The 72,089-nt window shown below is 41.1% G+C and overlaps 1 protein-coding gene and 3 non-coding genes across 4 annotated transcripts; all 4 read right to left on the reverse strand.

Annotated features, from left to right (window-relative positions):
* Positions 1–4,723: 4,723 nt before the first annotated feature.
* On the reverse strand, positions 4,724–22,614 carry MMADHC (metabolism of cobalamin associated D). The gene is made up of 8 exons (XM_065413431.1): positions 22,486–22,614; positions 21,754–21,799; positions 17,808–17,952; positions 17,320–17,537; positions 13,644–13,749; positions 11,437–11,567; positions 8,443–8,529; positions 4,724–5,041 (listed from the first exon to the last, which is right to left on the reverse strand). The coding sequence occupies exons 2-8, from the start codon at positions 21,760–21,762 to the stop codon at positions 4,847–4,849; spliced, it is 891 nt and encodes a 296-aa protein (XP_065269503.1). The 5' UTR covers positions 21,763–21,799; positions 22,486–22,614; the 3' UTR covers positions 4,724–4,846.
* A 9,263-nt stretch (positions 22,615–31,877) lies between these two features.
* TRNAE-CUC (transfer RNA glutamic acid (anticodon CUC)) lies at positions 31,878–31,949 on the reverse strand. Its single transcript has one exon. It is a non-coding gene; the product is annotated as a tRNA-Glu (tRNA).
* Positions 31,950–32,090: 141 nt separating this feature from the next.
* On the reverse strand, positions 32,091–32,163 carry TRNAM-CAU (transfer RNA methionine (anticodon CAU)). The gene has a single exon. It is a non-coding gene; the product is annotated as a tRNA-Met (tRNA).
* Positions 32,164–32,664: 501 nt separating this feature from the next.
* TRNAE-CUC (transfer RNA glutamic acid (anticodon CUC)) lies at positions 32,665–32,736 on the reverse strand. The gene has a single exon. It is a non-coding gene; the product is annotated as a tRNA-Glu (tRNA).
* Between the last annotated feature and the right edge of the window lie 39,353 nt (positions 32,737–72,089).

Below are 72,089 nucleotides of genomic sequence, written 5' to 3' on the forward strand. Positions count from 1 at the left end.
AACCTAGCTTATTCTTATTATATATAATTATTGACCAAGCCATCTTTAGGTTGGACTATGAATCCTGTCATAATTAATACCGGATATTTCCCACGTTATAACTCACTCCTGGCCCCACTCAGGATGGGCTCCAGTATTTCTGGTCACTTATAACCCCCTTTGGTTTTCCTTCCACATCAGGCAGCTATTGTATACATTCCTTCCACAATCCCTTCTCAAGACCTAGCACGGAGCACAGTTGAAGTTTCCAGTTCAGTGCTCAGAAATGGAAGATTAAAAAAAGGCAACATTATTACCTTCTACTTACTATGTCAGGGAATCTGATTTGAATTAGATGTGAGATGAGAAGATAGTACCAAGGTGCATCCATGTTAATGTTGAAATCAATTCAATGGTGCCAAAATCTTGTGAGCTATTTTTGTCCCAAAATGTCACAAGAGATCATCTGTTTGCATAGAGTTTTGAGCTCATGATGCCTGTTCTTGTGAGATTCTGGCTGCATTGATTGTGAACCAGAAAATAGGGCTATAGTGCTGTGGGATCTGGCCCAACACCAAAAGCATCAGAACAACTTTGTATCTATAGATCCTTATATTCTAGAGATTTCATGTATAATTTGAACCAGTAAACAATGTAATTGCTAAAGGAACTGAAGTACCTTATTCAGTCCTGTAGATATACTGTGTTAAAAATGTGTTTACAGTTCCCACACGTTTTGAAAATACTAAACCATATCCTTTGCTTTAAATACAAAGATTTATTTTCCCATCAAGATAAATAGTTTATCATGTCGTGTAACAGAATGTATATTTTTCCTCTCATTTGGTAATTGTACACACCAGGTATTAAATGGATATTAAGCAGACTTGATATTCTGAAGGATGTATCTTTATTTTCACTTTTCTGAATTGTGATTGTGTATTCTAATACAGTAGCCTAGGGAGAGTGACCTCTTCTGTTTTTTCTAAAACAGAAGTAGTATATATTCACATACACATTTTAAACACCACCTCACCACTGATTTACTACAAACAACAAGAGGGACACTTCTAAGGTCATGCTCCTCTATCAGGGCTTATAAGCAACACCGTGTTGTAACACATTAACTAATAAGATGCTGAACATGTGTTAGCACCTTGTGCAGCCAGGGACTTGTGTTTAAAATGTCAGCTGGCCATGGTCTAGCCAATTGACATGATTTTTAAAATATACCATCTAATATGCTAATTAACATGTTATAACACAATGAAAGGTCAGTGAGGTAATATCTTTTATTGGACCAACCTCTGTTGGTGGAAAAGACAAGCTTTCGAACTGCACAGAGCTCTTCTTCTCTGTGAAGCTCCAATAAAAGATATTACCTCACCCACCTTGTTTTCTCTCATATCCTGGGACCAACACAGCTACAACCCTGCAAACAAAGGACATTATAAAACAATGTCATTTCCCTGTGCTGACAAGTCTTTAGTGTGGACTGTGTGCACCCCACACTGAAGTGAAGAAGAGAGGTCAAGGAGCAGGGGAAAGATATTGTTTCTTCTTTCCCATTTCCTGCCACCAAATCTGAAGGCAACAGAGTGGGACAGCTGCCAGGCATCCACCATGCCTCAAGCAGCAGCTGGAGGAGTGAGGTGTTCAACATCGGCTTCGCAATAACCCACTCACCCAGCTCCACAGGAATGCTTCCACCAGACCCTCTTCCCACTTCTCTCACCTCTGATAGGGGTTTGTTCTCCTGGGTCTACCTGTACAGCCTAATAGGGCCCTGATCTCATTTAGACACTACCACAATATTGGTAAGATTCATGAGAGGAGGGAATAGGTGCATCTTTCTGTCCCCTGCCTCATCCAGATTTTCTTTGGGTAGTTATTGTTTGAAGTAGCAGCAACCTCTTTGGTTTGCAAGATATTACTTCTACTATAGTACCATGTCAGCGGTTATTCTTATACACACTCTAGTTGCTAAGACATGAGTCTTGGAAGTATAGAGATGTCACCATTGAACTCTGGGGCAGTTCTTGCAGACTCCTGCAGCCAGACCCTTTTATGAGAATCATAGCATAAATGTTCAAGATTTGCAAAACAATTTAAACACAAATAAAGTATTTGGCTCTACAGAAAGAGAGACACACAACTGACAACCAGCTAATCAACAACTTTCTATTCCACTTTGACCTAACTGGGCAGGTAGAGGTTTTCCCCAGACCTCTTCTCAATTACAATGAGGCAGGTGATAGTCAAACTAAGAATGGCCATACTGGGTCAGACCAACAGTCCATCTAGCCCATATCATGCCTTTCAACACTAGCCAGTGCCAGATGCTTCAGAGGGAATGAAGGTAAGGCAATTTACTGAGGGATTCATCCCATCATCCAGTCCCAGCTTTTGGCAGTCAGAGGCTTAGGGACATCCAGAGTATAGAGTTGCATTCCTGACAATCTTGGGTAATAGGTTCCTGGAGGATAGGTCCATCTTGGCTATCTAATTCTTTTTTGAACCGAGTTATAGTTTTGACCTTCACGTCATCCCCTGGCAATGACTTTCACATGTTGACTGCACATTGTTTTAAGAAGTACTTTATGTTTGTTTTAAACCTATTGCCTATTAATTTCATTGGGTGACCCCTGGTTTAGTTATGTGAAGGGTTAACAGTTCTTTATTCACTTTCTCCACACCATTCATGCTTTGATAGACTTCTATCATATCCCACCTAAGTCATCTCTTTTCTAAGATGAACAGTCTCAGTCTTTAATCTCACCTCATATGGAAGCTTTTCTATACCCTTAATCGTTTTTGTTGCGCTTGTCCGTCTCTTTTCCAATTCTAATTTATATATATATGTATGTATATATTGGGGCAGATATTTTCACATAACTATCTACAACAACTCCAAGATCTTTCTTGAGTGGTAACAGCTAATTTAGACCCCATCATTTTGTATGTGTAGTTGGAATTATATTTTCCAATGTACATTTATCAACATTAAATTTCATCTGTCAGTCACCCAGTTTTGTAAGATCACTGTCAATATATACCAATGTGCAAGAGGGACAATATCCATTCCCCTGAATATCTTCTTGTGGGCAGTCACCCAATTCAACATTTCATTGTTTAATATGTTATAAATCCCATTTTCAGAATTTATCATGAAAATCCTGTCACAGTGTTATAATAGCCAGCACAATTTGATGCACATCATCCATATAAGGCTACAGTGGCAGTTAGTTAAAGTTCCCTAAGATTAATAGATCATGCCAACCTTGGTCTTTAGCTATTTAGAAAATAGTAGGAAATAAAGACTTGTTATTTTATTGCTAAAATGTATTGTACCAGGAATTAACCTTGCTCTTTTATTTTAAAATGTATGAACCCCATTAACAGCAATTTTGATATTAAAACAAAAAAACAAACAAACCAAAAACTGATGTCAAGTAATTTAGCTAATTAATTTTCTAGTTAATCCGTTGCAAATTGCTTTTCCTCACCTTTGACAGGAATGGATGGTTTGCAACGTACAATGTTTAGCTGTGTAAATTAAGAGGTGAGCTATGACTTCATTTGTGTTTATTTATAACAATTCTTATGCTGTAGTTTTAGACAAGGGGTGGGCAAACTACGGCCCGCAGGCCACATCCGGCCCACCAGCTGATTTAATCTGCTCCTCGAGCTTCCGCTGGGGAGCAGAGTCTGGGACTTGCCCCGCTCCTGCACTCCAGCCGGACAGTGGGGTCAGGGGCTGCTCCGTGAGGCTCCCGGAAGCAGCGGCATGTCCCCCCTCTGGCTCCTACGCTTAGGGGCAGCCAGACTCTGCACGCTGCCCCTGCCCCAAGCACCACCCCTGCAGCTCCCATTGGCTGGGAACTGCGGCCAATGGGAGCTGCAGGGTCGGTGCCTGTGGATAGGGCAGCACGCAGAACCACCTGGCCGCGCCTCCGCGAAGGTGCTGGAGGGGGGGATATGCCATTGCTTTCAGGAGCTGCTTGAGGTAAGCGCTGTCTGGACCCTGCAGCCCTGAGCCCCTCCCGCGCCCTCATCCCCCTCCTGCTCTCCAAACCTCTTGACCCCAGCCTGGAGCACCCTCCTGCACCCCCAAACCTCTCATCCCCAGCCCCAACCCAGAACCTGCACCCCAGCCGGAGAGCTGATTGGAGAGTTTTTGGTAAATAGTCTGACAATCACTTTTCTGTGTTTTAAAATCAGAAAATGCATTCTAAGAAAAGTACAGTAAGATGTGGTTAATTATTAAAATTCAGATTAGGTTAGTCAGACTCTTCAAAGAGACAGTGGTCTATTTCAACAAATGAAAAAAATAATTTACTTTTGCAATAAAATGTTTGTGAAGATACATTGCTGTAGAGATCCTCATTGAAGAAGACAATTTACAGTCTTACTGAGAGACCAAGCATTCTTTTAGAAAATTAAATGTGTGCCTACCAAGATATTTTTTTTAATTTCTGTGCAATAATTCAGTTGGTTTTGTAAACAGCAGTGCTTACTAATCTTGCAAACATTTCTGGATTTTATTCACAGGGATAAAGCCCAAAAACTCAAAGCACGTATATATGGCTGAATTATGCTTGGTGTTATACTTTCAATCAAGTCAGGACAAGGGTAACTTGCAGCTTAAAAATCATATGGCATATCTGCATACCTATCAACTAAAATGTTGTCAATGAATATTGTAAATCATGTGGTGAATATGTATTCCACGCAGACTAAAATAAATAACAGTTATTTTATTATTTATAAGTGAGCATACTCTAAAACTTGGCATTTTCTGACAGTGTTTATAGACAAATTATCAAGTAAAAATACACAGGTCAAATATTAACTTGGAAGATAGTTGCTATTTTCCACTTAATTTCTTCATGATAGGGCTATCAGGTTCAGCATTTGTGAAAATACTTCCTACAACCACATGAGTACCCCAGAGATTATGACGAATAACTTTGCAGCAGCCAAGGTCATCAACACAGAATCCTAAATGGCGGTAGCGTTCATCTGTTTCAAACAGTGTGTTGTTCGTGTATGGTCCAAAAAACTGGGGAAAAAAGGCAATTTTCATATTTTAAAGATATTTTGGATTAATAAGTTCAGCATAGTGACAATCTTACAAAACAGAGGTTTTTAAGATTTAAAATATTACAGGCCTACTTGAGTTTAAACAAAATGCAAACCTAGCAATACTAGTAACAAAACTGCTTCCAAAATCTGTAAAGTGATTTCACTGTGAATAAGCTATTTAGGGTTTGTTGTTTTTTTTGGGGGGTGGGGGGAGGGAGGGTGTTGATTTTTTAAGAGAAACAATTAATTCCTAGCCCCAAAGGATTTTGACATAGGTTGTTTAAAACACATAATTAAACACTTTGTAAGCTGTGTTTTGGCATAAGTACAGTGGTTGCCCTTAATAATATGTTCTGTTTTGAAATATTTTACTATTTCTTGAAGCATTCCTTAGGATAAAGAATATCCCTAAAATGGTAAAATTGAAAAACAGAACAGTAGAACTTTTAAAAGGAGTTACTTCTGAAGAGTAGTTAAAGTACATGCAAACAAGTACACCTTTTTAGAGTTAACTGTCTAATTTGCTTTACTTTCTAAAATAAAAGGCACGGGCACCCACTCTCACAGAACAGCTTGCAGGACCAAGAATTTAATTCTTAAATCCCTATAGACTTTACAAATTTAACATATTATTAAGCACTTGGACTATTTCCCCGCCCCCACTTTGTTAGAAGTAAATGCAGCTACTGAAACATGGTACAGCAAATATCCAGAGTTTTTAAATGGTAAAACTGCAAAATCCTGGAAAAGAAAAAGGGGGATTCTAAATGGAATAGTTGATCCATCTTAACTACAATGATTCTAAAAGACATCATCATCATCCATAAAATGATTGAGGTATACGCCAATAGTTTTTAGATTTTTCTTTGCATTTTGGAAATAAAAGTGAATGACAATTGCTACAGATTTATACATTTTAAATGTATTTCCCTCTTTAAAAAGATTTTTATATACCAATTTCAGAAAACATGATATTCATAGTAAACGTCAATTAAAAATAACACTTAAGAGTGATTTGCATCTTCAAGGTGCTTTACATATATTAATTATTCCATACAACAACATTTCTTCCAGGTGGCTATTCACATTTTATATATGAGGAAACTGGGGCACAGAGATTAAATGACTTGTGTAAAGTGATGCAGCGGGTGTTGGGACTGGGATTAGAATGTAGGAGTTCCTGTCCCCAATCCTGTACTCATATATTCTTATTTCAGTAATGATAATATACACACATTATACATCTAGTATATTTCATATACTAAATAGTATTTAAAACCAAAATAAGGAAATAACCTGAGGCATGCATACAGACATCTATTTAAATAGGATTTAATATGCCCAAGTCTTTTCACTTAAACTGCATATATGCAAATAGCACTTTCACATGATCAGATTTTAAATTGAGGTATTTGTGATACATTATGAAGTTCCCCAGCACAGAAACTGATTTTGAAATCTTCACTGTAAGTAGATGCATGAGTAAATGCTACCCATTGTGATTAAGATTTGCAGAACAGAGCCCAAAAGCAGAGACCTCTACCAAACTTTTAGTACAGGATAGTAGCAAGCCAGCAAATTTCTCAATAAATGCATAAAAGTGTGAGAAACCTGTAAGTTTGAACAAAAACAGAGAAAGCTATTTATTTTGCCTTCAACTAAATTAAAAAGGTGGATGGAGCTAGGGCATTCAGCATCATTTGCGGTAGCCCCTTGACCAGCAGCATCATCAGTAGCCCCTTGACCAGCTTTAAAGAAAGCCCAGCTAAACCTATTATTTTCCCTCCCCACCACAGTGATCACTGACTTTATTCAGTTTAAAAATAACCAAAACAAACATCTTTATATACTAAAAATGCTTAGCTCGGCAGCTACAATGTTCTAATGTGGTGGAGTTTATAATATTGTTTCTCTCGTACAGCAGTGCATACCTGCAACAGGCTTTGGTTAAAATTCTCTTTGTAGTCTAGAATGGCATAGACCAGGGATGGGCAACTGGCCCCAAACTATGGGCATGTCAGGGTGCACCTCTGCCAATGGGGAGGCAGTAACCAAAGCTAGGTGCTGGAAGCCCTTCCTTGCTGGTAAGACAGAGGGCTGGCCAGGTCAAATTTGATTGGCAGATGCCTCTTCAAATCCCTTCTCATCAGAAAACCAGGGTCTCCCACATTCCAGGGGAGCACTCTAAGCACTGATTGGGGAAGAACTCACCAGAATCTGATTGTTTGTGAGCTGAGAGCCAATCAGCTACTGGTGAAGCAGTAACTGAAGCTAGGTGGTGTGGGGCAGAGTTTGTGCCTACATTGATGGGGGAGTAGAGTGGTATGAGCCAGCAGCTTTGCTAAAAGACTACACCACTCAGCAACCTGGCTCAATCTTAAAAAAAAAAAAAAAAATTCTGTATGACTAGGCAAAAGGTTTTAGTGATCCTCTACAACCTTGAAGTTGCTCATTCCTGGCATAGAAAAAGAGCTGGACTTGTATATTATGTGCTTGAAGAGGATTACTTATGTTTCAATGAAAGAAGAGCATAGTAAACTCCACTTAACTAGATTGCACTTAATAAGCATGACAATTTTAATGACACATATTCCAGGTAGCCACTTTAACTTGATAATGAATGCCAATGGCTGTTTAATAGGGATAATATTAGCATATATTCCACATAATGGGAACATAATTGACTAGTGCCAGGAGACTATTTTGTTGTTGTTACCCAGTTGGTAAATAGCTCTGAAATTCTGATCTGTGTGTTAGATGTGTACTTTTTTGTTTTAAAGTATGCTGTAAATAAGGATGAAGAGATGCAGTGCAGTCAATTTCAATTCAGTTCAATATTCAATTTGTCTTAACTTTTTGACAAAAGTTGTCAGCCTTAGTCAGAATGGCTATTTGAATTATTAACCATCTGCCAGTATACCTTAAACTAGAGCATTCTACTGTATTGCTACTGCAAAAGGGGATTTCAATACTGTAGTGCCAAGGTGTCCAAGAACTCAAATGCTATCAAATATTCCAGAGAAGAAATATGCACTGATGTACTCCCACCCCATTCTGCAGTGACTGTATACTTCTAAGGAGAAGCTAGATCATTTTTTATACTCCAATACTTAGCTTCTTTGCTACAACCATTCTTCAGAGTAGCAATTGCAATGATGCTTCATGTAGTGTGAATAAAAAATAACTGGCAACTGGGCCAAGACCATGATGTCAATTTAAGACACCAAGGGAGCTATCAGACGGTAAAAAGTTTTTGGTCAACACCTAAAAGAGCTGGATTTGAACCAGTAACCAACAGGTAAAAGGATCCACATACTATTACCAGTCTATTATATCAGTCTCCATTCTCCACCCATTCTTTTCAGCAGAGTAACTTACCGCCAATCCTGATGATGGATCAATAAAGTCAGCCCAATAGCCTTCAGACAACAGTGCATAGCAAATTTCCTTGGCACCATTAATGAACTACAAAAAAGGGGGGGGGGAGGAGGAGGGAGAAATAATTACATTAAAAAGGAGTGCTCCTTTTATATGTAAATACTGAATGAATTTTTAAGTTAAACCTAGTGCAGAGCCTCTCTAACCTGCACCAATAAATGCCAAATTTAACATTAAAGAAAAAGGCCAACAACAGTACTAAAAGGAATAAAATTAACAACATATGTTAGGCTACTACAATCACATGAGATTTAAAAGAAATTCTTTGTGCCACTCAGTAGAGGATTAACAGTTTGTTCAAGGATCATCTAATTGCTTTGATTGCTCATGCAGTTTGCAGAATCATACCTGCTAAACCTCTGTAAAAGTCAAACATTGCTTCAATTATTTCTCTACTTCATGAGTCATTTACAGATCAAAACTGAATTTCCTAGTTTGCTACAACAAGCCATTAAATATACAACTTTATTTAAGTATTTCCAAAAAGTTGTGTTAGAAGGTATCATGGAGAACAGGACAGCAATGTGTGGTTGCTCTGAATAACAGAAGTCTAACTACAAGTCCTTTCAAACGTAAGTCTGGACACCAAATAGTTAAAAATGTATTTAAAAATATAGTTTTATAAGTATTTGATACTTTGACTACTGAAACCAACTGTAATGCTGTCGTTAACCATTGGGCAAGATTAGTTGGGGAATTCAACTCCTCCGAACATTTCTGGCCATGCAAAGAAAGTTGTATTGTGTGTTTTCCAAATAAATGGGAGGAAGCTGGTTAAGAACTTTTGAGGTTTTACAGCAATATTTTTCAGAAACAAGCAAGCCACACAAGGATGAGAACATGTCAGATTAACATCTCACAAAAACATACAAAAAGAAAGGAGTTTATATTTTAGGAACAATTTTTAGTACAGCTGGGTGATGGAATATGGCCAAGGTTTGTTTAATGTCTCTGATGTCATCTTGTATTCATTTGTCTAATAGATTTTATTTTTAAAAAAACAAACCATAAACAAACACCATCAAAGTTGTGACACACACACCAGATTAGATACCATGTTAAGCCAATTGGTAAAACTACGCTGTTTTGTCTTGATACTGCAACAAAAGGAACAAAAGATAATATGACATCATGAGGTCCTAGCCTAATACACATGTATAATCTATAGGCATATTACTGGACTAGTGGAAGACCAGACTCCTTAATATTACTTAAAATTTAGATTGTGTACTTATTTCCCTATTTTTTATTAAAAATCAAAAGATGCCCGTATAAATGTAAAAGTTGAATTTTTTTCTAATGTTTATGCTCCAGACACAGCCCTATGTCTCAAAATTTTCAAAGAGTAATTCACAATCTGATTAGTCAGTCAGTCAACATCCCTTCCACTGGTCCAAAATATCAAGAGCTCTACCTTACTGTTGATCTATTCTCCCGTTTCTCTATTTAAAGGTTCAGTGGACCTGAAGACTCATTTAAACTTTAAAGTAAGTCACAGACATACTAGTAAGCAATCTAAGGACAGCATTTAATGCATAAATTTTGGTAAATCAGATATTTGGATCCAGTGTTGTAACTGTCTCAGAGCAGTCACTTAAAGTGATGTGTTAATTTAAACTTGAGTCTTGCTACTGTAAACACCCAGATATGTCTGTAAATAACCCCCATTACTTTAGCAAAAGCCTCTGACATTAAATTAGTTCTTTTGAAGTTATTTCTAACCATCTACAAAGCAAACAAATAGGCCATTTTATTGTGAATTTGCTGTTAGTAACCTTTAGGCCAGGAGGTTACATCTACACCCTTACAATGATTATATTAGAGTTGACAAGGAGGTGCACATGGAAGAAAGACGACAATTAACATATAATTAGACCAGATTACAACGCTAAAGACCAACAGACCATAAATAATTTAAAGACAAGGACACACTAAAATGAAGGGAATTTTACTTTGTATGCAGTCTTCATGCTGATACTTTAGACTGCTTATTCCTTTTCCTGCAGTAACCCTTACATTGCCTCTACTGATAAACTGCATTTATAAATCAATTTCAAGGATCGTGAGTAGAACTGTTTTCATCTTAATTTGTACTGATGCTGACTCCCATCCATAATTAGATGGATTGGTAGACAAAATCATCATACAGGAAGGGAACCTATCAGTTAAAGAGATTTAAAAAACAATCAAAAATTTTAAAGGGATATATTTTAAGATAATGCAGTTAAGAAAATTAGTGTCAGCAGTAAACACTGACATCTGCTGGAATATACAACAAATTCACAACGTTGCTTTTTCTAGAAAGAGACCTCTAGTGGCAATTCAACTAGATTCACTTGTATTAAGCTAATGTGGAAGATTAATTTGTAAATGTTAATGACATTCAGGTTAAAAGCATTAACTGAATACATTATTAGAATATTAAAAAACCCCAATCACTGCTTTGTAGGTTATAAAACAGGCCAATTTAGCAAACGCTATGAAAGAATGTGAATGAAATCATGCAAAGCAACAAAACAGCATGAAATGAATTGCTCTTTCCCTACAGTGATAAGGAAAGATGGCTGTTATTCCGTGTAGAATATTGACCAATTATAAAACCAAGTATCTTGGGTAATATATGAAAAGGCTTTAATGCACTGCCACATAACAAGATGACTCCTTAACTCATCTCACCACCAAATAAGATTAATATTTAACATTTTCACCGAAAGATATCAAAAAGAGTTTTGTAAAACTGGTGAAGTTGATTTTCCCCATTTTACCAATAGAAAAAAATTACACTTGGCTAGGTCAAGGGATCGGTCTAAGAAAATTAGAGAGTAAGCCAGTTCCAGAACTAATAACAGGTTAAAATAAACGAAAAAGGGCCCATCTACAATAGATATGACCACAAATAAGAATATGCTGACACCAAATACAAATAATACTTACGTTTTCTAATAACAATTCTCTCTCATCTTCCACTTCTTCACTCCATATAGTCATATCATTTTTAGTTTTCTGGGTTATGGTTAGTACTGTTAGATTATTGGCAGTCACCTCTGGAAATATTGATTCAAAGTCTAGAGAAATGGAATCGGCATGTTAGGAGTGTAATGGGTTGGTTTTGTATATTTTATGCTTTTTCCACTTCAGACAGAGTACCTCAAACGGTCAGGAGCTTTTCATTCAGTGTGCTACATTTCACTTAAACTATTGTAATAATAAAACTTCACCAATCTGTACATTTTAAAATTGCATGCAAATAAGTATCTTACTGCTCAGCAAAGACTTAGTAGCTGAGTTTGGTACCCAGGTATTATGCGAATGAGATTTTATTATTTTAAAACATACTATAGTACAACATGAAGTAATTACAATTAAACTACAGGTGTTAATTATCCTTGCATTAATTGTGTGTTTACACTGTAGGCCAAGGGCTAGATTCAGAGATGGACTCAGGTGTGGTGACACAATGTCATAACACCTAACTTTTAGAGACGTACAAAATTACTGGGATTCACAAAACCTGGGTTAGGTGCTCAGACTCCTTATGTAATGATGGGGAGAGACAGGCACCTAAGAATGGGATTCACAAAAGGCAGCACGATGACTGAAGAACTGCCTAAGCTAGTTAAGGGGAGATGCTGAGGAAAAGAGTGTATGCTAAACCCTGTCCCTCTCACATAATTAGGCATCGGCAAAACAGCTTACTTTAAGCACATTTGGGCTTACCTTTTCCAAAATCGGTGGGGTTTTTTGCTCAGTTGTGGCCTGCGGGTTTTTCTACTTCACTCCAAGAGCTGCTTTTTCTCTGGGCTTTTTTTTTTTTTTGGACCATGACCTGTCTCCCCACACTCAGCATCATGACACCACAAGCCCCACCCCCACAACTTTTGGAACCTTTGGCCTGCTTTTTAAGACCATTTCATGCTTGTGGTCTTGAAATTTTTGGCTTGGGTATGACATGCCTAAGTCCACAGGAAGGTGCCTCTTTCTAGTTGGGATTCATAGCTGGGAGCCTTTTCCTAGAGCCTAATGCATAGAGGAGGAGAAGAAGTCATTGGGCCAGAAACAGTGGGAATAAATCTATAACCTGATGGATAGGGCACTCACCTGGGAGGTGGGAGACCAAGGATCCAGTTCCCCACCTCCAGTGCCTCTATTTATCCACAGTGGAACAGCTTCAACAGGAGAGACTAAGGGAGACCCACATCACAATATCCCATAGCCTAGTGGTTAGGGCACTCACCTGAGTGGCAGATCCCTCTTCAAATCCCTTCTCATCAGAAAACCAGGGTCTCCCACATTCCAGGGGAGCACTCTAAGCACTGATCTAAAAGTTGAGGGAGGTGTGTTCCCCACCATGTGTGTGGAGTTAGGCAGCCTCTGAGCATGCCTACTGGATTGAGCTCTGCAGGTGAGACAGGTGCTCCTCTGTCTAACTTCCTCCAGTTTGTGGACTGCACTGGGGCTTTGGCTGCCTACAGCGAGGTAGCAGAAACAGGCACCTAGGAAACTTTTACTGCAAAAACATAGGCACCTAAGTCCCTTTGTTAACCTAGCCTCAAGAGTCTTGCAGTCACGCAATACCCCAAGTCCATCCAAAACTATTTCTGTTGCATGGGGAGGAGAACTAGAAAGAGGAGAAGCCAGATAATGGGATTCAGTAGCTCCACGGCAATTCTCCCCATGTGAAAACAGGGCAGAGGAGTGGTTCAGATATGGCAAGCATGCCTACACAATCCATTGGATCACAAGCCTATACGGGTGCACACACAGCAGCTATGGAGGTAGTTTTGGTCAGACTATAAGTGTACCATGCCTTAAAAAAATTAAAAAAAAAAGACTTCAGCTGGCCTTTTAATTTTACTACTGAGTCACTAATTTTTAAATTACTTTACAAATATTGCTGTTAATAGTACAACAATTTTGTATGTATTTTCATATAGAGTTAAGGATTTCATTATGTAAAATGTAAATCTTTTAGTAATCAGCTAGTAATCTGGATTATTTTTATTGCGTTTTTTAATACTGTGAAGCTATAGGAACAATAATTCACATCCTCCGCCACCTTGGTCTGATGGTGAGAAAAGCTATATATTTTTACTTCATAAAAACTTAAAAAATTAAACTGTTCAAAAATGTGAAAGATGTACCTTTTCGTAACAGTTCTGGACAAGTTTGTATTGCACATTCTATCTTAGCATTTTCAAAGTATGTTTCAGCATTATTTATTTGCTGTTTAGGAGGGACATCAGTGCCCTGAGGAAAATCAAGGAAATACAAATGGGTAACTTTCAGGTTCATAGAATGTGTGACATGATTAACAATTAAAATAGTATTTCCGACTGAAGTTGTGTAATCCCCAGATCCTGCAGACGTTTATTCATAGAAGTAGTTCCATTGAGTAAAGGCTGCTCACAAAGTTTGCAACAAGTCCCTAAACCTCATTATCACGCCATTTTATAGGTGGAGAAACTGAGGCTTTTTTGAACAACGTCAGAGTAAGTCTGTTAGAACTAGGTCTCCTGACTCCCAAGCCTATGATTTATCAAGATCAGCCTTCTCCTAAAAGCTAATCCTATAACCACTGAAGTCAATTGTAATTACTTGTGTAAGGGAAGCTGCAATGTCAGGCCTGTGTATCATTAAAAAAATATGTACTAAATGTGTAACAAATGAGTTTTGAACTTTTACCACCGCATTTACATATACCATTTTCATATATCAGATGGGTCTAAATGCACTACTTTATATTTAATTGTACTTACATTACACCTACAGCATTCAAATAAATGGCTAAAACAAAATGGCTTTATAAATCTTTAAAGTGACACTTTTAGCATGTTCATGCATTCATAATGAGTGCTGCAATTAAAAAAACTAAACAGATGTAGATATACCACTACAGGAGTCAAAACAAAAATTTACATAAAATTATGCAATGCTCCTAGGCTTGATATTTTGCAAGCAAATTTAAGTACCCAACTGTTGTAGCCTCACAGCTAAAACTATCCACTACTACTGCCATATAAGATCTTTAATAACTAAAGCTACTAATCTAGGGCTCTAGTTGCTACAATTTGGGTTCTGTAGCTGCCTTTCATGTGGAAGTTCTACAACTAACTTGCAGGAGTAAACTGCAGTTCTTAAGAGGACAGTGAAAACAGCCATCTGCTATGGGAGAAACGAAACATTACATCAGGCTTTCCACATCTGTTCTACACCTCAACATGGATTTCTTGGCTCTTTAATCTACATATAATGTGAAAGTTATTTTACCATTAATATGGGATTCCAGCGAGCTAATGTAGCAATTCCCTTTGACAGTCTAATAATGTTGAACTAGTAAATACAGTTTTTCTCTAAGAGGACTGTATGTACAGTATGTTTGTAGAGCATCTTGAGCTGCAACGAATGCAGAGGCACATGGTCAGTCTATAAAACTATTCCTCTTAAAAAGACTCAACATGTTAGGTTAGCATTTTGCTATAAAATGTTAATCATCAAGCAGGTTTCTAGTGTATTCCTCTCTGTGTGGAAAATAACCTAGTGGATCTGCTGATCTTGCCAAAGAATTCACAAAAAGTCACTAACTGAGGTTCGGGTGCACGTGTTTTCATAGTCAGATAACACTGCCATTTTCTGACTGCTTCTCTCATGGCTCTTCCTCTCTCGTTTGCCCCACATCCAACCAGCCCTTCCACTTACAAGGCTTACAAATTTACAGGACACCCAATAGCCAGAGGAGACTAAACCTAGTTGCCAAAAACCAAATCCCTCTCCATAATTGCTGGGGAAGGAAGCGAGCTGGTATTCTTACCAGGGTGCTGTCTATTTACCCTATTCAGAGGCTCTATCTTTTGAATCAACCTCTGGCACATAGGAGTCCGATAAATTTGAAATCCAACCCAATACACTCTGGCTGCTGGAAGGTAGTTGGGCCTCGGCTACTTAAACACCTCTCCTGGGTGCTCTGATGGGGGAGCTGGATCTCTCTCCTGCTGCTTTCTAGTTGCTATGGGATGGGATGGGATGGGATGGGATGGGATGGGATCTCTGCTACTCTACCCTCCCCTTGCCTCCGTTTCCTGTTCCCAAGAGAAAAGCTTCAGTGTTTGCCTTTACTAATACTCAGAACTTTCCCAAACAGCAGCAGCGTGAAATTGACCTGATTCTTGTGTACAGCCTCCTGAATAGCAGCAGTGGAAACTGACAGTGCTCTTATCAGTCTTCTCTCTACAACAGTTTGGCAAAGCTATAAGCAGCAGTAGAGGCGCTGGAGCTTTCAGTCTACAGATTTACTTGCAGCCAGACAGAACCTGCGTCAATTACACTTGGTTCACTTTTTTTTAAACTAAAGCTTTGATTCCACAGAAGTTCAAGGCGCTGAGCCAGAAAGCTCACTATGGGCAAGTGGATTACGTACACAAGAAATACTGTACAGCATTTTTACATAAAAATAGTTTATCATAATTTTTAAACTGATTTCCTATGTTTGAGGATGCCACAAAATTCATGTGGGCCGTGGAAAGCCTATATACTTGCTCAGTGATACTCAGACTGAGGCTTGGGAGAGGCAAGCGGCTCTTTAACGCTTCTCCTGCAGCTCTTTGCAGCAATGATATTTAAAACACTGTGATTTAATTATTTAACCTAAGCCAGGGTAAGGCAACCTATGGCACGTGTCCCGAAGGCGGCACATGAGCTGATTTTCAGTGGCACTCACACTGCCTGGGTCCTGGCCACCGGTCCGGGGGGCTCTGCATTTTAATTTAATTTTAAATGAAGCTTCATAAACATTTTAAAAACCTTATTTACTTTACATACAACAATAGTTTAGTTATATATTATAGACTTATAGAAAGAGACCTTCTAAAAATGTTAAAATGTATTACTGGCACGCGAAACCTTAAATCAGAATGAATAAATGAAGACTCGGCACAGCACTTCTGAAAGGTTGCCGACCCCTGACCTAAGCTATTAGCCAATCAGGTTGCTTTTACTATGTTATTATAACCAATTGTAGTTGATAAAATAATAATACTTGGCCAGCCGTTTTGCTGTGAGAATATATTACACACACACACACACACACACACACACACACACACACACAAAATAAATAAAATAATGAATCCACACTACTGTGGCTTTTTTGGATAATGCTGATCCCTAATTTGGCTCCAAAACCAGTGAGGTCTCAGTATCACTGATGACATTATACATGAGCTAAAAATTTCTTAATATACAAGGCCAGCAAATATAATAGTCAAATTGCCTACTGTTAATAAGGCATCTCTGAAGGAAGTAACTTCAACTACAATCAAGTTTAGTTAGTACACTTCTCATGTTGGCTTTCATGAACATACAAGAACCACAAGCACAAATAAGGGAGACTTTGTCCTAATGAATTAGACCCATCCAATCCAAAGGAAATCATTAAAAGTTAACAATTAACACTGATCTGTTTTTGCAAAAAACAGATCAATAAGACTAAGTCAACAATTTGTTTTAAAGTTAAATTAACCTAATCTTGTTTTCATATAGCTCATATGAATAAGCAGCTATTTAAAATGCTATTTCATTAGACATTTTGCAAAAAATATTCACATTACTCATAGTGTCAGGAGTTTTAAAGGAGACAGTTGATGATTTTCTTGGGAAACAAATGTTCTATATGATCCCTCCCCCCATCTCTGTTCATTTTCATCTCGCATCACTTTCAGAGCACTATCAATATTCTATTTTTGGGAGATTACTCTTTGGCATATAAGAAAATCAAAACACTACTACAATTTTCAGCTTCATGTATTAAATTATTGTTCTTACCTGAAACTCGTTTATGTATTGTGCCATCACAAATTCATGTCTCTCACTTGATAAGGGCTCCACTAATATATCAGGCAAACTTTTATGAACATGTGTTTTCTTCTGAGAAGCTGTACCAGTTAGGTGACAATCGAAACCTATATTACCCGGGAGCTGGAATCTCTGGTCCTGAGGACCAAACGGTCCCATTACTTCATCTGGCCACACAGTTCTTGGACCTGTCAAAAATTGAGGCTTACATTATTCTTCACATTGAAAAAACACAGTTATTTTTAACTCCTAAATAAAAACATTTGAGTGCAATCACATAAAACAGAAAAAAAAAAAAAAAAGTAATCACAAAGATTAAGTGAAAAAACTAAACGTTTCACCATATTAAAAAAAAAAAAGTAATTTTATCTCTATTTATTTATTTGAGACAGATAGTTTTTAAGATGTTGAACTCTGGTAGGCAGTAAATGTAACAAAATTCGTTTATTTTTCCTTACATATATCAGGAGGTGCAGCAGCAACATGAGGCTCATCTGAGCCAGAAGATCCTGCTGTGGAAAAAGCCTTGGGATTTACAAGCCTTCTGACCAAGGAGTAAAATCCTGGTAGATAGGTCACCTGTCTTGCTCTGTTACAGAGCACCTAAAGAGGACGAAAGAAGAACTGAGTGTCATCTGTTGCAAGTAAAAGTGATCAATGAATTTATATTTAACTTTTTAGAATACAAAACTACATGTAACTCCATAGAAAAACTTATAGCAGTGAAGTGTTAATTGTATTTTTTAACTGTAAGAATATTTTACACTTTATTAGTACTGTAAGTTTTCTATTCAATTTTGATAAAAGGAAACTGCACAATGCAAACAAAAATGCACACTGAAATACCTCCACACTTGAGCTACAGTTAGAAAGGGGTTAATTGTCAGGGGTATCATTGTGACAACACATGAATGTAAATATGTTTATGTATAGGGTCATGATACGCTAGGTATCATTTCCCCTGCTGTTACATTTGGGGCAGGGGGTGGGGGTGGGGGAGAAAACAACAACAACAAAAACTAAAAATACAAAACAATCAGGAAAGTTGATCTTAGGATCCATCAAAATATTTTAGGTAAGTAAATACTGATATCTAATCTTAGTGCTTTGCCCTACAGACTAACACTGTGTTTAGTCCACCCCCTGGTGCAAAGGTATTACAGGATACTCAGAAGAATAATAAAATGTAAAAGAATGCCAAAGCGCACACAGAGTGCACACACAAATTTATTTTAAAACCAAATTATCAGAATGGGCAGGAGTAGCAATTCAGTCACTATACCATCTACCTGCAATATTTCAACTTGAGGGACACAGTCAAGCCAGGAAAGCCTAAAATTAGTACCGACAACATTATTTTGCTCTGCAGACACAAAACATATTTTCAGCTACAAAAAAACAGCAATATGGGCTTATAATCAGGTCACATAGCTCTTGTGTATTCTGCAGAGGCAGAATTTGCCACAGAATTGTGTTTCCAAGTCTAAGGGTTCAATTACAAAAATACAAAAACAAAAAGACAACACCTACTTCTATGATGATAAAGAAAAACCTTAAAAAACAAACCGAGCGTAAATGGATGCAATGTAGTCTTCCCGAATCTGCAAACAGCCTGAAACAATAGCACTCGGAAGTGTGACCAACTCCAATTCATCTCAATGTTGTTAACTCTGAATCCTAATGATGATAAATTTAAATGTCAACATTGTTCACTATTTTACTGTTGATTGGTTTAACAAAAATATCCAGCTAATGTGATTAAGCCCAGAAATTTAATCTTCTCCCCAAGTTTCAAGAACTCCAACTGCTAAGTATCTAACTGCTATAACTTCAAGCTTCCAACAACTTCTAGTTTCTCGACTTCAACAATCCAATTATGCACTCAAAAAACAAATCTGTAACCAATTCAAATGTTTAGGGACAGTAAAATAAATTGAATTTTAATACCAAAATAATAAACCATTATATTTAATTAAATAAACTCCTTCATTTTTAACATACTTAGAGCTACCACAAGATTTCCAACATGCTGAACTGCAGTGCCCTAAAAACTCAATCTTGCTGCTTAATTTAGGTTCCTCTTGTGAGACAGTATTTGGGCCTTTGTTCTACTTTCCTAGAACTGGGGGGAAATTTTTGAAAAGACTTTCAGGGTAGGACTAAATCTTAAGGCTCCAGTGCTATACACTTGTATGCACACACTTAAAGTTAAGCATGTGAGTAGTCCTATTGACTTTAATGGAACTGCTCACATGCTCAAAGTCAGACACATGCATGCATGCAGGATTGGGACCTGAGCCTGTCAACCTGAACACAAAGCCTTTACATAGTAAAGGCTAGTGTACCTTATACATACCCATCCTTTTTTGTTATCTAAAATACATATTAAACTGACAATATCTGACCAAAAACAAACACTTCTTGTATGCAGTGTTGTTGTAGCTGTGGTGGTCTAATATCTTTTATTGGACCAACTCAGGGGTGGCCAACCTGAGCCTGAGAAGGAGCCAGATTTACCAATGCATATTGCCAAAGAGCCACAGTAACACGTCAGCAGCCCCCCCATCAGCTCCATCCCCCCACTCCCAGTGCCTTCCACCCACTGGCAGCCCCGCCAATCAGCACCTTTCCCTCCTTCCCCGCACCTCCTGATCAGCTGTTTCATGGCGCGCAGGAGGCTGGGGGCGGGGGAGCGAGGGCATGGCAGGCTTAGGGGAGAGGGCAGGAAGGGGTGGAGTGGGGGCAGGGCCGGTGGCAGAGCCAGGGGTTGAGCAGTGAGCACCCACATTGGGAAGTTGGTGCCTGTAGCTCCAGCCCCAGAGTCGGTCCCTATACAAGGAGCCGCATGTTAACTTCTGAAGAGCCGCACGTGGCTCCCGAGCCACAGGTTGGCCACCCCTGGACCAACTTCTGTTGGTGAGAGAAACAAGCTTTTGAGCTTACACAGAGCTCTTCTTCAGGTCAGAAGCTTAAAAGCTTGTCTCTCTCACCAACAGAAATTGATCCAATAAAAGATACTACCTCAACCACCTTGTCTTTCTAAAGACAAACACCACAATCCTGCAGACACTTATACATGTACATTTGCACTTGACATGCACCAGCATTTGCAGGAATCTAGACTTTAAATTGGAATTTTGGGCCCAAAATTCCATTAAATTCAAAAGCCACATCACAGCATAGTGCAATCTGATTCCACCTCAATGCTTTACTTGAAACGGGGCACTGTTGCAAATTCCATCCAGGAATATCAAAATAATAAAACTTAGCACTTAAGGCCCAATTCTACAAACACACACCCACAAAGAATGTCACTGACGTAAATGAGATTACCCATGTTCATACTTCCAGGATTAGGGCCTTACAGCATTTGTTATCCTTAGATCTCAAAGTGCTTATAATCAGTACACAATTACTTGAAATCAGCTTTAAGTAATGGCTTTCACAGCCTTGTATTTCACACTATTCTATCAAATAATTTTTACAGTTAATATCAGCACAATCAGAACTCAATTTTTTAAATTACAATTTGTGCTGCCAGAGCATCCGCTGAAATATCAAAATTTGTTATTTAATGTGAAAGATTTATACAAGATAAATTATTTAGATTGTTGGACAATTTAAAAAAAATATTTTTTAAACTCTATAATAAATATTAAAATATATTCAAGACACAGAACAGACCTATATTTTTAGTTTATTGCACACACAGTATAACCACTTAATCTTTACACTTACAGTTTACATTATCACCAGAAATCTTGTGTAAAAGGATACCCTATATCAGGGGTTCTCAAACTTCATTGTGACATGACCCCCTTCTGACAACAAAAATTACCACATGACCGCAGGAGGGGGGACCGAAGCATGTGCATAAGTGTTTGTAGAATTGGTGACAAATATATGAATTTATAAATCAGCCTCAAAAAATTCAGCCAATCAAATTTTTCCATCAGTCAACAATCCAAAACTGTTTTTATGTAAAAAAAGTTGCGTTCAACAGAACCTTTTATGAACAACCTAACCTTATGTAGGAGTATTGCACAGAATTTCACTGATGCCATGAAAAAAAAATCAAAGAGAATCCGGTGCCATATAAAATATTAACAAAATGTTTTGTAGTTTGCATGTTGTCTTATCTTAGAGACACAAGGTGGGTGAGGTAATACAGTATCTTTTACTAGACCAACTTCTGTTGATGAGAGAGACAAGATTTTGAGCTTACACAGAGCTCTACTTCAGGTCTAATCTTCAGATATGAGGGGCATGAGGAGTCTTTCATGGCACCCAACTGAAATTACAATACAAATGAAAACTAAGTTTCCTGCTTAATGCTGTTTAGCTTAAAGATACAGCCAACATTATAAGCTATTGGTAGCAGAGCTCAATGACTAAGTTACTCACATTGGCCATTTCTGAGGGTTGTTTCTCTATTTAAATAAAATCCTTCCTGAAACAGAAGAAAGAAATATCACACACGAGTGACTGGTTATATAATGTCAGATACTATGGTTAGGAGGATGGTATGCAAACCTATCTAGAACATGCAACTGCTTCCGTGCTGCTGCACTGCAGCTCTCCCCTATGGCCTCCAAACTGTACCGCACCATTTCCCAAACTCTGCCGGCAGCCACACTGACAGCTTGCAGGGAGCCCGAGGCCCTCAAACCCACATGAAACGGGCCAGACTGCGGACAGCCCCCCGCCTTAACAGACAGCAGCACCCGCGGAAGTGGCAGGTCCCTGCCTACAACGCCGCCCCTTAACCCAAGCGGAGGCTGCTCAGAGGGAAGTGTTGGACGTTTAAACTCCTGCGGCCTGCGCTGGGAGACGCCAGAGGGGAGGGGCGGGGGGGGGGGGGGCGATTTACTGCAGCCTCAACCCAGTACCTGCCAGCCCCCGCCTCTCAGCGCAGCGATGAGTCATCGGCCTCGCCCGCCTTGTACCAGCAGCCCCCGGACCCCCGAGTGCAGACGCGGCTTGCCTCGGCACAACAGCCCCTCGGGTCCAGCTCACCCCCGGCAGCTACCCGGCGAAGGGCCCTTCGCGGTGCAACCGCGCCCGCCCGACCCACGGCCACACTCTCGTGCAGCCCCGCGGAGAGACAGGCGCCGGGGTCGGCGGCCGGACTCCTACCTCTCTCACCGCTCTTCCTGCAAAATGGCGCCGCGGCCAACGAATCGACTCTGGGAGCGCATCGATGAGGAGAGCGCCGAGTTCATCCAGGCCGCGGAGCGGGCTGCGCGAATCGGGGCGCTCGCCGCACCGCCTGCGCTCGGGCTCGCGAGAGCGGCGATTCAGTCTCCGCGCAGCAGGCGGAGCAAATCGACGCACGCTGCATCGAGGAGGTTGGGGAGATCGCCGAGCCCATCGATGAGGCGGCGGCAGAAAGGGACTCGCTGGGGCTAGCGGTGCGCGCGCCACCGCCTGGAGTTCTGTCCTGGGCAGAGGCTGCAGGGCCCAGAGCGGGCGCCGGGAGACGCGCTCGAGCAGAGGGGCCCAAGCTCCAACTGCCGTCGGTTTCTCAGCCCTGCCCCGGGACAGCGGCACGTGAGGTCAGCGGCCGTTCCAGGCCAGCACCGCTCTCCCGTCCCGCCTGGATCTCCGCCCGCAGGGGGCATGACCCCGACCCCTGCTGGCAGCCCCCAGCTGGGGAGCCCCTGGCACAGCTCAAGGCAGAGCACGGAGTCCTTGAGCTGCACTGGTGCCAGGAGTCACTAGAGACAAGCTAGGCCAGGTCACGTTTGTTGTTGGACCAACTTCTGTAGAGAGAAGAGAGACAAGCTTTCCAGCTACACAGCACTTTTCTTCAAGGGCTCATAAAACCTGTTACCTCACCCAGTTTGTCTCCAACATCCTGGGACCAACATGGCTCCTACAACACTGCAAACAGCTTCACTTGGGCCTTGTCTACACTACAAAGTTTTCTCTGCAAAAGTTATGCCGCTTTAATTAAAATCACTGTTGCATGTCCACACTAGCTCCTTGTGGCAGCAGTGTGCATCCACACTGGCAGCTCTTGCATCAACACAGAGAGCAGTGCACCGTGGTAGCTATCCCACTATGCAACTGGCTGCAGGGTGCTTTGGGATTTGTTTGCAGTGCCTCATCGGGCAGATACAGCATCACATGATGCAGGTTTCTCAATCCCTTCAGGGAGCACCCTAGTAGATTGTCAGCCCCTTTTTCAATTTAAGGGTGTGGGGGGAGGGAGAGTGGTGTGTCTGGGGCAGGGGAGACAACAGGCTGACCAACCTATCCTGGGGAAGGGGGACACCCTCACCCCACGTCAGCCCCTGGCGCTGCTCCACACAGCAGTCTCTCCCGAAGCAGACCACTCTGCGTGCCAACGCTTCTGTGAGTCCCTCTAAGTCCTCCCACAGCCTCTTCAGCTGCTGGGAGCAGCATCTTGAGCAGCTCTTTGAGCTCTCCATGCCGAGGAATGTCAAAAAGCAACACTGCAGTCTCTCTCTCTCCTCCCCTCCCCAGCAGTCTGCCTGGTGCTGTGTTCCTAGTGCAGGGCAGAACCAGGGGTCAGCAACATGTCCGTGGTAAAAATTTTGAGATCTGTGATAATTTTTCAAGAAATGCTCCTGTAACGATGCTGGTTCTGGTGGGACCCAACTGAGAGTGCCAATTCAGGACCAATTGCTTAAAACAGGGCAGTTACAGCCCAAGGCTGGGGTTTTTCCACCTCTAAGGCAAACCAAACCAGCCAGACTAGGAGGACTTCGGTCTCACCCCACTGGCTAACCGCAAGTCTCACAAGCAATTCCCTTAGACACTCCAGTTTTCCAGAATCACCACCAGTGCCACTCGTTATGGGGACAAATGGTTATGAAAACCAATACCCCAGTAAAAGAAAAAGGGTTCTCTCGATCCCAAAGAATCAAGCCCTAGACCCAGGTCAATATACAAATCAGATCTTACCCACAAATCACGCTGTTGCCAATTCTTTAGAATCTAAAATCTAAAGGTTTATTCATAAAAGGAAAAAGATATAGATGAGAGCTAGAATTGGTTAAATGGAATTAATTACATACAGTAATGGCAAAGTTATTGGTTCAGGCTTGTAGCAGTAATAGAATAAACTGCAGGTTCAAATTAAGTCTCTGGAGTACATCCAGAGCTGGGATGGGTCATTCAGTCCTTTGTTCAGAGCTTCAGTTTGTAGCAAAGTCCCTCCAGAGGTCTGAAGCAGGATTGAAGACAAGATGGAGATGAGGCATCAGCCTTTTATAGTCTTTTCCAGGTGTAAGAACACCTCTGTTCTTACTGTGGAAAATTACAGCAAAATGGAGTCTGGAGTCACATGGGCCAGTCCCTGCATACTTTGCTGAGTGCAAGGCGTATCTGCCTTCTCTCAGTGGGTCAATTGTATAGCTGATGGTCCTTAATGGGCCATCAAGCAGGCTAGGCAGAGCTAACACCAACTTGTCTGGGATGTTTCCCAGAAGCATAGCATAAGTTTGAAATACAGACAGTATAGAGCCAATATTCATAACTTCAACTAAAAAATTGATACACATATAGACAGCATAATCATAACCAGCAAACCATAACCTTGTCTTAGACACCTTATTTGACCCTCTTTATACAAGATTTGGTGCCACTACAGGACTTTGGTTGCAACCATGTTCTATATGGTCCCACTTCAAGTCAATAACGTGACAGCTCCACACAGTCAGAGTAATGAAGTTATGTGGTTACTTAGTAAATGCACACATACAATTTTAAATAGCTTTTAATAAACCAGCTGCTTCCATAACAAAACCAGAGTGAAATCCTTGATCCATTGGAGTCAGTAGCAAAACGGTCATTGACTTCAGTGAGGTCTGGATTTCATCCTAAAATTCCAATGCAGACAAAAGGTAAATGCTCTCCAACTAATCAAGCAAAACCAATCAAAACAACATTTTCTAAGGTAACACTTAAGTATGATCTTCCAGTATATCTTGTCTATCTTTGTCTCAAATTGAGAACACTTTGGGGCAGATATGATCTTTTTCTTGCACAGTGCCAAATGTGTCAGCACTTAAATAAAAAATAGCAAGAAGAAAACAGTGAGTATTTGAATACACTAACATCAATGGAATGGAGAAAAAACACCTGCTGTCTTCCAAGTCCTAGTATATCAAGGAGATGTGTGTGAAATCTTACCTGCTTGCATTAGGGATATGCACTGTGGCCCTATCCAGCACAGCATTTAAACTTAAAATTAAGCACTTTAAGGGCTTTACTGGATCAGGGCCTAAGAGGGGAAAGAATAGCAAAAACAAAGTGATATCTGAATAGACAATGGGGGAGAGAGATAGAGGTCAGAGGAAGTTCTCCTGCAGCCCAATCAATATCCACAGGACTGTCTCACCTCTGCAGGTGTTCACTGAGATACCTATCCACAGTTTGATAGTGTCTTTGTATATGTATGCAGAGGCACCCTTGGTGTCAGAGTGAAATTTTTGCCCTCCTCTTCCATGCTGTATATACCTGGGTATCAAGATGCTCACAGTGCAGTCCTCCACCCAGTGGCGTAGCCAGCTTTTAAGAGGAGGGGGAGCAAAGATAAAAAAGGCACCCCCCCTTGGCTCCTCCTCTGGCCACGCCCCCTTGGCTCCTCCTCCGGCCGCACCGACCCTTCCCCTCCATGGCTCCTCCGGCCCTGCTGTGCCACCCCCATGGCCCCCCCTCTCGCTCCTCCGGCCGCCATGCTGTGCCCCGTCCCCCGCTCCTCTCCGGCCCGGCCACGGCTGCCGGGCCGCCAGCTTGGGCCCCGCCCCCCGCTCCTCTCCGGCCCGGCTGCGGCTGCCGGGCTGCGCTGCGGGCCGCCAGCCTGGGCCCCCCCTTGCTCCTCTCCGGCCCGGCTGCAGCTGCCGGGCCGCCAGCCTGCGCCCCCCCCTCGCTCCTCCGGCCGCTTTTGGAAAGGCGGGGGAAGCGGCTGCTTCTCCTGCACCCCGCTAGCTATGCTAGTGCCTCCACCTCCAAAATGCATTTGTTCTGAATGACCAGACTTTACACTAAATGATGTAGTTGAAACCAGACAATCACTACATTCTTGAATGAACGCACACAGGAAAGTGATAAAAGACAAAAACACCATATCACATGTGGGTGAACACTTTTCACAAAGTGAACACTCTAAATCTGACCCATCAGTCCTCATCTTCAAAGGAAACCTGCACAACACTTTAAAAGATGAGCCTGGGATCTTAAATTCATAACTTTGTTAGACACTAAAAATCATGTTCTTAATAAAGGCACTGGATTTACAGCTTATTACAAAAACTAACCCCCCTTTTTGTTCTATAACTACAGGGGTGTTGGTGGGCCACTTCACCTTGAATGGTCCCATAGAATGTGGTAACTACTTATGCTAAATTATCTGTTTGACCTTGTATTTAGCTGTGACACTGAGTACCTTTCCCAGACCTGAAGAAGAGCTCTGTGTAGCTCTCAAAAGCTTGTGTCTCATAAACAGAAGTTGGTCCAATAAAAGATATTACCTCACCCATCACCCACCTTGTCTCTCTGGTACCCTGGTACTGATGCGCTTACAACACTGCAAACAGACTTTCCTCTGTAGGGTGATATTGACCTGCTGAAAGAGCCTGGAAACTAGTTAAGTGCAGTCCCTGCTGTCTATTCAAAAAAGACAGTTGTTTATGGTCATTATTTTATTGGCACTGGCACATCTAAGATTCTCAACATGATATTTTTAGGGCTAGGCTCAGGATTTGGGTACAAGAGTACAGAGATACATGTATCTTTTATTGTAGCGTGGTGCAGTACTGTGTATGTCCACCAGGTAGCAGTAGCTGTTAACAGAAAGTCTGTGTGCAGTGCAGAAGAAAATTAAAGCTATGGTTATTTTAGGATTTGCAAATAGAATGAATAAAAATGAATAAAAGTGTGTATTATTATTGAACAAAACAAAGGGGGAGATGTTCAAAGGCACAAAGGGCGGTTAGATACCTACGTTCCATTGAAAGCCAATGGGAATTGGAAGCCTAACTGCCATTTTTGTCTTTGAAAATCTCCATTAGAAGTGCTATGTGTTTTCCCAAAGCACACTCTGCAAAATAATAATAAAAAGACTTTTGTCTTGTGTTAACAAAACCTACCAATCCTCCTTGTTTGGGGAACTGGTGTCAGATCTGCTTGGGAGGCATGAGCTTTTTCATAAATAACCACATTGGGCTAAATGATATCATTCCATTGGCTCAGTTTTAAAATTAGGTTTATTCATTTACTTGCTAATTCGTAACATTCATCACAGTTTGTTTCCCAGTCAGTGCAGACTGCTGAGGCTACTGTGTACATGCACATACATTAACACACTCACTGTCTGAACATGAATCTCTATTGTGTTCTGGGCCCATTATGCTGCTCTAGCACGTCAAGGGAGCTGGAAGTCCAGCAGATCATCTGGCCCCCAGGAAATTCTGCCATCATAGGAGGAATCCCCAGATGGTGTAGAGGGTGTAATGGCTTTATATTGCTCTCTACATAACCCACTGATGTAGTGGGTGAGGATGCTCAAACTTGTACACAGAGAGCCCAGCTGGCCCAAGAAAGGGGGAAATGCAAAGATGGCTTACAACCACTTTTCTCTCTCCACCCCCCGCAACCCTGCACTGAACATAGCTTGGCTAGAACAGAGGATTAGAATCTTTACACCTGTAGTTTCCAAAAGGTTCCAGCAGGTTCACGCCTGTCTCTGTATTCAATGACAATTACATTATTCTCTGTTTCAGACAACACTTAGTTAAAGCATGCTAAAAAACTTTAGGGCGCACCAGCAGGGTCTGCATGCTAATGCTCAACACGTTAGTGCACTTTAGAAATCAACTCCATTACTCCACTATGTAGATGAGCCCTTGGTCACTCAAGTTAATAAATTTAGGATCATTTAGGGATAGTCTCCACTACCGCATTACATCGGCACAGGTGCACCGATGCGACTAACACGTCTGGTGAAGACACTTCTGTGCCGATGGGAGAGCACTCTCACACTCCTGAGCGATTTAAGTTACATCGACTTAAGCGGTAGTGTAGACAAGCCCTATGATTCCTCCCTTTCCTTCTCTCAAATCCTGTTGCTTTTCCTTCTAGATCTCCAAAATTTGTCCCTTCATCTCTGTACCCATTTTTGAATCTCTGGTCCATTCCCTTGTTATTTTTCACTTGGACTGTGATAAATGTCTCCTCTCTGGCTTGAAGTTATGCACCTAATCATTTAGGTTTGCCCTTTCTTGCTGCTCAGATATCAGCCCACATCTCAAATCCCTCCACTGGGCGTCTTCTTGTCTCTTTCCACTTCAAGTTCAAACACTCCATCCTCAGCCTCAAACCTCTGCATAGTGCCCATCTCTGCCAGCATCTTGGCTCTTGCTAAGTGTCTACTACAGACTATCTCATGTGCTATGTTCTTCCAAGTGCTTTCACCATAAAACCATCTCCACCAAACTCACAGTTCTGAACTCTTTCATTCTGTCCCCAAGTCTGAAATAGCCTCCCTCTTCCAGTGTGTCACTCAGCCTCTTTATGTGTTCAAGTTCCTCCCAAAGCCTTCCCTCTTTGTGCCATGTAACAGAGATAACCATTCACCCTAGCTTTCCTGCCTCCCCTCAGAATCCTATAGTTTAGCTTGCTTTACAATAGAAATATGCTAGAATTTGATGGCCGGGGATGGGGAAACCCTTGGAACTAGCAACATGTGCCAAAGATAAAGACCCAAAGCTTTACTTTTATGTAGCATTCTTTTCCCCAGCCTTTATCAGAATTTTGTCTAAATTTAGATTGTGCAATCTTTGGGGCAGGGATATCCCTGGTATATCTGAAAAGCACCATGCAAACTAATGGCACTATTTAAACACTGAAATAATAATACAAAGGGAAAGAGGCTTAATGCCACAAAACCTCTGTACTTTGAGGCTTGAGGGTATGTCACTCGCACTGTAATGTAGATGCATCATACACCAACAGAAGGGATTTTTCTATTAGTGTAGGAACACCACTACCTCAAACAATATTAGTTATCTTGACAGAAGCCCTCTTCCATCAACATAGCTGAATCCACGCTGGGGGTTATGTTGGCATGATTATGTCTGTCAGGGATGTGTTATTTCTAAATGTGTAAGAGCTGTATGCTGCTTCCCTCTACAGTAGAGGGGAACCATACATAAAACATGTTAGAAGTAACAGGATTAAGAAACTTTTCTATTATTTTTGCTGTTTCATTGCTGTCTGTTCAAGGCAGTGATGTTGGTTAAGTATAGGTGAATTTAAACTCCTGTCTTCAAAATAAAAAGATTAGATGTCCATATCCCTTAGTGAATGAACACTTGACATGGCCTTCAGTTTGTTTCAGTTATAAAACAGCTCCTCAGATGATTGCTTTGTTCTGCTGTTGCATTATTAGCATAAAATAAATCTATAGGCTTCGGTGCCTAGCTCAAAAATCTAAAAATCAGAAAAAAAAGTATAGTAGCTTCATTATTCATAGAAGTCACATCCATCCAGTTACAGAGGGCTCCTGCTCCCACTGAATTCAGTGACAGCTTTGCTGCTAATTTCAGTCGAAGCAGGAGTAGATCTTTTATTAAATTTTAAACAATGACTATTTCTAATTTCAGCATTTTCATGCATTCATTTTTCCACAAAACAATTGCACACAATTGCTTGGTGCACTTGGCAATTGGATTATTTCTATGTTATCACAATCAAATCTCATTTGCTTACAAATTAATAATTGTGGTGGAACTCTGAACTTAGGTATAGAAGGATTGAAGAAATGCAATTTTAACTATAGAAATTTCATTTGTTTTCTTCTCACATAAAACTTTTCTAGATTCTGTTTAGTCTATATTGCCTTGGAATCAGGCAATCCCAGTTTTAACAATACCATAAGGTTAACACTTCAAGTTCCTCAAATCAGTCAATGGTTTGTCCTACTCCCCCTGAAATTTATGGCATGAATTCATAAACATCAATTGCAAAGAAGTTGCTGCCATAATTCAAAGGAGACAGCAAAATCAAATGATCCAATTACATATTTATCAAATATTAATCATGAAAATCTTCCAGTCCTTTATAGTGCCACCATTCCTCTCCCAGGGTGTCAGGAAAGTAATTAGTAGCTGGTTTTGATTAAATTCTTACCTTGGAGATGACATTTTTCAATTGGAAGAGAAATGCACACAAACAGAAGATTTTTAACTGATTCTTCACTTTAAAATGTTTTGAGGCATATCTATAAATTGAGTTGGCTGAATATTTATTAATTTGCAATTGAGGAAACTTCATAACATTGGGCAGAGGCACACAGAATCCACACCAGGGACTGGTCTGAAATATATGGGCTTTACACAATACTGTAATCCAGCAATTAAAATGTTAATCATCTCACACTGTAAAAACATGGGCTAACCTGGAGTACTGTGTTCCTACAGACTACAAGTTCTACTCTATTTAATATAGCTGCATTAAGCAACGTGACTCCACATCTGTCACATGTTTGTTTTCTCATTTCCTTCCCAGAGCGAGAAGCATGTGGAATGGAGTGTCTTGTTTTGGTAGGATTGGTTTTGTTGTTAATGATACCTGTTGCTATGTGTTTGTGTTAGAGAAGCATCAAAGAACTACACCTTGCTCTTGGAGTCGAAAGCGGTGAGGTTTGTGATACAAGTGCCTGGGAAGAGGGATACAAGTTGATACATTGTTGCAAATAATATTCAGTATTGTATCTGTTTAAAAAGAACACAAGCCCATCCCACGGACCCAACTCCTTTGCCACCTGCATGCACCAGAGGTTCTAAATACAATACAGTGGTACCACTGTGAGATGCACCATGGAAAGCTGTCTCTACAGCATTGTGTAGGCAGGAAAGCTGGAGATGGAAATGAACCATAGAAGGGAACAGTATTGTGGTTGGCAGGTCCATGACTGGACAATCTCCCCTTTCTAGGGGAGTGCCAGGCAGCAGCTGTATTTGTACTTAAAGAGGTAAGGCTGGGTATATTTTTGCCCCTCCAATACCTCTGTGATTCCTATGTTCAAATCTTATTTATTTGGTTTATGGACAAGGGACCAGGATCTGTGTGCAGTGTGCAGAAATTCATAGTTTTAAGCCAGAAAGACCATTAGTTCATCTAGTCCAGTGTTTCTCAACCAGGGGCCCAGGGCCCTCTGGGGCACTGCAGACAGGTTTAAGGGGGTCCATCAAGCATGGCTGGTATTAGACTCGCTAGTGCCCATGGCAGAAAGCCAAAGCCCCGCTGTGCAGGACTGCAGCCTGGGGCTCCGAGCCCCACTATCTGGGGCTGAAGCCAAAGTCTGAGCAATTTAGCTTTGTGGTGCCCCCTGTGGCATGGAGAGAGGCGAAAGGCCCTGAAAGTTGGAGTGTGAAAGGGCGGCTGGGGCAGAAGAGATACAAGAGCTTCTTGAAAGACAGGTATTAGCAAAGGGGTTTGAAATGCTGGGGGTGAGAGAAAAGCAGCCAGTGCAGACGAGAGCTAGCCCCGTCCACTCCTTCCCTGACTGGGAATCAAACCCAGGCCGTGGCGGTGAGAACACCAAATCCTGACCACTAGACCATCAGGGAGGGGCTCTGGGGCTGCTCGCTCGACCGGCGTACACGTGTATTTTCCCCAGCTGCCAACTAGCACAGGGGAATCCTGGCCTCCAGCAACCACGGGGGAGGGAGAGCCAGAAGTGGTCAGGGCTATAGCAAGAGGCAAAAAGCTGCCTTCTCTTAGAATCGAACTCAGGACCTTCAGATTATGAGACTGACGCGCTACCGACGGCGCTCAGAAGGCTTGCCTGGTGCCCTGCCAGGGGGGAGGGGCCTTTGAGAGCCCAGCACAGTTGAGTTCCTCGGCAGGCGACACGGTGGGGCAGGTGGTGACGACAGCCTCCCTCCCGTAGGCAGACGCAGCTCCCCAGACTACCCCTGCAGCTGGACACTCCCCCAGTTCTTCCTGGAAGTACAGACCCCACCCCATCCCTCAGCAGGGCAGCCAAGAAAAAGCCTTCCTCGAGTGGCGACGGAAGTTGTGCCACGGCGCTGAGCGCCTACCATCCTCACCACTCGAGAAGAGGAAGCGGAAAAACACCCTCGCTCACAAATGAAGGGAGGAGCTGCGGGAAGGAAGGCGTGGGAGAGAGGCAAAAGGCCCTGGAAGTTGGAGTGTGAAAGGGCGGCTGGGGCAGAAGAGATACAAGAGCTTCTTGAAAGACAGGTATTAGCAAAGGGGTTTGAAATGCTGGGGGTGAGAGAAAAGCAGCCAGTGCAGACAAGAGCTAGCCCCATCCACTCCTTCCCTGACTGGGAATCGAACCCAGGCCATGGCGGTGAGAACGCCAAATCCTGACCACTAGACCATCAGGGAGAGGCTTTGGGGCTGCTCGCTCGACCGGTGTACACGTGTATTTTCCCCAGCTGCCAACTAGCACGGGGGAATCCTGGCCTCCAGCAACCACGGGGGAGGGAGAGCCAGAAGTGGTCAGGGCTATAGCAAGAGGCAAAAAGCTGCCTTCTCTGAGGATCGAACTCAGGACCTTCAGAGTATGAGACTGAGGCATAGAAGGAGTTTTGCCACTGAGAATGTGACAGCATTTCTGGGGTACAACTTGGAAGTGGGGTAGTACTGCACACCCTTAACTCTCCAGACAATGCTTTGATAGTGAAAAGCAGCAAACCCCTGCAGATGCTGTTATGACTCAGTATAGCAGCCTGTGGATCTCCACAGCCAGGTAGATTGCATGAATGCTCCTTGAGGCACTCAGGAATAACACAGAGAAAGGCACCATCAAATTTCCCAACTCCCCAGCCTTGCACTCTAGAATTCTATTGTCTTACCCTGGTCAGAAACTTGACCAGTGCAAGTTCATTATGTAGTCTGCACCTCCCTCGATATGTGGAGAGGACATATGGTAGCCTTTGTATCCTGAGCTGAGATTTCCTAAGCACTTCAATCAAGACACCCTGTTTAAGATAAAATATAAAACAGATTTATTAACTGCAGAACGATAGATTTTTACTGATTATAAGTGGTAGGCATAAAAGGTCAGAGATTGGTACGAAAGCACAGGCAAACAGAGGGAATTTACGTGGGAACCCTACAAGAGGAGCTAACGTGAGTGCTGCGTTAGGGGGGCTGTGTTGTGAGCTGGTGGGGTGAATATTCGAGTGTCTGTCTTCTGTGACCATCTGTGTGACTGTGTGCTTGTTCATTTGCATAGTGTCAATTGGGAGTGAATGGTTCCAGGTGAGCCTTGAGTGGTTGATTGGAGGGAAGGCTTTGAGCTGGGCCACCTGCCTCGAGCCAACAGCCTTATAAAAGGGCTGGCAGGTGCGAACTGAGGACAGGCAAACAGAGGGAGTTTACCTGAGGGGAGGTCACACACACTGTTCCCGCCGTGCAGGCTCCTGTGAGCCGTCCGCACAACATCCGAGGAGCATCGTAGAAGGAAGACATGGCCAGTGAGCAATCAGCTGCTGTTGCCTGCTCAGACTGTGCCATGTTCATCCTTCCCCCAGAGGACTGAGGCAACGTCATCCGTACAAAGTGCACACCGGTCTGCATATTGGAAAAGAAGGTTTAAGGGCTAGAGCACCAAGCATCAACCCTGCGTTGCATCAGAGAACATGAAGAGTGTCTGGATAGAAGTCAGTGTTTGGTGCTGGAAGCACAACATGCTGAAGAATCAGACAGTGCTGTGCAGAACAGGGAAGATTAGTGGCAGTATGTGACTTCCCTGAAGAAGAAAGAGGAGAACCTATGTGCCCCCAATGCAGATAGAGGTGCAAAACTATTTCCAGGTTCTCTGCACAGGTACTGCTGTGGAGAAGGATTTGGAAGAGCCCTCTGAGGGAAGGGATCAGAAGCAGACCCCATCGGCCACAAGGCATGGGATGCATTATCCTAGGGATGTAGGTCGATTCACTTGAGGTAAATTTCTTTAATCCAACATTTCACATTCCACATGGAGCTACACTGATGTAAAGAAATGCAGGATCGGGACCATGATATTTAAAATAAGTCTTCTAATTCAAAGGTGAAGACTGAGTATTAACTCCTAGATACTTTGTGAACAGAATATTTTTAGTTTGCTGCAGTTTTTGAATAGCAGAATGTATGTTCAAGTTCTTTTCCTGAAGCTGTTTACTAGTGATGTTAATCTTGAAAAGGATATTATACCACAAAATGAGTGAAGTCACAAATTTGAACTTGGAAAGGCCTTTTGCAAGAGCTTCTGCATCTGAATGTGCCGTATTGCCAGATGATCCAGTAAAGGTAGTATCATCAGAAATTTCAATTAGGGCATCATAAATGTTTCCAAGTTCATAGCGAAGAGGCTTCAAAGCATCAATGCAACTCTCCCATCTTGTGTGACTAAGTGGTTTCACAGGTAGAGAATTCACATGGCAAGTCAGAATCTCCCAACGGCACGTTGAGCCTGAAAAAAACACATAAACACGTTGTATCAGGTCAAAGAAACTGCTTGCCTCCAAACAGCATCTAGCAGCATCATTGACAACCAAATTCAGAGAATGCGCACTGCAAGGAATGAAAAAGGCCCTAGGATTGATTTCCATCATTCTCCTTTGCACACCATTGTCTTTATCCTTCATATTACTCCCAATATCATAGCCTTGGCCATGTAAGTTTTCAACAGATAATGACATTGTTTCAAGCTCTTGTAGAATAGTTTCAGTCATAAATGCTCCAATCGTTTCTTTCAGTGGTACAAAACCCCAAAAATGTTCCTTTATGAGCACTTCAACATTATCTTCATCTGCAGACTTTTCCATATCCACAAAATGAATGATCATTGTCATTTGTTCAACATGACTCACATCTGGTGTACAGTTCAGTATTATTGAAAAGTATTATTCAGAATGGGCAGCTTCTACAATTTTCTTTTTAATGGCATTTGCTAGGATTTGAATCAGTTCATTCTGCATATTTTTTCCTAAGTAATGAACCAGTGTTTCATGATCAGTTATTATATGTAGATGCTCCTTCATGACTGGATCAAACAAAGGTAGCTATTCAACAAATTTTAAAAAGTTTCCATTACTTGGAGTGTATAATTTTTCATTTCTACCGCAGCCGCGGAATGCTAAATTTTGCCCACCGAGAACTCTCACTAAAGCAATCAGACACTCTAATATTTGTTGCCAATATTCTTCTTTTTCCTTGATAACACGTAAATTTTCTTCATTGATAGTTTTTCCTTTTTTCAATCGTAATTCAAGTTCTTTCCAATTTTGAAAACATTCCAAATGTTCTGTACTTCTTTCATGTGAAGAGATAATTGAAGCTATGTTTTTCCAGTCCTTCAAACCATTTTCAGTAAGTGATGTACCAATTGCTTGATTTCTAAACAACTTGCAGCAAAAACAAAACAGAGTCCTTCTACACTGAATATTGTAACCAGTTTCAATGAATTTCTTCCCCATTAATGAGTTTCCTCCTGTAATGCTGAGCAGAGAATTTTCTTTTATTTCCATCCTTAGGGATGGGAAATTCATGAACTTGTTTGAGTCCTTTTTCCACAATAATTTGCCGCACACTGTCATTATATTTGGGCCATGAAGCTGGGTCCCCATACTGTAACTTGTTTGTAACTTCCTCATCCTTTCTTCCTTCTACTTCATTTACTTCAATTTCTGCATGTGTCTCTGAAGATGAATAAATTTTCTCCACTTCCATATTAGTCTGATGCTGTGAGCTGCCTTCATCTAGAAGTAAGTTTCCACCATCTTGAGTTTCTTGGAGGTGAGCTACCCTCATCTCCAAGTAATATACCTTCATCTTGATGTTCCAAACTGCTTCCATGCAGATGTGAGCTAACCTCCTCTCCAAGTTAAATTCCTTCATTTGGATGCTGTGAACTGCTTGCATCTTTATTTGGATTAAAGAGAAGGATCCCTGCTGTTTTGCTTGGTCCTTTTCCTTCTCAGCCTTTTGTTTACAATGCTCAGCTCCTGAGGGTTTTCTTTTTCCTCTTTCTGCCATGGAGCATTTGAATATTGTTATGTACTGTGCTCCAGACTGCAAGCATTATAGCGTTAAGGATGGCTGACATACCCATCACATGGTTGGCGATTTAAACCACATTGCAGCCATCCCAACACGTCTTTTCACTGCTTAAAGGTTAAATGATTAGTAACATACACTCACTTACCTATTAAAACAGTTAATTATAGCATTACACATGATGTTTTTCGACATTATAACCCGACACCGGTTGTTTAGAAAGTAATCCCCTTCCTCACGGTTTGGAGTGTGACATCATCACTTTCAGAATCTATTAAGCATTAACGCTGTTACTTTTCTTTTATGGACCTTATTACATGTGAACCAGTTATAACAAAGAAAAGTTCATAATTATACAGCCCGATAAAGCTAAGGTTTAATAATGCTTAAAGATACTCACGTTTTGGATTTATAGTAGATTTTTTGTAACTTTCTTTATTAGAACATAAGTATGGCCATACTGGGTCAGACCAGTGGTCCAATTAGCCCAGTCTTTCAGCAGTGGCCAATGCCAGGTGCTTCAGAGGGAGTGAACAGAACAGGGCAATTATTGACCATCCCTGTCATCCACTCTCAGCTTCTAGCAGTCAGCGATTAGGGACACCCAAGGCATGGGGTCACATCCCTGACCATCTTGGCTAATAGCTTTTGATGGACCTATCTTCCATGAATTGATCTAATTCTTTTTTAAATCCAGTTATAATTTTATCCTTCACAACATCCCCTGGCAACAGGTTCCACAGGCTGACTCTGCACTGTGTGAAGAAGTACTTCCTTTTGTTTGTTTTAAACCAGCTGCCTATTATTTTCATTGGGAGATCCCTGGTTCTTGTTGTTTAATCCTTCACATAATACATTTCCTTATCCACTTTCTCTACACCATTCATTATTTTATAGACCTCTATCACAGCCCATCTTAGTTGTTTCTCTGCCAAGCTGAACAGTCCAAGACTTTTGAATCTCTTGTCATATGGAAGCTCATCCAAACTCTTAAGCATTTGTGTTGTCCTTCTCTTTGTCTTTTCCAATTGAAATGTGTCCTTTTTGAGGTGGGGAGATCAGAACTGCACTTAGTATTCAAAGTATTGGTGTACCATGCATTTATATAGTGGCATTGTGATATTTTCATTCTTATTATCTATCCCTTTCCTAATGGTTCCTAATACTTAACTTTTTTGACTGCCACTGCACATTAAGTGGATGATTTCAGAGAACTATCTACTAGGACTCCAAGATCTCTTTCTCGAGTGGTAACAGCTAATTTAGACCCCATCATTTTGTATGTACAGGTGGAATTATGTTTTCCAATGTGCATTACTTTGAATTAACCAAGACTGGATTTCATCTGCAATTTTGGTGTCTACTCATTCAGTTTTGTGAGATCTCTTTGTAACTCCTCAGAGTCTGCTTTTGACTTAACTATCCTGTGTAGTTTTGTATCATCTGCAAATTTTGCTATCTCACTGTTTACCCCTTTATAATTTATTACATGTTCATGTTATAGAACAAAGCTATAATGGAACAAGAAGTAGCATCCAATTTTCATTTCTTCTTAGCAGCATTTATTGGCATGCATGTCTCATTTTGAAATGTCCACATAAGATCATTTTATGGAGAGAATGTGTAGTGGTCCCTCATGCTTGAGTAGGGAGAGGGACCACTCTGCCTCACTACTGGCAGGCCGCAAGTAACAGTCATTTAGGGGAAAGCTCCAGCCCCCTGGGCAGGGCAAAGCACAACAATCTTTAGCCCACAGCCACCTGGCTGGGGCAGGTGCTACAAATAACACACGGGGCCGCCACCCCAGGGGTGGGGGTTGGCAGCAAAGGGTAGGAGGACCCAGGCCCATCTGACTCCACTGGGTCCCAGCCCAGAGCCCTAATAGTGGCAGAATGTTCTGCCACTGGGTCATCAGGGAATCCAGCTGCAAAATGCTGACTCTCACTCTGCCAGCAGAACCAGACTAGAGTCTGGTCCCCCCAAGCTACTTCCTACCACAGTCTGGGTGTAAGGTCCAGTTGTCCAAAGATCCTCTGTCTCCTTGGGGTATTCAGCTGCTGGTAGCTCTGGTAGCTCCTCGGTGTCCTCCTCTGCATCCCCTGACGGCAAGGTATCGGTCCATGCCGGGGCTCGGCTGGGTTCTTGCGGAGGCATCCTATCTCTCCTGTGGCTCAGCAGCAACTGAGCTCCAGGGCTCTCCTTTTCTACTTCCTGTCCCGCCCTGGTATTTCCGGTGAGGGGAGTGGGTTTGGCTCCACCCACCCAGGGGAGTGTAGCGGTCTGTCACACTCCAGTTCGGAGGGAGGCCACTTCACCTCATTACAGAATGTCAAAGAAGGAGATTTCCCAGATTCTAACCATCAGTGTAACACACATTTCTTGCCATGATCACTTGGAATGCCTAGACCCCAACATGAAATAGCAAGATTAGTGTCTATTAGAGATTTGGTGCCTTTTTACTTTGCCATCATCTTAAAACTAACAGGAATAGGAGATAGTAAGCTGGGTATGTTAGGCCAAAATGGCCAAATAGTGATTTAAACCAATTGTTGCAATTTGGCTCACTGCCTGGATTCATCTGCTCTAAGTAATGATATTCTTATTCCTGGAGGAGTTGTATGTTCCATCTGGATATTGTGAACATGTTAATACTTGCTCAATAACTCCTACCAGTGTCAACATGCACATGATCCCCTAGCCAAGGAGTTGAGTGTGTGGGTGTCTCATGCAAGTCATTGTGTAATTGTGGCCTGAAAAACATGCCTAGTAAATGATGTCTGATTCCTATTATTACACATGGTGTTTACACAATGATTAGGTTACAAAGAGGTGTCATTAGAGGAGGTTTTGGAACAAAGTGATAAACTAAACAGTAATAAGTAATAAGTCACCAGGACCAGTGGGATTCACCCAAGAGTTCTGAAGAAACTCAAATGTGAAATTGCAGAACTATTAACTGTAGTCTGTAACCTATCATTTAAATCAGCTTCTGTGCCAAATGACTGGAGAATAGCTAATGTGACGCCAATTTTTAAAAAGGGCTCCAGAGGTGATCCCGGCAATTACAGGCCAGTAAGCCTGACTTCAGTACCGAGCAAACTGGTTGAAACTATAGTAAAGAACAAAATTGTCAGACACATAGATAAACATAATTTGTTTGGGAAGAGTCAACATGGTTTTTGTAAAGGGAAATCATGCCTCGCCAATCTACTAGAATTCTTTGAGGGGGTCAACAAGCATGTGGACAACGGGGATCCAGTGGATATTGTGTACTTAGATGTTCATAAAGCCTTTGACAAAGTCCCTCACCAAGACTCTTAGGCAAAGTAAGCTGTCATGGGATAAGAGGGAAGGTCCTCTCATGGATTGGTAACTAGTTAAAAGATAGGAAACATAGGGTAGGAATAAATGGCCAGTTTTCAGAATGGAGAGAGGTAAATAGCGGTGTCCCCCAGGGGTCTGTACTGGGACCAGTCCTATTCAACATATTCATAAATGATTTGGAAAAAGGGGTAAAACAGTGAGGTGGCAAAATTTGCAGATGACACAAAACTACTCAAGATAGTTAAGTCCCAGGCAGACTGCGAAGAGCTACAAAAGGATCTCTCAAAACTGGGTGACTGGCAACAAAATGACAGATGAAATTCAATGTTGATAAATGCAAAGTAATGCACATTGGAAAACATATTCCCAACTATACATATAAAATGATGGGGTCTAAATTAGCTGTTACCACTCAAGAAAGAGATCTTGGAGTCCTAGTAGATAGTTCTCTGATATACAAGCTGTATAAAACATTTAATTTTGCCTCCTTGTATGCAAGTGTGGCTTTTACAATGTCAGGAGCCATGATTTAACTGAATGAAATAAATGACTGCTCTAGATGTGAGAGGAAGACAGAGTTGTAGTCTTGTGGGCTTTGAAATGCAGGCTAACTACACCTCAAATGGGAAAGAGGCACTATATGAAACTCCAGGATCGTTGTTATATGATACAAACTGCTGCCCTGGCAGGTGGATTGGCTATGTCAAAGGTCTTTTCCATCTTTTAATTTGTATGTTTCTATGGAAACAGCTACTGAATGTGAATTGTTCTTCCTGTCTTTTTCTCTTCCTAAAGATGCTTTGATTGGTGTGAAAGGAGTGACACTTGAGATAAAACCCAGTGCATTGTATCACAGCTCAGTTCTGTTAAAAATATTTTAATAAGAACATGCTTCACCAATCAAAACCTTACAGGCCAAATCCTGATGTCATTCCTCAATTAAAATGCTCATTGAGGGGATGAAATTTCAAGGAGTTTTGCATAAAAATGGATTAGGAATGTAGGGATTTGTCTTATAGTTGGAGGTATGAAAGAAAGCTGCTTTGTCAAGTATCCTGAACGGTGTAGGAGTTGCTATTTTAGTCCTACCTGTGCAAAGGGCATTCTAGTGTGAGCTGGAGGTAAGAAGGGAAGTATCAGGGGAGAGGCTGGAGAGAAGGATGCTCTTGGATCTTGGCTAGTGGAGCAGCTCCTTAGGATTTATTATATACTAGTACAATTTAGAGCATCCCCACGGCCACTCTAAGTTGTGCTGGGTGCTGATTTGTCCCCCAGCCATCGCTCGGATTGGTGAGGGGGACAAAAAGGAGAGAGAAGGCCCTTTCCCCATGTCACACTGGAGGATATGGATAATTATTTTCAAAGTTTAATACATTCTGAAGTGTCACTTTCTCTTGGTCACTTCCTCACTCCCAGAGTCCAGGAAGTAAACTGTCATATACAATTCTTTATATTTATTTCAAACACAGTGACAAAGCTTTCAGATCCAAATAATAAATCTGGTCTTAACATAGGAACATCATTATCCTCTACACAGGCTCCTCTATTATACGGGCCTAACTGTCTCCAGAAATCCCAGCAGAACTGATTGTCCAAGGGAAAGCCGATTTCCATGACAGTGATTTTAATTCAGTGGACTTTAGCCTTAAGTGCTGTCATTAAGCACCACAGAAGGATGACAAGTTCCATGGTGGTCTCAGTGTCCTTATTTTTATTCAAACATATCTAACCTAGCTGATGAAACTCACATTCTGTATGACTCTCTTGTCATGAAAGGCAGCAATTGCTTCAAGATAAACTCTCACAGCACCTGCCTGAAATGCAGGGTGGAATAAAACTGATCATTTAGGATTGTTGCTAACCAGACTATTGTGACTTCCTGACATCAGGGTTAGAGAGATGAGTCAGAAAATAGGGAAATAAAGAATGGATATGACATCCAGCCTGGGGATTAGAATAGAGGCAGATCATCTGGAGATTTTATGCTGAATAAATCTAAGTAGCAGTGATCTATTTAAGTTTTAACAAGATTGCCCATCATGGTGGCCTCTGGGCAGCCACAAGGAAATAATGGATTTCAAGAGGGATAGTCTAGTCATGATGTGTGTGGGGAAGGGAAAAGCTCTCCTTGGTCTCTATGGGCCAACATATGAAAGGAAGGGAAAATCATCCCGAACTGTTGAGGTCTTTTCCATAACAGCTCACTCACAACTACATGTACTACCTATGATGGGCCAGACTCTCAGCTGATATAAACAGGCATAACTCCATTCACTTCAGTGGAGTCACACCAGCCCTACAGGATGAAACACCATAGCCACCCATGCCATGTGTGTCTGCTTTTATAGACTGCAATCTCTGTTGCAATAACTTTGCATGAAAGACACTACTGAAAAATATATGAGTGTTTATCTCCCTTTCGTCATTCTGTTCAGGCATTCTGACATCTTATTACTTTTATGTAGAGATAAATGAGTTTTTATTTCTTTTCTTCTTTTTTCTACTTGTCTTTCTCTAGTTGCTGTAAAACTCGAGAAACTTAAAAATCGAGAAAGAAAATATATAAAAAAGTGGGTCTAATTACTCCTACTTTTCAGCAGTTCTGCTTTTCCTCTATCTGGCAATGTTCTTCCCTATGCAATGCTGGAAGGTTTTAAATATTGGCAGCTCTGACTATGCTCCAGTTAACTCCTTTGCAGGAATTAGTAGACAGATGGCTACTTAACCGTAGCTGTTAATGTTTGGGCATTATTGTGTAAGCTTTGAATCTTTGCCCCTCACAACCTGTGGATCATTGAAGCAGAGAATTAAATGGATTCTGTAGTGTTTTCAGATGAATCATAAAATAATGAACATTGAGTTAACATCTACTTACAATATGTGCTCCATCTTACTTTGCCTTCACCTATGAAGTATAAGGAATGACCATATGTCTATTTCAGCTTCTAAATGCTGAAAGACTTACAGTGTAACCCTGTAGATGTTGTTAAGATTTTAAATAGTAATGTGAGAATTGCAAGTTGGCTACAGTGGGTTAGAAATAGTCTGAGGAATGACTGCTGGAGAGCTATGCGTTCATTGAAAGAAAGGGCCTTTTCTACACTAGGGTTTTCTTCAATGGGTGTAGCTGCACTGGAGCCAACCTCTAGTATAGATTCACTGTACCAGTATGAACTGTGACTTGCAACAGAGGAGTGCCTTGGTTCTTTTTACACCAGTGCAGCGTATCTGCATTATGAGTTTCCATTTGTGCGGCTATATCATTTCAGCTACTCCAGTGTAGTCAAGGCCTAAGTCAGTAACACTTTTCCTTGTGGAAATGGGCTGCTAGTTGTAAATCAATCACTAGGGAGAGTTGGTCAAACAAGCCATTTTTAAATTAACACACATTTTAAAAAAGTGGAAGTTGTTAGGAAACTCTTCTGACACTTTATTTTGGCTGTTCCTAGTGTAGGAACAGAAAGTATGTGACAATTAAAAGTAAGATTATTGGAGTCATCAAGATAACCAGGAAATGCCTCCATGCTGTGCTGCCACTCACAAGCACACTACTAGCTCCACTATTTCCTTCTTTTGTAAATTTCCTCAAGTCTTCCTTTTTTTAGGGCAGAGGTAGGTAGGTAGGGGTGTGTGTGTGGGGGGGGGGGCTACTGTGGGCTGAGGAGAGCATGAAGGGACAGTAGAAATGGGACTGTGGCAGTAGCAGAGAAGGGGATATGAAAAAGGGGAACCTAAAGCGCAGCAGGGTCGGGGAGGATTCCACCCATCCCTTAGATCAGGGGTTCTCAACCTTTTTGTTTCTGAGGCACCCCCCAACATGCTCTAAAAACTCCATAGCCCACCTGTGCCACAACAACGGTCTTTCTGCATATCCAGTAGATTAAAAGCTGTAGTAAATTGAGACTAAAGTTAGACTAATTGAGAGTAAAGTGAGACACACTCACATAGGTAATATAAAAAAGAAAAGGATAATATAGGTACAAAAATAAAAAAAACCTGAATGTTATTTTTGTTCTACTTACTCAGTGTGAAACTTGTTGCTGGTGCTGATCCACAGGCTGGGTGGCCGCTGAGGTGAGTCGGGGGTGGGGGAGGAGGTGGCACGCCATCCCCAAGCACCTCCATGCGAGGCTGAAGCCCAAGCCTGAGTCCCACCACCTGGGGCTGAAGCCCAAGCCCTGTTGCCCACAGCTGAAGCTCGAGCCCTGCCGCCCGGGGCTGCTTACGGACCTCCAAGGGGCTGTGGACCCCCAGTTGAGAACTGCTGCCTTAGATATTAAGAATCCTTGGGGATTTATGTACACACAAATGCACGCACATGCTGTGCGCGCACACACACTCTAAACCTTAGGAATCCAACCCTTTAAGATCCTTAGTAGCTGTGCTGGGCATGCTCAAAATGACCTCCCCCTTGGCAGGAGCCTTACTAAACTCTGCAGATCCAGATGATCCCAAATAAATTTGGCTCATCTGGTACAAAGGAGCCTCCAATGGCTTGCAGAGAGAGGGGGACTGGTTGTCCCATGACTCTCCTAAGGCCTGTGCAGCGCCTAAAGAGCTTCCTCAGAGTCATGGGGGGATGGTGTCTACCAGTCTTCTAAGGTGGGTGAACAAGGCTCTTATGGCTAACAGAGGTGTTGGGAGGCCCTGGACAAATCTCACGTGGGCTGGGCCCCATGATGAGCCTCATAAGCATTGCCAGGGTGTTGAAGCATCTACCTAGGCATTACCATATTCCTGCCCATCTCAAGAAGTCAGCAAGAAGCATGGGCAGTGCCCTCTCTCCTTTTCACACTAGTCCCATGTTAGTACTATTGTAAAAAGTATGGACATTCCCAGGAAAAAAGCTGTTAAATTGAAGTAAAGGTTCAGAGCATACAGCAGTAATTTAAGGGTCAAAATCCTGACAAGAATGTCTAGAAAAACACCCACTCCCACCCACGAGCTCCTCTGTATCCCCTCCACCTGCCTCAAATAGCTAAATAATTATATTAAATAAAACAACTGAAAAAAACAAATCAGGCTATTCAGAATTACAGTTAAACTTACAACTGCGCCCCACCCTCCCCCAATACTGGAAATCCTGGGAATTCAATAAAAGTACCTACATCTGATGGGAATCTCCTGAGGGAATTTTTCCTACAGGGTTTTATCTTTAACGTAGATTACCTTCTCTCTCCATATTTGACTGGCTATGGTGTCTCCGTTTGAAGATATGCTGCTGCTGACTCAGTTGAGGACAATTGAGTGGGACAAACTAGACAACAATTCAAAACCTTGTGTGGTTTAGCATTCTGACTCTCAAACCAAGCTTTAAAGATTAAAACACAGGTTTTGAATTACATTTTACTTTGTCCCACTGGATCCTCTTCAGTATAAGTGGCAGCACCACCAATCTCAAAGGCAAATGCAGGGTGTTGGCAGAAAAGGCAGCACTTCAGAAGAACACTAGTGTTCTACTACTCTCTCCTACCAACCAATCTTTCAGAAGGGACAAGTTTGAAGACCTCCCCCTGATGTTTTCCTCTTCCATTTCCTCCCCTCTTCAACCCACACTCATAACAGTGCAGGGAAACAGAGTTAAAAATCCTGATTGGCTTGCAAGAATGCTACAGAATTCAAGATATTTTTACATTCACTTTCAATGGGGCTGCTATTAAAATGAAAAGCAGAGTAAATGAAACAATGAGAATGAAGGGATGAGAAAGATCAAGGGAGGGAATGCACAAACAAGTTGAAATGGGGAGGTGGTTGGGATAGAGAAACACAACTACATGTGAGAATGTGTAGATATGTGAATGAACGTGTGTGCGAATCCACAAAGCTCTATATTCATTTCCTTTCAAGTGTGTAAATCATTTTTCCAGGATATACATTTGAATTATGGTCAATCATGTTCAGGTTTGAAAATACAGGGCTGGATTTTCTTTGAGAAACAATGAACATAAAAATGCTTTCCATGTTCATCATGAATATAGGAGGGTTTACAGTCAAAGGTATTGAACTGATAGGGGGAAAATTCTGGGAGTATTCTGGAGACCAGGGATGGCCTCTGAGAACCCCCTTACAAACTCTGGCTATGGTGTATGGAATATGCTGGGAGTGGGTCTAGAGGAAGGAGGAGTATGTCGGGGCAGGGTCACAGCACACAGTGCTGCGGAGATTCTGGAAAGCACTGCACCCCATATGGCAGCCCTAGGAGGCTACCATAACTTAGACTTAAACAGGTCCCCAGGGCTGTTTTATCACATTAGGGCCCTGAAGCAGACCAGGATCAGGAGCGAGCAAAGGTGGCTAAAAGATTCCATAGTCACTCCTGCCCTCAGGCTGTTAGTTCTGTGAGTTCTAGAGGCGCAGCACAAAATCTCACCCCTGGATTCATACATTACAAGGCCTTAAGGGACTACTGTGATCATCTAGTCTGACCTCCTAACATAGGCCAAAGGACTTCCTTGAATTACTTCCTGTTTGAACTAGAGCATATCTTTTAGAAAAACATCTAATCTTAATTACAAAAATTCCAGTGAGGGAGAATTCACCACAGCTCTTGGTATATTGTTCCAAAGGTTAATTACCCTCACTGTTAAAAATGTATATCTTATTTCTATTCTAAATTTCTCTAGCTTCAACTTCCAGCCACTGGATATTTTTATGCCTGCCTGACTGAAGAGCCCTCTACTATCAGATTTCTGTTGCCCATATAGGCATGCTTACAGACTGTGATCAAGTCACTCCTTAGCCTTCTCTTTGATAAGCTAAATAGTTTGGGCTCCTTAAGTCTATCACAATAAGGCAGATTTTTCAATCTCTCAATCATTTCTGTGGCTCTTCTCTGAACCTCCTTCAGTTTTTCAACATCCTTGAACTGTGGGCACCAGAACTGGACACAGTATTCCAGTAGCTGTTGTACCAAGTGCCAAATATAGAGGTAATATAACCTCCCTAATCCTGCTTGATAATCCCCTGTTTATACATCCAAGGATTGTATTAGTCTTTTTGACCACAGCATCACACTGGGAGTTTATGTTCAGCAGATTATCCACCACAACCCCAAGGACTTTTTCAGAGTCACTGCTTCCCAGGATAGAATCTTCCATCCTTGGTTGCTAGATGCATGAATTTATATTTGGCCATATTGAAATGAATATTGTTTGCTTACGTCCATCTTTAACCAATCTCTCTGAATCAGTGATCTGTCCTGCCAATCTTTGTGTCATCTGCCAACTTGATCACTGATGATTTTATATTTTCTTCTATTCCTGGCTCTGCCACTGAAAAGCTGTGTGATGTTGATCTCTAAGGGCCAGATTCTGCCACCCTCACTCAGGTGGGTAGGACTTTACTCCACTGTTAGCCTCACTGAGTTCAATGTGGCTACTTGTGGAGTAATGTACTACCATTAGTAGGGCTCGTTGAAAATTTTCCATCTAAACTGTTTTTTGACAGAAAATTGGGTTTTTGACAGAGTGAAGAGATGTCATCTTTCCATCAAAAATTTTGTTTTTTCATCTAAATATCTTGGCTGAAAGCATTCAGTTTTTGAGGTTTTACTGAAAACGTTAATGTTTCCATGAGAAATTGTGAGAAAAATGAACATTTTTTTCATTTTTATCAAAAATTTCTGCAGAAATTTTGTTTTTTGGGACCAGCTCTACTACTAAAAATGAGAAAGTGTGTCCAAATCTGGCCTTTCATTGCTGTGTAACCTATAAACAGGGTGTCAAGGCTGCTTCCTCACTTTGAACTTTAGGGTACAAATGTGGGGGCCTGCATGAAGACTTCTAAGCTTAACTACCACCTTAGATCTGGTCCGCTGCCACCATTCCCAAAGCTAATTCCCTTCCCTGGGAAGCCTTGAGAAACCTTTCACCAATTCCCTGGTGAATACAGATCCAAACCCCTTGGATCTTAAGACAAGGAGAAATTAACCATCCCCCTCCTTTCTCCCACCAACTCCTGGTGAGTACAGATCCAAACCCCTTGGATCTTAAAACAAGGAGAAATTAACCATCCCCCCTCCTTCCTTCCACCAACTCCTGGTGAATACAGATCCAACCCCCTTGGATCTAAAAACAAGGAAAAATCAATCAGGTTCTTAAAAAGAAGGCTTTTAATTAAAGAAAAAGGTAAAAATCATCTATGTAAAATCAGGATGGAAAATAACTTTACAGGGTAATCAAACTTAAAGAGCTCAGAGGACCCCCCCTCTAGCCTTAGGTTCAAAGTACAGCAAACAGAGATAAACACTCTAGTAAAAGGTACATTTACAAGTTGAGAAAACAAAGTAAAACTAAGACGCCTTGCCTGGCTGTTTACTTACAAGTTTGAAATAAGAGAGACTTGTTTAGAAAGATGGGGAGAACCTGGATTGATGTCTGGTCCCTCTCAGTCCCAAGAGCGAACAACCCCCAAAACAAAGAGCACAAACAAAAGCCTTTCCCCCCCCCCAAGATTTGAAAGTATCTTGTCCCCTTATTGGTCCTTTGGATCAGGTGTCAGCCAGGTTACCCGAGCTTCTTAACCCTTTACAGGTAAAAGGATTTTGGAGTCTCTGGCCAGGAGGGATTTTATAGTACTGTACACAGGAGAGCTGTTACCCTTCCCTTTATAGTTATGACACAGGGGATATTAATATTTGCCCTCTTGTGAAGCACTTTTAGCTCTACAAATACAAAGTGCCATATAAGACCCTGATGCTGCAAATACATATGCCTAAGTGCTAAATATTATTACTGTACTTGGTAAACCAAATTGGAAAGTAAATCACCAAATTTTTTACATTTAAAAAAATATTATGCTATTGACAGATACCATATGGGAAAGAAACAGGGCTGATAAAAATAGACTAAAAACAGCATCTAATTTAATGTGTTGCAAATCTTTTAAGATTTCAAATAAAAACAAAAACAAAAATTACCAACTTCCACTTCTTTTAACTGGATAGTTACAGCTTTGGGCATTTTGCAGATAATGACTAACAATTTTTATATTCCAACTTTCTCATTTTCATTTTTAGCTCCATGAAGCAACTGTGATAGATGCACATCACTACTAGACAGATTACATCTCTAATGTCTGTAAAAATGCCCCATAAAATAATATTTTTTCTAGGTACAGCATAATCCTCAAAAATGACTTTGAACAATAATGAAATATTGGAGAGTGGAGATAGGTTCAAAGCAGTTTAAATAATGCTATTAATATTGAATATAATAATGATATACGGAAATAAAATCCCTCTCAGGTTCTGTTTGTATCACTGAAAGGAAATCAATTTCCTGTGCACAGTATCTTTCTACTACCACTTAACATAGGTGGATGGAAATACGTTATTGTTAGTGTCTCCCATGAATTTCTTTCTGAAGGACAAGTCTTTTAAAAAATTAAGAGGTCATATGACTGAAGGTTGAATGCATGTTGCTACTTTACTATATAATTACTTTCCCACTCCTCTGCTTAGTCAGCCTGTAGAAAAGATCTGTTACTTCCCTGATGTTAAATATGGATGTGCTCTAAAGATTTAATAGATCCAAATTGTGATATCTAATTTGAACTGCTATTTGCAGCCTGCTAGCTCGGATGGTGGAAGGGTTTCATTCTAGTTTGTTTTAGGCTTTTATGTATTATTATTTTTAATGAAGAAAAGAGACAATCTTATGTTCTGAGGACCATCATGTCAAAGCAAAATGGAAGGACACCTGAATCCTTAAGATAACACAGAAAAAAATATTTAAAAATTACCATTGCTGTTTAATTCATTGGGCTTTTGTTTATCATGCAGAAAATATTAGACATAGTGTGAATAAAAAAGTGTGGCTATGAGATAATATGTTGTAGAGGTGAGCACAAGAAAACCTTGATAATAAACAGTGTTATCTCTCTAGGAGGTAAACAGTCTGAAGTGCCAATAAAAACTGCAATTACACTCACAACAGGAAGCTGTATTTAGAGTGACAGCAAGACTCTCTCTTAAACCCTGTTATGGTAGGCTAAGACTTGAAGGTCTTAATTATATGTATGAGGAGTTTGTGTTCACATCTCTCTTAAAATACTAAGAAGAAGCCTAATTATAACCAGGGCCAGAGTAAATTAGAGTCTATTTAGACAATGAACATTTGGGCATCTTTTCCTTTTAGCTTTGATCGCTTTGACCCATTGAAACTCAAGCCATACAGTATCGCCAAGCATATTGTTTCTATTGCTTTTGAGACAAAGCAAAATAACAGATAAATATTAAAATGATATCTTTCTCAAGTTCTAAATCTGTTGGGAAGTCTGCTCTATAATACGGGCTCTCTTGTGGCTAGAATTACAACCTGTCCGTGATCTGTGGCATTTAAGTGGAAACGAGGAATAGTTTCTCTCTCATTTCTGTGGAACTAGTATGACGTTTTTCTTTTCTAATCACATTGGGCCAGAACCAGAGTTGGCATAGATAGGCAAAGATCAATTGGCCCCTTTACATGCATTTAGTGTTTGTTAAAAGGGTGTATTTGACTCCCCTGGAGAATGAAGCTTTCTAATTAGCCACAGAACAGATACAGCCAGTGCAATTCCTTCCCCCCTCAGCCCCCCGACACTGCTTCATCAACATGTCTCAGACATATTAACATTGTTATCTTGATTCTTAATGTTTAATATTTTGTTAGCATGCAAAGCCCCAACTGGGATTCGGGCTCTATTGTGCTGGATGTTGTACAAACACAAAAAAGAAGACAATCCCTGCTTAGAAGAGCTTACTGACCAAAGGGATGTGGATATAACATGCAAGCGACTGAGTATAGTGAAGAATTGGCATGGCTTTGTCAGTTACATGGATTCTAGTTTCTTTGTTATCTTCTTGCTTTAATTGGGGGTGGACAAAAGGAGGAAGGTTTGTTTGCTGAAGTGCATGATTCATGCTCTGCCTTGGTCCCTGTACCTGAGCGTGAGGCTCTGCAGTGATAGAAGATGTGACCATAGTAGGCAATAGGAGTGCCTTTATCAAGAACAAAAGCAAACCGTGTCACAACACTCTTCCTACTCACTACTCCAAGCCTCTGAATTCTTTGCACATATGTTGCTGGAGGCTTCCTTTGTTACAAAACAGAAGAGTGCACAGCTGGACTTATATTGTCACCTAACCTTACATGTACAGAAAATGGGAAATCTTCATTGCTGTGTTTGAAAGATGCATGCAGTCCTTGACTAGTTCTGACCCTGTAAACAACAATCTTTTAAAATGGTACATAGACCAAAGAGAATTTATTCAGTAAGGTAACACTGATAAACATTAGTAGAGTATGTAGGGAATCAGAAGTGGAATAAAAGGGGGTGCTGCAGGTCAAGATTCAACTGCATTAGCAGAGCTATTTGGGGAACCCAAGACAGCTAAAGCAGAGAGTGACACAGATCAGGACTGAGGTGTATTAGCAATGCTGTATGGGGACCCCAGCAATGAAATAGTTGAGGGTAGGTCAGTGTCAAGATATAGCTGCATTAGCAGAGCTGTGTGAGGAGCTCAGGACAGCAAGGTGACACAGGTCAGGACAAAAGTGCATTAGCAGAAAAGTACAGGGGGGCTTGTGCAGTGCCTACCTGCACTATGTCTGACTCAGTCTTCTACTGTCATGAGCACAAGTTTTATTTCATTTTTGTTTTAAAATAAATAAATAAATACAAGCACACAGCTAAATCATGCATGTAAACACATTTTCAAACTAAGACATTTCTCCTCAGTTGTAAAAGGCAAATTGGCTTTTATTTTTCCCCAGATGACAAAGTGTTCTTTAGAAATCTTGGGGGTCACTGCCGGAATCAAGCATTTTAACAGTTCCCAATCTTATGGGATTCTATTTATTTCAGTCTTCTTGGGAGGGGATGGGGATGGGAGCAAGCTAGAATTGCAACCCTTTAAACTATAGATTACTGGGATTGTCTGTCTGCCATCGCTGCTCAAAAATGATCCCAAAAGGCAAACTCATGAATCATTGGATCGTTTTCATTGGAGCAGCTCCAGGGAGCAGTGAGGTTTCAAAATAAACATTGTTCAAGATGGAAAAAAAAGGCACAGAGAATTTTCTGAGATTGTGTGTTCTGAGTGACTTACCTTTTACCATTCACTAAATATTCATGCATAGAAATTCTATTTTATACCTACAACTTAAAACACTGAGTGCATTAATTGTACGCTACTTGGCATCATTAATACCTTCAGTGACCAGGCTTCAGTTACAGGAAGTACTGAACCTGGGGGCCTGAAGTTAGGCACCTAAATAACTCTGGTTTGATTTTCAGAGGTGCTGCGCACCTACAGCTCCTAAAGCCTTACTGTACCATGGTAAAAGATGGATCGCTCAGTGCACACACAACCTGAGAAAATCCTCTGTGCCATTTGTTTTCAGTTTGAACAATGTTTTCAGCTTCATGCCAATGATCTCATTGAGAGCTATAGGGGCTCAGCACCTATGAAAGCCAGGGCCTGGTCACTTAAATGTCTAAATACAGAGGTAGGTACCTAATTTAGGCACCCAATATTGAAGGCTCTCTACTCCCATGGCAACCTATTCCCTCGAAGCATTTTCTTTTTTCTTTTACTAATGTATAGCCTGAATTTTTCCCTTGTGTGTCCCCCATCCAAACCCAGAGTAAGGGTTCTTATGGGGGATCAAAGTGGGGGATGAGTGAATACAATCCCCAGTGCAGCCTGCTCAGCAAATCCACAACTGTTACTACACAATTTGACAGGCTACAACCTCCACATGAAATTTGTGGCTAGTGGATCTGAACAGTTTTCTGATCACATCTCTGTCTCATCCACATGTGTTCCCATGGAAACCTGCTCTGTGGTGCTCAGGGATTGTGGAGTCTATCTGAATAGCTTCTCCTCTTCCTGGCTCACCTAACATGACCAACCATGCTAGTTCAGCTGTGTTTGGGCTCTTCTGAATGTCACCAACCACAAATAATACATTCCTTCCTTGAAGTTATAACCCCCTTTGTTTCATTTTTACAGTTCCCTATATATATATATATAGTTCCCTTTACATGAGCTATATTCCAGTCCTTGCCTCAGCCAGCCAAATCACAGAATGACTGTGTTCACTAAAATAGTGCTCTGCTGGAGAAAGGAGAGAGAAGAGCTCCTCGTCCTTCCAGATTCTCATATTAAAATTCTTTCAACTTTTAAAAAGTGTTAACTATAAGCTTTTCCTCTTCCCTGTGTAATGAATGTGTGCAACAAAAGACCTAGAACCAGTGTCCTAAACAAGCTTCCACATCCTGAGCTAGATAGCTTCATTTAGCTGACAACAGAATTAGGTTCTGATCCAACCCCAATCAAAGTTACTAGGAGTCTCTTTGTAGGCCAGTAAATAAAAGGCAACATGATCATACATATTGTCTGTGAAGAGGTCTGACATTCCTTCCAGCACAGAGCAGCAATATGCATATACATGCCCTCGTTTCCCATAAGTTCAGTACCCCCACCCCAACAGTACAAGTTTAGTGCCTTCCTTTTTCACCTTATTTTACAATCCAAACCCCAACGCTCCATGAAAATTTCTTAATCTAGTTCTGCCCTCCATCCCTTTAGCACTCCAGATGACTTTATGGTATATTTAAAACATAATGTATAACAAATAAATAACTGTTACTTCTTGAAGTTTGTTTTAAGGCATTGTACGCATTAAACACCTCAGGCTAAATTCTGCATTCATCTGCATCCCACTGGCTTCAATGGAGTTGCATGGGATTTAAGTCAGCAGAGATTTTGACCGTATGTGTTTCCTGGTTGCTGCTAGCATGGCTTCAGCCATAGTGTGGACAACATCTAAATTACTATGGCCATTTACACTGCTCCTGGTCCCTCAGTGGTCTACTCTACAAAGTTAGCTCAGCTTAACTAAATCGCTCAGGGCTGTGAAAAATTCCATGCCCCCCGGCGTAGATGCTACTAGGTTGACAGAAGAATGTTTCCGTCAACCTAGCTACTGCCCCTAGAAGAAGGCAATTTACTAGAGCAATGGAAGAACTCCTTCCATTGCTACAGTAAGTGTGTATGCTCCAGCTGCAGCTGTGCTGCTATAGCATTTCTAGTGTGGACATATCCTCAGAACTGGGTTTTCAGCTACAGTGCTGTGTGACTTGGGAACGTTTTTAGCAATACAATTAAATTCATTTGTAGTATAACAGCTGTGATAGGAAGGGTACTTTGTTTTCCTTGGCTATTGTCCACGACTGGGAAAACTGGGAGAGTTCCCATTTCTTGTAAAATGATAACTGTATGGGTCAACGTTTACCGTTCATTACCCCAGCACAATTCCAATGAAGTCAAGATTAATGGTCTTTAATGAGCTGCACAGGGACAACTGAAGGCAGAATTTGGCCTACAATATATATGTAACAAAATATCAAAACTGGGGAATGTATATATTATGTAATGTAATGGCTGCAATTGTCGAAGTGGGAGTTCAAATATTATAGGGGAGCATTTAGCATAAAAATGCAACTCGGAAGTAATTTTTCCTATAAAATTCCAACTGCAGAGTGTCACTATAATGTTCTATAATGAATGGAGAGGGGGTGTAATTTTAGAAAGTGGCTTTCAAAAGCTATTCTGGAACACATCTGGATTCTCTTAGGAACAAGCAAAATCTCATCAGGGACCACTTCAAAGACCATTTCCTCATGGTGGTTAAATTATCTTGTGAGAGACTGCTGTTGCATATACATTGTTACATTATGTATGATTTCTGACTGCTCCTAATATGAACAAACTGCACAATGTTCCATTAATGATTTTCAATTTATACTGAGCCTTAAGTCATATAGACAGCTCGCTTTGTTGGATTTACTTTGAAGATGTATGTTCTAGGAAATTTCACAGCCCTCCTGCCTGCTGTTCTGTCTAGAGATTTTGGTAACCAGAATTGATGGACTGGGCTTATAGTAAACATAGTCTCATGTTACTTCTGTAATGGTACTCAGGTGGGTTTCAAATCTTGCATTTTCATGAAAGCAAATAGTAACATTGCCATTTCGTACTGTGGATAACTTAAACACTTTGATTGTATACATCTGGATCATGGGATTGTAGTTGTGGTGATATAGTATGCTTGGGTTCCAGGGTCAACTTTAAAGGATGCGCCTTTATTTTTCTTTTTACTTCTTTTTTTTCCAGGGAGAGTGTATATGGCTTCACTTCAGCGGTAAATAAAGCAATTCTTGTGCATTTAAGGCTAAATTCTCACCAGCGCAGGGAAAATGACATGATCTGCTTCTCAAATGGGACAAACGTAAGCTGCAGAAGCTTATTATTCAAGCAAGGAGCAGAAATAACGATAATGGATGGGGGCTATGCATAACAGGCTCTGTCTGGCTATGGAGCGTATGCACATAAAACATACGGCCCACACCTCTTAACTATTGGTCATATGCCATAATATCCCTCAATAGCCACTGCTGCAGAATTCTTGTAGAGCCGTATTCCATAGGTTTGGGGATAAGCCAGGTTGGGGGTAGACAACTTTTGCCCTGTGACTCTTCCCCCTACACAGTACCAGACAGAATTTGGCCCATAGTGTGTGAAGTGTTTGGGGACAAAAAGTGCTAAAGAAATGCAAGATAGTGGTGTAGACTTTCAGCTGATAAGCCTTGTAGCTCCATCCTACTATTCTTATTACAAATAGCATCAGCACCTTACGCTGTTGACCTAATTTCAAATCACTTTATGGGGCCAAGTTCAGAGGTGAGTTTAAGTAAATCCAGAGGGAGTCTAGCTTCCTGTAGTCTAACTTCTAACTTCATAAGAACGTAAGAATGGCCATACTGGATCAGACCTATGATCCATCTAGCTCAGTATCCTGTCCCTGACAATGGCCAGTGCCAGATGTTTCCGAGGAAATAAACAGAACAGGGCAATTTCAAGTGATCCATCCCCTATCATTGAGTCCCAGATTCTGGAAGTTGAAGGTTTAAGGACACCCAAAGTATGGGGTTACATCCCTGACCATCTTGGCTAATAGCCATTGATGAACCTATCCTCCACAAACTTATCTAATTATTTCTTTAACCCAGTTATATATTTGCCCTTCACAATACCCCATGGCAATGAGTCCGCGAGGCTGACTGTGTTTTGTGAAGAAGTACCCCTAGGTGACCCCTAGTCCCAGTAACCCCTAGTAACCCCTAGTCCCAGTGTTATGTGAAGGGGTAAATAATACTTTGCTATTCACTTTCTCCATACAATTCATGATTTTATAGACCTCTATCATATCCCTCCTTAGTTATCTCTTTTCTAAGATGAACAGTTCCAGACTTTTTAATCTCTCTTCATATGGAAGCTGTTCCCATACACCTAATCATTTTCATTGCCCTTCCCTGCACCTTTTTTTGAGATAACGTGACCAGAACTGTACATTGAGTGGATGTTTTCAGGGAACTATTCACGATGACTCCCAAGATCTCTTTCTTGAGTGGTAACCCAAGACCCCATCATTTTGTATGTAGAGTTGGGATTATGTTTTCCAATATCCATTACTTTGTACTTATCAGCATTGAATTCCACCTACCATTTTGTTGCCCAGTCACCCAGTTTAGTGAGATCCCTTTGTAACTCTTCATAGTCAGCTTTGGACTTAACTATCTTAAGCAATTTTGTATCATCTGCAAATTTTGCCACCTCACTGTTCATCCCCTTTCCAGATCATTTATGAATATGTTGAACATCACAGGTCCCAGTACAGTTGCTTGGGGGATAGCACTATTTGCCTCTCTCCATTGTGAGAGCTGACCATTTATTCCTACTGTTCGTTTCCTATCTTTTAACCAGTAACTGATCCATGAGAGAACCTTCACTCTTATCCCATGACTACTTAGTTAGCTTAAAAGCCTGTGGTGAAGGACCTTGTCAATGTCCTTCTGAAAGTCCAAGTACACTATATCAGCTGGATCACTCTTGTCCACATACCTGTTGACTCCTGCAAAGAATTCCAATAGATTGCTGAGGCATGATTTTCCTTTACAAAAGCTGTGTTGTCTCTACCCCAACATACTTGTGTTCATCTATGTGTCTGACAATTTTGTTTTTTACTATGGTTTCAACCAATTTTCCTGGTACTGGTTAGGCTTACTGGCCTGTAATTGCCAGGATTACCTCTGGAGTCTTTTTTTAAAAAAATAGATATTACATTATCTACCCTCCAATCATCTAGTACAGAGGGTGATTTAAGCAATAGGTTACATACCACAGTTAGTAGTTCTGCAATTTCATGGGTGAGATCCTTCAACTATCCAGTCCTGGTGACTTATGATAGTTTAATTCATTAACTTCCATGTCCATATATACATGATCTCATTTTTCATTTCCTCTAGACTTCCATCCACTTATAATTTCATTTACATACACCCTTTACACATCATGGCCCCATCATCTGGTGTATTAGGGCAGCTTTGCTGACACAAAGCTGTCCATAGCCAGGTTAACCAGCCACAGAAGTTTCTCTCTGAGTAGGTCAAAGCTGAGGATCTGGGTCCACATGTGAATTTGGCCCACTGAGTCTAGCTGAGCATAAGGGGGCTTAAAAGAGCGTATAATTTAGTGTAACTCACACACTGAGGGGCCAGAGGAGACGATTGCAGCAAGAAAAGCAACTAACAGCATGATGTGAGAGATATAAATTAAAACAGACCATAACTTCTTTAACCCTGGTTTAAACCTGTTTAAAACACTGTTCTCAGTGGTGGCAGATGACAGAACAAGGAGCAATGGTCTCAAGTTGCAGTGGGGAAGGTCTAGGTTGGATATTAGCAAAAACTATTTCACTAGGAGGGTGGTAAAGCACTGGAATGGGTTACCTAGGGAGGTGGTGGAATCTCCATCCTTAAAGGTTTTTAAGTCCCAGCTTGACAAAGCCCTGGGTGGGATGATTTAGTTGGTGTTGGTCCTGCTTTGAGCAGGGGGTTGGACTAGATGACCTCCTGAGGTCTCTTCCAACCCTAATCTTCTATGAAGTGATTGAGATTCTGCCACAAATGTGGCAGAGGAAAATTGCATGGATTATAATGCTTTTGAGGGCTGTGCTCAGTGGTACTAAAGTGACTCAGCAGATACTGTAAATGATTACATTATTATGAAATCCACCTAGCCCTGGTTAGTGAGACATTGGTTTGCAGAATACAGATAAGGAACTCTGATATTAAAACACTGACTAGGGGATTCCCATTTCTGATTGAGCTAATTGGTGTACATTAAGCCACATGTTCTTTTCAAAAGTAAAGTTCTCTTTTCATCTAAAAACTTCTGGGCTCAGTCCTGTAGGCACCCCCAAATGTTACTGATTCCAGGAGGTTCTTGCTGTTTCTCACTGCTTTACATACCTCTCAGGGTTGGGCCCTATGTTTGTAAAAAGTCATTGAGAAACTTACTGAGTACAGATTGCCCATTTGCCTATGTAACAATGAACATCTCAAATCAATGTAGAACTAAGAAAATAAATACCTTTCCTATATGCTGTCTCATCCCATGACACTCTATCAGTGCAGGCACACAGAGGAGGAGGAGAAGAACAAAAAAATCTCCACAAATCAGACTTTATTAGCACAGTGAGGAAATGCTGTGGTGAAAAGGTAAAGCTGGTGAGTAACTATATTGATTAATTGACGTAAGAAAGGTCAGATAAATCTTTATCTTGCTTGAAAGACTTCAGTTGTACACAGTAGTGTTACAGACGACTTAAAGCAGAATATGAGCATTCAGCACTTTACATGGCAAATATCTAGATTTAGATGCTGCTGCAAAAATAGCAAGCAACTTTCAGCATATAGCGAGAAACAGCTCCAATTGCAGAGGAGCTCATATTAGCCTCAATTACTTACATCCAATGCAGATTTAGTGTACCCCAGTTTTTATTGCTGAAAAACTATTTAATCAGGATCAAAGAATCAAGAAATTGAGGCTATAGGACAAGTCATTTACAATAAAGGGAAAATCCTACAGCATTTTTAAGTTTTTTGTGTGACTAAGATTTTTTGTGTGTGTCCCTCCCTTTGGGTCTTTGTCACAGAGTGATTCCAAGTTTTGGAAGGGGATGCAGGGATATAACACTTATTCATAACCCTGGGAGTCCTAGAGATATCAGGCCTTAAAACATTATGTATGGGAAAGCTGTTTTCCACCATTTTTATTTATTTATGAAATGTGTAAGAGATGCCTGTCTGAGCACTCTAGACCCTTCTGACAAATATTTACAAGTACAATATAAATAACAAGTAACAGCAACCTCACTTCCCCAGTCATCTCCCCTACCAATGTTTGCTTCCTCAGGATCACTCCTTAACAGATGTGCCTCGCAGCATGTCTGAAACATAAACAGATTCGGTCTAGTTCAGAACAGTTAAAGGAGGAGAACATTCTAAAGGGATGGAGTCTTTCACAGAGACCACCTGGCTGACAGCTCCTCCTCTCCTTTGCTGAGAGGTATCTAGTTCAAAGGTCTCTGCTGATTTCAAATGTGGTAGTATGTCATGGGGAGACTGGTGGTCTTTCATGTAAGAACTAGGTTCTGAGCCATTTTTAAGTGGTCACAGTTAGATACTCAGGATGGTAGGTGCTCAGTACTGCGGCCCAATCTCCATCACCACTCAAGGAAGACTTTCTTTTGGCCAGCCCTGCTGAGAGATGGAGTGGGATTTGTACTTCCAGGAAGAATGGGGGGAGTGTCCAGCTGCAGGGGTAGTCAGGTGAGCTGCATCTGCCTACAGGAGGCTGATGTCACCACCTGCTCATATGGTCTGTCCTGCAGATGAATTCAACTGTGCTGTGCTCTCAGGTGCCACTCACACTCCACACAGCAGTAGCCAGGGCTTACAGCTGAGCCTTCTGAGCGCCGTCGGTAGTGTGTCAGTCTCATAATCTGAGGGTCCTGTGCTCAATCCTCAGGGAAGGCAGCTTTTGCCTCCTGATGTGGCCGTTACCACTTCTAGCTCTTCCTCACCTGTGGTTTCTGGAGTCCAGGATTCTCCTGTTCTAGTTGGCATCTGGGGGAAATACACATACATGCAGGTCGACAAACCATTGTGTGAGCTTCTCCCTGATAGCCTAGGGGTGAGGATTTGGTGTTTTCACTGGTGTGGCCTGGGTTCAATTTTCAATCAGGGAAGCAGCTTACCTTTGCCAGCTGTCATCTATGAAGGTTGGCTTTGCCATGCTACAGCATTTTAAACCCACTTTCTTCTACCTCCCTTTCTCTTGTTTCTCTTCCGCGTTCCCCTGCCACATCGGCCCTTTCAAACTCCAATCTCCAGGGCCCGCTCTCGAGGGGCCTTTCACCTCTCTTCTGCCTCACCCATGCCCTACCATGCCACACGTTTCTTCCTGAAGCTCTTCTGTGCATTGTGCAAAGAGGGCATGTTTCTGCTCCTCCCTGCTTCTCGAGAGGTCAGGATTGTAGGCACTCAGCGATGGGGACAGAGTTTCTTTGCCACAAAGAGAAGGTTTCTTTTGGCTGCCCCTCCTGAGGGATGGGGTAGGGTCTGTACTTCTAGCAAGAGCAGGAGGTGTGGCCACCTGCAGGGGTAGTCAGGTGAGCTTTGTCTGCCTACAGGAGACTGATGGCTCCACCTGCTCCTGTGTTTTGTCCTGCAGCTGAACTTGACTGTTCTGTGCTCTCAGCCACCAGGAACACTCCAGCTGGCAGTTGCTAAGTACTGTGGCTGAGCTTCTTAGCGCAGTTGGTAGTGTATCGGTCTCATGATCTGAAGGACCTGAATTTGATCCATAGAGAAAGCAGACTGTGTCTTTTGCTATGGGCATTATCCTATCGTGCTGTCCCGCACTCATGGTTGCTGGAATATAGTGTTTCCCCTACTCTACTTGGCATCCCAGGGGCATACACATATTAGCAGCTTGCCAAGCAACTGCCCAGGCATCACCCTTATTGTCCAGTGGTCAAGATTTAGTGTTTTCACCCCCGTGGCCTTTGCTCAATTCATGGTCATGCTATCTTCTTACCTTTGCTGGCCTTCATCTATGGGGGCTGGTTTTATCATGCCTTCTGTGTTTTAAAATTTAGATTGTGCTACTTTCTGCAGTTCAAGGCTCTCTCTTATTTCTCTTTGGCATTGCCCTCTCACATCTGTCCTTCCAAACTCCATCCTCCAGGGCCCGCTCTCAAAGTGGTAACAGCTTCCAGAAAGTCCCAGTACACTATTTCCATTGCATCACCCTTGTCCGCATTTTTGTTTACCACCGCAAAGAATTCTACTAGAAGCAGAATTTCCATTTACAAAAGCTGTGTTGACTCTTCCCACTCTTCAAATCATGTTCATCTATTTGTCTGATAATTCTCTTCTTTACGATAGATTCAACCAAATTGCCTGATACTGAAGTTAGGCTTTCCAGCCTGTAATTGCCAGGATTACCTCTAGAGCTTTTTTTAAAAACAAAAAACTGGCATCACATTAGCTAGCCTCCAGTCATAAGGAACAAAAGCTGATTTAAATGATAGGTTACATACTGCAGGTAAATATGAAATTGCAGAAATACTGAGTTCCTTCCGAACCTTTGGGTGAATACAATCTGGTCCTGGTGCTTTATTACTATTTAATTTTTCAATTTGTTCCAAAACCTCCTCTATTGACCCAAACATCCATTCCAAGACACAAAATGGGACAGTTCCTCAGCTTTGTCACCTAAAAAGAATGGCTCAGGGTGTGGGCATATCCCTCACATATTCTTCAGTGATGACCAATGCAAAGAATTCATTTAGCTTCTCTGAAATGGCCTTGTCTTCCTGGAGTGCTCCTTTAGCACCTCAATTGTCCAGTGGCCCCACTGATTGTTTGGCAGGCTTCCTGCTTCTGATGTACTAAACAATTTTTTTTTTTTGCTGTTAGTTTTGTAGTCTTTTACTAGCTGTTCTTCAAATTCTTTTTTTGGCCTGCCTAATTATACTTTTACACTTGACTTGGCAGAGTTTATACATCTGTTTAATTTTCTCAGTAGGATTTGACTTCCAATTTTTAAAGGATGACTTTTTGACTCTAACCGCCTCTTCTACTCTGTTGTTTAGCCATGGTAGTATTTTTTGGTCCTTTTACTACTCTTTTTAATTTGGGGGGTATACATTTAATCTGAGCCTCTATTTATGATGTTTTTTTAAAGTTTTCATGCAACTTGAAGGCATTTCACTCTTGTGACTATTCTTTTTAATTTTCTATTTAACTAGTTTCCTCATTTTTGTGTAGTTCTCCTTTGTGAAGTTAAATTCTACTGTGGTTGGGTTCTTTGGTATTCCCCCACCCCGCAAGGATGTTAAATTTAATTATATTATGGTTGTTATTACCAGGTGGTTCATCTATATTCATGTCTTTGACTAGATCCTGTGCTCCACTTAGGACTAAATCAAGAATTGCTTTCCCCCTTGTGGATTTCAGGACTAGCTGCTAGAAGAAGCAGTCATTAATGGTGTTTAGAAAGTTTCTCTCTGCATCTAGTACAGAGGTGACATGCACCCAGTCAATATGGTAATAGTTCAAATCCCCCATCATTATTGAGTTTTCTATTTTTATAGCCTCTCTAATCTCCCTGAGCATTTCACAAACACCATCCTGGTCAGGTGTTTACTATATTCTTGTTATTCAAGCATACTTCTATCCATAGAGATTCTATGGCACAGTCTGATTCATTTAAGATTTTTATTATATTTGACTATGCTTTCTTTCATATATAGTGCTACTCCTCCATCAGCACGACCGACTCTATCATTCCTATATATTTTGTACCCTGGTATTACCGTGCCCCATTGACTATCATAGTTCCGCCAAGTTTCTGGTCAAAGTTTCGGTGTCAAAATGAACCCTAACCCTAAAAAATAAAATAAATATATAAAACATGCTCCCCTTTTGTGGCTTGGAATGGATGCTTGTGCAATTTCGTTTCTTTCATCAATAATGTCAGACCGAATGAGTGCTTTATCTGGCATAAGTAAACAGCTTGATTTAATTTTTTCAAAACATTAACAGATCTGAGTTAATCTGAAATTAATTCCTGCACATATCACTTACAGTATTTATCTGAGTTTTGGGTGTCTACTTGTTTGTTTGCAGAACTCTGGATAAATTATTACAGATATTCTTATTCAGAAAGTGAGTTAATCAATCCCATCCTTCATCTTTGGTTGTGCAAAAGGTATGTATTTTTGTCATGGTTGAACTAGATCTAAGTCTCTTGCTCTGTCTTTTAAAAGACCTTCATGTATAGCTGCTTTAGCATCCCAGAAATCAAACTGACAATCTGTCTCAGGAAGCTGATTCAGACACCATTCTAAAGAGATACCGAGTGACATTTTCAAGTCTAATGTGTGAGGCTACCCTCAATCTTCTTCATCTGGCACTGATTTCTGGACTTCACCATTTGAGAGGATAGGGCCTGGGGTAACAAAATCAAGGGCCTAAGAGATAATTGAGGCTGACAGGGTATTTGGGCATTCTAGAGACTTATATGTGACAGGAAGCCAAACAATGTATCCTGTGGGAGTCTGGACACTCAAAACATAGTTCTTATATTTTCCACATTGTAAGTCTCAGACAGATTTTGGCACTGACTTCCCATTTCCTTCCTGTCACTGGTGACAAATTTTGTGGCATTCAAATAAGGATTTCCTTTTTATCATGCATAATGGCTCATCGTTAGGAGACACTCACTATGATAAACAATTGCTATGGTCTAAACTGAATCATTATTTAAAGAAGGTTGCTACAAAACAGTCAAGGATCTGTGTTAAAAATAGCTTCTTTTTGTCTGACGTGACTGATATCTTTAAACTATTATCCATAATTGATATATTTAATTGCTGCAACTGTTGTTAAAATAGTGTCCTCACTGTGCACTATTCATTATTTTCCCATGTTTTTGCCCCTCACAAGTCAAGAATGAATTACAGAGTAACGAAATCTGACCCTAAAATTAAGAACACATCTAGACATCGCTGGTTAATTTTTAAAAATGGGCACCTAAGTTATATGCCCTAAAAGGATATTTATGCAAGCAATTGCAAGAAATTGAATGGACTGTTAGTTGCCTGTGTGATTGTGCAACTTTGTGTGTATACATTGCTGGGGAACTGGAAGTACTAAAATTCCATGAGATTGAGCCTTCTCAAGTTTCTGTATTTCTGTCCAGACATGTCACAAGGTTCTGTTTTCATAAAATTTCCAGGCCCATTTTGCAGACTCAGGAGGTCTGGATCAGCTGAATGCATCCTGGATGCATATCTAATAGAATTCAAACACTAAGGTGCTCTTACACTGCCAAAGAGGTATAAAAATCAATAGGAGACAGGCAACTAAATACCTTTGAGGATTTGAGCCTTAGTGTACATGAGAATCAGGCCTTCAGTCCTTTCAGATTGGCCTGTACCCTCTCCTACCCTTTTCACAATGCTTCCTGAATCTTCTCCAGCATAGTGCTACGCTGCACTGCCCCCTGACTCTTCGTATCTTAAGATACCATTTCAGTAATGTAATTTTTTTGTGGTGATCTAACAGATTACATTAGAGATGGGTGTGAAATAACATTTGGAACTTGGTCTGAAATCCTCAAAGTTCAAGGGGGGAAGTGTCAAAGGTCTCATCCCCTTGTGGTGAAGGTAGGTGCATTACTTACCTCAGACATCATTTCCTGGGCAACAGCAGTACTGTAGTCTGGTCCTGAGCCATAGCCCTCTGGCTGTACCTCTTAACAAGTCCATCCCCTTCCAGTGAGGGTACAAAACAGTCCAAACAAAACCAAAACCAAAACTCATTTCAAGTCCCACAAGGGACCAGGACCTCTCCCTCATGCGAAGGAGGGGAAGCAATCTTTCAGGTTCCCCAGAGAGTCTCAGCTCCTACCCTCTGTGTGGCTAAAGGCCAAGAGAGTCCTGGGGATTTTGACAAAAGAAACAAACCAGCCCATCTTCTTTCCTCAGAGGGCCCAGGCTGGCAGTATGCTCAGGCTATTCCTCAGCAAGTAAACAAGTACCATAGTCTATTTGCCTTACCTGAGCTGAGTCCCACACCCAGGGCTGACAAGACACACAGGTGTGGCAGGTTGGGACTGATTGTGACCACAGGAGTTCTTTAACCTTTTCTTGACTGGTCAGTGAAGGTGTTATCTACTCAACCACAGTTAGGATTGATCAAATCTGGGAATTTGGTTTGGCCCATAACAGAGAGGGCTGTGTGTTATGTTCAGACTATATATGGTTGCTTTTTGAATTTTAGTTTGGTTCCATCTCTATTTTTCATATCCACTAAATTTGAAGTGCACAATTTGCTCAAATGAAGCATCTTTGTTGCCTCTCTTTGGGCTACGTAGTGGCTGTAAAGCCACATGCCTGTGGTAGAGAGTTACAGAGGTGCACATTACTCCAAACATCAGCATTTTGCTTAAAGCACAGTGAGCAAGAGTGACCCTCCTACATGCTGCAGGATTAGGGTGACCAGATAGCAACTGTGAAAAAACAGGACAGGGAGTGGGGGTGGGGATGGGAGGCGGAAATAGGCACCTATATTAAAAAAAAAAGTCCTATAAAAACGGGACATCTGGTCACCTTATGCAGGATGCACTCCCTTCAATGGTGGCCTTGCTCTGCTATGTGGAAGAAGGGAGAAATTATCCGTGTTGTCAGCACTTGCAATTTTATTGCAAGTCTCAAGATATTTGGTGGTTTTTTTAAATCTAGCTCCTGGAGTCATGTGACTATGAGAATCTCAGCTTTTATTACCAAATAAATAAATAAATAAAATTATTAAGTATCTCTTGCCCTCATGTTTGTGGAGAAAAGCTTGAGCCATTACCCCTTAAAGGCTAAAAAACCAGAAGTCAAATAAGAAGAACCTGACATTTTTAAAATTTACGATTTTTAAACCAATCATGATTGGATGCTTGGGTTTGGCAATATTGGGTCTGTCTCCATCCTCTGTCCTCCTGGACTCTTTGCATTTAGGAAGCACAAGTATTTATACTGTTCATGGTACAAAGGCTGTTAAGTTGTCTTGCATCCCATCCCCTTCTTTCCACATCCACACCAGTCTAGTCACAATCTGTCTCTCTTGCTGACTCCCATTTTTAAACTCTAAACAAACAGCATAATCTCGATCAGGAAATCTAAAATTGGATGGGAACACTCATTGAAACTATCTAATAACATTAGAAAAGTTTTGATGAATCAGATTTCAGACAACACTGCACAATTTTCAGACGATCAGTGGATAACACAGAATTTTTAGTCTAATTATATCGAGTCATATCTTATGTATCCATAAACTGTGCTGTTATATCTTTCTGTATTAAAAAACTGGAAATATGAAATGTAAACCTGGGGAGCCCCTTCATGAGAAACCATTAAGCTCACTGTGATAAATGATTACCCTTAAATGTTCTAGGACTGTACATATTTTTCAAGAAAGTGTGAACATTTATATTACAGGCCATTTGTTTTTTCTATAATAGTGTGCCCTTGTGATGTGACAACGTGCACTTTTCCTTCACTTCTGGCTAGAAGACAGTTATGCTGAGTAGAGCTGCATGAAATGTTAGTGACACCAAATCACACAAAATGTGTCTGGTTTTAGGGTTTGTTACAAACTCACCACTCACACCTTGGTCATCAAAATGTTTGTATATATTTTGAATAACCGAAGCTCATTTTGAAAGTCCTAATTTTGCATTGAAATCAGCCAAAATTCATGGCTTTGACAAGGATCTAGGGAAAAGTTGGTGATTTACACTGTTACCTCTGAAATTTGGTTATTTCATTAAAATCATTAAAGCAAAACCTGAGGGTGCAAGACCAAAGAAAATGTTCTCATGGGTTGCTGCAAAGCAAAGCTGATAAATGTCACACAGTGCACTGGTCTACAATTTTTGAGAAGTCGTCTTCTTCAGAGATAAAATGTGCTATTTATTATGTATTTTGATGTGCTGAATTCAAATATGACAATTAAAATAACTGATTGGCTACTGTTTCTAAGATATTTAAGTTTTTACATTTTATGTCTATGTATATTGTGTAGATAGTAGAGTTTTAATCATAAATTGTAAACCTAGGTCTTTTCATGTGTTTATGGTTGCTTTACATGATAATATTTCATCTGTCCTGTTTATGTAACACTTTAAAAATCAGCAAAAGGGTTATATAAATAAAATTTATTATGAAACAAAAGGCAAAAAACTATTCTGTACATAGTTTAGTCCTATTCACTGTCTACTCGGCGCTTCTTGGCTTGTCTCTTGTATTCATTAAATGGAGCGTCTCTTGTCACTGTCCAGCAATAGTCTGCAAGCATTGATGGGCTCCATTTGCCCTGATAGCGTTTCTCCATTGTTGCAATGTCCTGGTGAAATCGCTCGCCGTGCTCGTCGCTCACTGCTCCGCAGTTCGCTGGAAAAAAATCTAGATGAGAGTGCAAAAAATGTATCTTTAGTGACATGTTGCAACCAAGGCTTTTGTATACCTTGAGGAGGTTTTCCACCAACAACCTGTAGTTGTCTGCCTTCTTGTTTCCGAGAAAATTTATTGCCACTAACTGGAAGGCTTTCCATGCCGTCTTTTCCTTGCCACGCAGTGCATGGTCAAATGCATCATCTCGAAGAAGTTCACGAATCTGAGGACCAACAAAGACACCTTCCTTTATCTTAGCTTCACTTAACCTTGGAAATTTTCCACGGAGGTACTTGAAAGCTGCTTGTGTTTTGTCAATGGCCTTGACAAAGTTCTTCATCAGACCCAGCTTGATGTGTAAGGGTGGTAACAAAATCTTCCTTGATTCAACAAGTGGTGGATGCTGAACACTTTTCCTCCCAGGCTCCAATGACTGTCGGAGTGGCCAGTCTTTCTTGATGTAGTGGGAATCTCTTGCACGACTATCCCATTCGCAGAGAAAACAGCAGTACTTTGTGTATCCAGTCTGCAGACCAAGCAAGAGAGCAACAACCTTCAAATCGTCACAAAGCTGCCACTGATGTTGGTCATAGTTTATGCACCTCAAAAGTTGTTTCATGTTGTCATAGGTTTCCTTCATATGGACAGCATGACCAACTGGAATCGATGGCAAAACATTGCCATTGTGCAGTAAAACAGCTTTAAGACTCGTCTTCGATGAATCAATGAACAGTCTCCACTCATCTGGATCGTGAACAATGTTGAGGGCTGCCATCACACCATCGATGTTGTTGCAGGCTACAAGATCACCTTCCATGAAGAAGAATGGGACAAGATCCTTTTGACGGTCACGGAACGTGGAAACCCTAACATCACCTGCCAGGAGATTCCACTGCTGTAGTCTGGAGCCCAACAGCTCTGCCTTACTCTTGGGTAGTTCCAATTCCCTGACAAGGTCATTCAGTTCACCTTGTGTTTATGAGGTGTGGTTCAGAGGAGGAGGATGGGAGAAAATGTGGGTCCTGTGACATTGATGGTTTAGGACCAGAAGTTTCATCCTCTTCCTCTTCCTCGTCTGACTCAAGTGAGAATGATTCTGGTGCATCAGGAACCGGCAGTCCTTCTCCGTGGGGTACTGGGCGTATAGCTGATGGAATGTTTGGATAATGCACAGTCCACTTTTTCTTCTTTGACACACCTTTCCCAACTGGAGGCACCATGCAGAAATAACAATTGCTGGTATGATCTGTTGGCTCTCTCCAAATCATTGGCACTGCAAAAGGCATAGATTTCCTTTTCCTGTTCAACCACTGGCGAAGATTTGTTGCACAAGTGTTGCAGCATATGTGTGGGGCCCACCTCTTGTCCTGATCTCCAATTTTGCAGCCAAAATAAAGGTGATAGGCTTTCTTAACCATAGTGGTTATACTGCGCTTTTGTGATACAAAAGTCACTTCACCACAAACATAGCAGAAGTTATCTGCACTGTTCACACAAGTATGAGGCATCTCTGCTCAGTTTGGCTAAACAGAAATGTGTCCCTTTGCAAAATCAAACACTGACAAATAAGAGAGCACGACACTGTATGATTTCTAGAGCTGATATAGGGCAATTTGTTCAGCAGAGTGATGTAAGCTTCGTTATGATTGCATCATCCATGACTTCTAGGAATAACATGATGCAATTCATATCATGTATGACGCAATACCAGCTTCAGATTGCATCATTCATTGTTTTGCCTAAAAAGCAAGTACTGTCCAAACCCAGTCATAGATTTATTGATAGATCCAGTCAAAGATGTATTTTAGTCATTTCTGGTTTAAATTGAGATCCCTTCCCTTTATAACTCACTTATCCTCTGCCATTCCCAAGTCAAGGGTCGTATATACTGACCCAATAGCATATCTTGAAAACTAGAGCCAATCAACAATTTTAAGCATCATTTTCGTTCTCAGTGACCCAGAATTAGTAAAGTTTGACTACATTTATTTCAGAAGCATTTTGGCTGTAGAGCAGTGTTATGAGATATTGGCTATTGAGACGAAGGAGATGCAATGCCATATAAGGTTTATCTGATGGTAAAACTTAGCTTTCATCTCCATCTTGAAGACAAAGATTGCTTAGGAGCCTCCCTGCATGACGGTGTGGTGGTAGAAGAACCTTTTCTGATAATCTGGGGAGCCCCCAAAAGTAAGGATTGTACTCAGGGATGTGGTACTGAAAAGCTTGTATAGATGAATTCGGTACGAGGCAGATGCTCAAGTGTACTTCCGTCATATTAACTCAGATTATCCATAATGCATATTAAGGGTCTTAAAATAGTAGACTAAACTTCAAGCAACCAATGACCTGTGTAACACAGTCTTGGACAAAATTGTTTTTAAATGCTATTTTAATCTAGGCAGTAAAAACCTATAGTCTAATTCTTATGGCATTTTCAACTGATTTGTTGATACAATATCCTAAAGCTTTCAGAGTCCATATGGCTGTGGTATTGTACGTACCAGGGATTCCCAGCATTCTGTAGTCATGTTATGTTGCAAATGATTTATTCATTTAAATACAACAGTGATGGCAAACTATGCTGATATTATATCCTTCTAAGGCACTAAACCAAGCTAAAATACAGTGTGTGTTGCATTTATAGTTCATGAGATGTTAATAATACATACTATTTATGGAAAATATATTATGATCAGGCCACAAGAAAATTAGGTAACATTTTCCCCTACTGTGATTTATGGTTTAGTCCTATGACATATAAAGAAAACATAAGAATGCATGAAATATTCTGCAGCTGCCAGGTAGTTTTATTTTCCAAAACATTCTTATTGCTTGTTGTGCTATGAACACTTGGCTCCTCTACAGTCTTTTTGCTGTTTAGCATTAAAATAATGTGATCCAATTTTTCTTGTTGCCACCATTTTCCAAAAGCCCTAATTATGCTTCACGGGATATTGTAAACAGAATTTGTTGTTTTTTCTCATTTGTCGAAGTGACAGCTGCTTAAAATTCATCAGTATCCTTGCGTTGCTATAAGGCTTAAGAAATAGGATAGTAAGTAGTCACGCTTTACTTTCTATGCTATTGTGGAAGATACATTTACTGAACACTTGGTTTTGTTTCTAAATCAATTTAAGGTATCAGTTTGCTTTGAATTTTTACTTTTATCTGTAGATAAAAATGTGATAATTTTTCATATGTTCTCTTGTTGATAATGTCTTTGTTGCTTTGATTTTTATGTTGACATTTTCAGGAACAGTTTTAATTTCAGTCTAATTTATTTTGTGAAATGACCTTTCACTGCTTTATGTTTAAAGCACCACCTTTTACCTCTCCCCGACTGGAGAATGAGGTTGTGGGGAATGAAATGGAACAGTGAGCCAATCAAAAGGCAGAATACTGAAAATGTCAAAGTACAGTGCAACATGGTAAATCAGTCAAGCTTAATTAATACATACTTTATTCCTATGATTAAATCATTGATTTAAAAAAAAGTACAACATTAACCCATTCTCTGACCAATAATATTAACTAAAGAGGTTTTTTTTATTGCAGTGTCCTCATTTTATGGTTCTTGAATTCCATGGCTCAAAAATCATCGGATCTGGCCCTGCCGTGTTTGGTGCAACACTGGGGTAAGGTGAGACAAAAGTGGCTTTTAATCATCCTTTCTGCTCTCCTGATCCTGGCACTATTGTGGACTGATCCAGTCCCTTGTGCAAGGGTACGTCTATACTTACCCGCTGGTTCGGCGGCAAGCAATCGATCTTCTGGGATCGATTTATTGTGTCTTGTCTAGACGCGATAAATCGATCCCGGAAGTGCTCGCCGTCGACGCCGGTAATCCTGCTCCACAAGAGGAGTAGGCGGAGTCGACGGGGGAGCCTGCCTGCCGCGTGTGGACCTGCGGTAAGTACCTTTAAGTTCGAACTAAGATACTTCGACTTCAGCTACGTTATTCACGTAGCTGAAGTTGCGTATCTTAGTTCGAACTGGGGGCTTAGTGTGGACCAGCCCTAAGTTAGAACAACCTTTAATCTGCTCTGATTTACAAACATCTGCCTGAGGAGGGGAAATCTTCATGGTCTTGGTCCAGTAGCTTTATTGCTGTTTAGTGCTGGTGGAGCAAGGTTGAAGATCTGGGCCCATAGTTTAGGGTTTGCCTGTACCATTTCTACATTACAATTCTGACATTTAATAGTACAGATATGACAATTAATGTTCACGAGTTACTGTACATAGAATCATAGAAGATTAGGGTTGGAAGAGACCTCAGGAGGTCATCTAGTCCAACCCCCTGCTCAAAGCAGGACCAACGCCAACTAAATCAGAACCAACACCAACGAAATCAATGTACTTACTATTGTTTGTAAAGAAAAGTCAGTACTTTGGGACAAATTCTACCTCTTCCTTCATTGGCATGGAGGGGCCTCAGGTGCAGCAAATCTGGTGTGGTTCTATTGTGTGTATGTAGGATTAGGATTTGGATATTAGATACAGGGGATCTGCTACTTGTATTTACCATGCATCCCAGCTCCTCATGCCCATTGTACGCATCCCTGTACAATGAGATTTGAGGGAGGGGACAGGAGAAGAAAGGAAGAACATAATGGATCCACACAGCAGGAATAGCAGAGACTATTACAACCACAGTACTACAATGGCAGTGATGGAGTGACTGTGTTACCACCCTAAGGACTGGGGGCAGGATTCCACCCCACTACGACTCCTCTAAGTACTAAGTCCAGTTTCCAGGGCTTGGCATAAGAGACAAGATTTAGCCTTTTGTAACTCTGAGCATGAACAGACTATCCTCTTGCTGTAATTATTAGGAATGGGTGAGCCAGTTTGTGTAAACAAGAACAAGAGCTCAAATCAAAGTGAATCTGAACTGAAACTTCTGAGGTTCAAAAGATGTGTGTATCCTTCCCCCAACTCCTGCTTTCAGCCATTGCTGGAAGGAGA

Source organism: Emys orbicularis, chromosome 11 (genome assembly GCF_028017835.1).
Source record: "Emys orbicularis isolate rEmyOrb1 chromosome 11, rEmyOrb1.hap1, whole genome shotgun sequence".
NCBI lineage: Eukaryota > Metazoa > Chordata > Testudines > Emydidae > Emys > Emys orbicularis.

Excerpts from the sequence above, each read along its gene's own strand:
- MMADHC (XM_065413431.1), bottom strand. Across the intron at positions 13,750-17,319 it reads AATACATAAACGAGTTTCAG|GGCACTGATGTCCCTCCTAA; the intron begins GTAAGAACAATA and ends GATTTTCCTCAG. Across the intron at positions 5,042-8,442 it reads ATCCATCATCAGGATTGGCG|TTTTTTGGACCATACACGAA; the intron begins GTAAGTTACTCT and ends TTTTTTCCCCAG.